The 72089-nt window shown below is 37.4% G+C and overlaps 1 protein-coding gene and 3 non-coding genes across 7 annotated transcripts; 2 read left to right on the forward strand and 2 right to left on the reverse strand.

The window, feature by feature from the left end:
- The first annotated feature begins 5849 nt into the window (after window positions 1-5849).
- LOC130983609 (small nucleolar RNA R71) lies at window positions 5850-5957 on the forward strand. Its single transcript, XR_009087591.1, has one exon. It is a non-coding gene; the product is annotated as a small nucleolar RNA R71 (small nucleolar RNA).
- Window positions 5958-10340: 4383 nt separating this feature from the next.
- LOC130932224 (small nucleolar RNA R71) lies at window positions 10341-10444 on the forward strand. The gene has a single exon (XR_009067384.1). It is a non-coding gene; the product is annotated as a small nucleolar RNA R71 (small nucleolar RNA).
- Window positions 10445-28355: 17911 nt separating this feature from the next.
- On the reverse strand, window positions 28356-34150 carry LOC130981950 (protein root UVB sensitive 3-like). Of its 4 annotated transcripts, XM_057905724.1 has the most exons (16): window positions 33925-33978; window positions 33787-33844; window positions 33620-33665; window positions 33503-33541; window positions 33354-33416; window positions 33194-33250; window positions 33008-33071; window positions 32730-32771; window positions 32339-32422; window positions 31918-32000; window positions 30917-31046; window positions 30256-30348; window positions 29924-30062; window positions 29314-29354; window positions 29040-29220; window positions 28356-28693 (listed from the first exon to the last, which is right to left on the reverse strand). In XM_057905724.1, the coding sequence occupies exons 4-16, from the start codon at window positions 33515-33517 to the stop codon at window positions 28681-28683; spliced, it is 1005 nt and encodes a 334-aa protein (XP_057761707.1). In that variant the 5' UTR covers window positions 33518-33541; window positions 33620-33665; window positions 33787-33844; window positions 33925-33978; the 3' UTR covers window positions 28356-28680. The 4 variants fall into 4 exon arrangements, with proteins under 4 accessions (XP_057761707.1, XP_057761705.1, XP_057761706.1 ...); XM_057905722.1 differs by lacking the exon at window positions 33620-33665 and having other exon boundaries at window positions 33925-34150; XM_057905723.1 differs by lacking the exons at window positions 32730-32771; window positions 33620-33665 and having other exon boundaries at window positions 33925-34150.
- A 22832-nt stretch (window positions 34151-56982) lies between these two features.
- LOC130984866 (small nucleolar RNA R71) lies at window positions 56983-57090 on the reverse strand. Its single transcript, XR_009088772.1, has one exon. It is a non-coding gene; the product is annotated as a small nucleolar RNA R71 (small nucleolar RNA).
- Window positions 57091-72089: the final 14999 nt, after the last annotated feature.

Genomic DNA, 72089 nt, shown 5'->3' on the forward strand with positions numbered 1-72089 from the left:
CGATTCTCGTTCAGGCCGGAATAGAATCCATTGATTCTTTTGCGTCTGTCACTAACGCCCCACCTGCTAGGAGTTTGAAGCACGTCACAGTCATTCAATCATTGAATCCTACTCAGAATACCACAGACAAGGTTAGACCTTCCGGATTCTCTTGAATGCCGCCATCAGTTCTTGCCTATACTACGAAGACTCTGATCTCACGGAATGGCTGGCTCGTTTGTCAGGCGAGCACTCGGTTGTCAGGCGATCAACCATGCATCGTGTATCAGGAATCCAAGAGATAAACACTAAAGCCTCGTATGCTTGTAGAACAAGAGTGGTTGTCAGTCACTTTGTTCATGAGTGAGAATGATGATGAGTGTCACGGATCATCACATTCATCAAGTTGAAGAACAAGTGATATCTTGGACAAAGAACAAGCGGAATTGAATAGAAGAACAATAGTAATTGCATTAATACTCGAGGTACAGTAGAGCTCCACACCTTAATCTATGGTGTGTAGAAACTCCACCGTTGAAAATACATAGGAACAAGGTCTAGGCATGGCCGAATGGCCATCCTCCCAAAGTGAGTTCAATCATAAAAACATGATCAAAAAGCTCTCCAATACAATAGTAAAAGGTCCTATATATAGAGAACTAGTAGCCTAGGGTGTACAGAGATGAGTAAATGACATAAAAATCCACTTCCAGGCCCACTTAGTGTGTGCTTGGGCTGAGCAATGAAGCATTTTTCGTGTAGAGACTCTTCTTGGAGTTAAACGCCAGCTTTTATGCCAGTTTGGGCGTTTAACTCCCATTTTGGTGCCAGTTCCGGCGTTTAACGCTGAAAATTCTGAGGGTGACTTTGAACGCCGGTTTGGGCCATCAAATCTTGGGTAAAGTATGGACTATTATATATTGCTGGAAAGCCCAGGATGTCTACTTTCCAACGCCGTTGAGAGCGCGCCAATTGGGTTTCTGTAGCTCTAGAAAATCCACTTCGAGTGCAGGGAGGTCAGAATCCAACAGCATCTGCAGTCCTTTTCAGTCTCTGAATCAGATTTTTGCTCAGATCCCTCAATTTCAGCCAGAAAATACCTGAAATCGCAGAAAAACACACAAACTCATAGTAAAGTCCAGAAAAGTGAATTTTAGCTAAAAACTAATAAAAATATACTAAAAACTCAACTCAAACTACTAAAAACATACTAAAAACAATGCCAAAAAGCGTACAAATTATCCGCTCATCACAACACCAAACTTAAATTGTTGCTTGTCCTCAAGCAACTGAAAATCAAATAAGATAAAAAGAAGAGAATATGCAATGAATTCCAAAAACATCTATGAAGATCAGTATTAATTAGATGAGCGGGGCTTTTAGCTTTTTGCCTCTGAATAGTTTTGGCATCTCACTCTATCCTTTGAAATTCAGAATGATTGGCTTCTTTAGGAACTCAGAATCCAGATAGTGTTATTGATTCTCCTAGTTGAGTATGATGATTCTTGAACACAGCTACTTTATTGAGTCTTGGCTGTGGCCCAAAGCACTCTGTCTTCCAGTATTACCACCGGATACATACATGCCACAGACACATAATTGGGTGAACCTTTTCAGATTGTGACTCAGCTTTGCTAAAGTCCCCAATTAGAGGTGTCCAGGGTTCTTAAGCACACTCTTTTTGCCTCGGATCACACTTTATTTCTTTCTTTTTCTTTTTCTCTTTTTTTTTCGTTTTCTTTTCTCCTTTTTTTTCGTTTTTCTCTTTTTTTTTTGTATTCACTGCTTTTTCTTGCTTCAAGAATCATTTTTATGATTTTTCAGATCCTCAGTAACGTGTCTCCTTTTTCATCATTCTTTCAAGAGCCAACATTCATGAACCACAAATTCAAAAGACATATGCACTGTTTAAGCATACATTCAGAGAACAAAAGTGTTGCCACCACATCAAAAATAATTAAACTGTTATAAAATTCAAAATTCATGCAATTCTTATCTTTTTTAATTAAGAACATTGTTTATTTAAGAAAGGTGATGGATTCATAGGACATTCATAACTTTAAGGCATAGACACTAAGACACTAATGATCACAAGACACAAACATGGAAGAACATAAGCATTAATTTTCGAAAAACAGGAAAATAAAGAACAAGGAAATTAAAGAACGGGTCCACCTTAGTGATGGCGGCTCTTTCTTCCTCTTGAAGATCCTATGGAGTGCTTGAGCTCCTCAATATCTCTTCCTTGTCTTTGTTGCTCCTCTCTCATGATTCTTTGATCTTCTCTAATTTCATGGAGAATGATGGAGTGTTCTTGATGCTCCACCCTTAGTTGTCCCATGTTGGAACTCAATTCTCCTAGGGAGGTGTTAATTTGCTCCCAATAGTCTTGTGGAGGAAAGTGCATCCCTTGAGGCATCTCAGGGATCTCATGATGAGAGGGGTCTCTTGTTTGCTCCATCCTTTTCTTAGTGATGGGCTTATCCTCATCAATGGGGATGTCTCCTTCTATGTCAACTCCAACTGAATAACAGAGGTGACAAATGAGATGAGGAAAGGCTAACCTTGCTAAGGTAGAGGACTTATCCGCCACCTTATAGAGTTCTTGGGCTATAACCTCATGAACTTCCACTTCTTCTCCAATCATGATGCTATGGATCATGATGGCCCGGTCTAGAGTAACTTTGGACTGGTTGCTAGTGGGAATGATTGAGCGTTGGATAAACTCCAACCATCCTCTAGCCACGGGCTTGAGGTCATGCCTTCTCAATTGAACCGGCTTCCCTCTTGAATCTCTCTTCCATTGGGCGCCCTCTTCACAAATGTCAGTGAGGACTTGGTCCAACCTTTGATCAAAGTTGACCCTTCTAGTGTAAGGATGTTCATCTCCTTGCATCATGGGCAAATTGAATGCCAACCTTACACTTTCCGGACTAAAATCCAAGTATTTCCCCCGAACCATAGTAAGATAATTCTTTGGAACCGGGTTCACACTTTGATCATGGTTCTTGGTGATCCATGCATTGGCATAGAACTCTTCAACCATTAAGATTCCGACTTGTTGAATGGGGTTGGTAAGAACTTCCCAACCTCTTCTTCGGATCTCATGTCGGATCTCCGGATATTCACTCTTTTTGAGTGAAAAAGGGACCTCGGGGATCACCTTCTTCAAGGCCACAACTTCATAGAAGTGGTCTTGATGCACCCTTGAGATGAATCTTTCCATCTCCCATGACTCGGAGGTGGAAGCTTTTGCCTTCCCTTTCCTCTTTCTAGAGGTTTCTCCGGCCTTGGATGCCATAGATGGTTATGGAAAAACAAAAAGCAATGCTTTTACCACACCAAACTTAAAAGGTTTGCTCGTCCTCGAGCAAAAGAAGAAAGAAGAGAGTAGAAGAAGAAGAAATGAAGAAGAGGGGAATGGCTTTGTGTTCGGCCAAAGAGGGGAGAAGTGGTGTTTAGGTTGTGTGAAAATGAAGGGTTGAAGAAGGGTTTATATAGGAGAGGGGGGGTTCATGGTCCGGTCATGTATGGGTGGGTTTGGGAGGGAAAGTGGTTTGAATTTGAATGGTGAGGTAGGTGGGGTTTTATGAAGGATGGATGTGAGTGGTGAAGAGAAAGATGGGATTTGATAGGTGAAGGGTTCTTTTGGGGAAGAGGTATTGAGGTGATTGGTGAATGGGTGAAGAAGAGAGAGAGAGTGGTGGGGTTGGTGGGGATCCTGTGGGGTCCACAGATCCTGAGGTGTCAAGGAAAAGTCATCCCTGCACCATATGGCATTCAAAATCACGTTTTGAGCCAATTCTGGCGTTAAACGCCGGGCTGGTGCCCCTTTCTGGCGTTTAACGCCAGGTTCTTGCCCTTTCCTGGCGTTTAACGCCAGTCTGGTGCCCCTTTCTGGCGTTAAACGCCCAGAATGGTGCCAGACTGGGCGTTAAACGCCCAACTGCTAACCTTACTGGCGTTTAAACGCCAGTAGGTTCTTCCTCCAGGGTGTGCTATTTTTCTTCCTGTTTTTCATTCTGTTTTTACTTTTTTAATTGATTTTGTGACTTCTCATGATCATCAACCTACAAAAAACATAAAATAACAAAAGAAAATAGATAAAATATAATATTGGGTTGCCTCCCAACAAGCGCTTCTTTAATGTCAGTAGCTTGACAGAGGGCTCTCATGGAGCCTCACAGATGCTCAGAGCAATGTTGGAACCTCCCAACACCAAACTTAGAGTTTGAATGTGGGGGTTCAACACCAAACTTAGAGTTTGGTTGTGGCCTCCCAACACCAAACTTAGAGTTTGACTGTGGGGGCTCTATTTGACTCTGATTTGAGAGAAGCTCTTCATGCTTCCTCTCCATGGTGACAGAGGGATATCCTTGAGCCTTAAACACAAAGGATTCTTCATTCACTTGAATGATCAGTTCACCTCCATCAACATCAATCACAGCCTTAGCTGTGGCTAGGAAGGGTCTGCCAAGGATGATGGATTCATCCATGCACTTCCCAGTCTCTAGGACTATGAAATTAGTAGGGATGTAATGGTCTTCAATCTTCACCAAAACATCCTCTACAAGTCCATGAGCTTGTTTTCTTGAGTTGTCTGCCATCTCTAATGAAATTCTTGCAGCTTGCACCTCAAAGATCCCTAGCTTCTCCATTACAGAGAGAGGCATGAGGTTTATACTTGACCCTAAGTCACACAGAGCATTCTTGAAGGTCATGGTGCCTATGGTACAAGGTATTGAAAACTTCCCAGGATCTTGTCTCTTTTGAGGTAATTTCTGCCTAGACAAGTCATCCAGTTCTTTGGTGAGCAAAGGGGGTTCATCCTCCCAAGTCTCATTTCCAAATAACTTGTCATTTAGCTTCATGATTGCTCCAAGGTATTTGGCAACTTGCTCTTCAGTGACATACTCATCCTCTTCAGAGGAAGAATACTCATCAGAGCTCATGAAAGGCAGAAGTAAGTCCAATGGAATCTCTATGGTCTCATTTTGAGCCTCAGATTCCCATGGTTCCTCATTGGGGAACTCAGTGGAGGTCAGTGCACGCCCATTGAGGTCTTCCTCAGTGGCGTTCACTTCCTCTCCTTCCTCTCCAAATTCGGCCATATTTATGGCCTTGCACTCTCCTTTTGGATTTTCTTCTGTGTTGCTTGGAAGAGTACTAGGAGGGAGTTCAGTAACTTTCTTGCTCAGCTAACCCACTTGTGCCTCCAAGTTCCTAATGGAGGACCTTGTTTCAGTCATGAAACTTTGAGTGGTTTTGATTAGATCAGAGACCATGGTTGCTAAGTCAGAGGGGTTCTGCTTAGAATTCTCTGTCTGTTGCTGAGAAGATGATGGAAAAGGCTTGCCACTGCTAAACCTGTTTCTTCCACCATTATTGTTGTTGAAACCTTGTTGAGGTCTCTCTTGATTCTTCCATGAGAAATTTGGGTGATTTCTCCATGAAGAATTATAGGTGTTTCCATAGGGTTCTCCTAGGTAATTCACCTCTTCCATTGAAGGGTTCTCAGGATCATAAGCTTCTTCTTCAGATGAAGCATCCTTAGTACTGCTTGGTGCATTTTGCATTCCAGACAGACTTTGAGAAATCAAATTGACTTGTTGAGTCAATATCTTGTTCTGAGCCAGAATGGCATTCAGAGTATCAATCTCAAGAACTCCTTTCTTCTGACTTGTCCCATTGTTCACAGGATTCCTTTCAGAAGTGTACATGAATTGGTTATTTGCAACCATTTCAATTAGCTCTTGAGCTTCTGTAGGCGTCTTCTTCAGATGAAGAGATCCTCCAGCAGAGCTATCCAAAGACATCTTGGATAGTTCAGAGAGACCATCATAGAAAATACCTATGATGCTCCATTCAGAAAGCATGTCAGAGGGACATTTTCTGATCAATTGTTTGTATCTTTCCCAAGCTTCATAGAGGGATTCTCCATCCTTCTGTCTGAAGGTTTGGACTTCCACTCTAAGCTTACTCAATTTTTGAGGTGGAAAGAACTTTGCCAAGAAGGCATTGACTAGCTTTTCCCATAAGTCCAGGCTTTCTTTGGGTTGTGAGTCCAACCATGTCCTAGCTCTGTCTCTTACAGCAAAAGGGAATAGCATAAGTCTGTAGACCTCAGGGTCAACCCCATTAGTCTTGACAGTGTCACAGATTTGCAAGAATTCATCTAAGAACTGATGAGGATCTTCCAATGGAAGTCCATGGAACTTGTAATTCTGTTGCATTAGAGAAACTAATTGAGGCTTAAGCTCAAAGTTGTTTGCTCCAATGGCAGGGATAGAGATGCTTCTCCCATAGAAGTCGGGAGTAGGTGCAGTAAAGTCACCCAGCACCTTCCTTGCATTGTTGTTGTTGTTGTTGTTTTTGGCTGCCATGGTTTCTTCCTCTTTGAAGAATTCGGTTAGGTCCTCTACAGAGAATTGTGCCTTAGCTTCTCTTAGCTTTCGCTTCAAGGTCCTTTCAGGTTCAGGGTCAGCTTCAACAAGAATGCCTTTGTCTTTGTTCCTGCTCATATGAAAGAGAAGAGAACAAGAGAATGTGGAATCCTCTATGTCACAGTATAGAGATTCCTTGAGGTGTCAGAGGAAAAGAAAAATAGAAGAAAGAGGTAGAAGAATTCAAACTTAATGAGATAGAGTTCGAATTGTGCATTGAAAAGGAGTGTTACTCCATAAATAGAAGGATGTGAGAAGAGAGGAAGAGCTTTTTCGAAAATTAAGTTAAAGAATTTGAAAACATTTTGAAAAAACACTAATTAATTTTCGAAAATAAGAGTGGGAAGAAATCAAGTAATTTTTGAAAACGATTTTGAAATTAGAAGTCAAAAAGATTTGATTGAAAAATATTTTGAAAAAGATGAGGTTAAGAAGATATGATTGGTTTAAAAAAAAATATGTGATTGAGAAGATATGATTTGAAAACAATTTTAAAAAGATTTGATTTTAAAAAATAATGACTTGCCTAACAAGAAAAGATATGATTCAAACATTAAACCTTTTTCAATAGAAAAGGCAACATACTTGAAATGTTCAATCAAATCATTAATTATTAGCAAGTATCTTTGAAGAAGGAAAGAAATTGATTTTGAAAACATTTGATTGAAAAGATTCGATTTGAAAAAGATTTGATTTTGAAAAACTTTGAAAACTTGAAAAAAATTGATTTGAAAACAAAATCCTCCCCCTTGTGCCATCCTGGCGTTAAACGCCCAGAATGGTGCACATTCTGGCGTTTAACGCCCAATGCACTACCTTTTTGGGCGTTAAACGCCCAACCAGGCACCCTGGCTGGCGTTTAAACGCCAGTCTGTCCTTCTTCACTGGGCGTTTTGAACGCCCAGCTTTTTCTGTGCAATTCCTCTGTAGTATGTTCTGAATCTTCAATTCTCTGTATTATTGACTTGAAAAGACACAAATTAAAAATATTTTTTAATTTTTAATAATGAGGAATAATCAAAATGCAACTAAAATCAAATAACAATGCATGCAAGACACCAAACTTAGCAGTTTGTATACTACTGACACTAACAAAATGAGAATGCATATGAGAAACAACAAAACACTCAAGTCAATAGAATTCAAAGATCAAAACAAGGAAATCATCAAGAACATCTTGAAGATTAATGAAGACACATGAATGAATGCAAGAAGAACAGAAACATGCAATTGACACCAAACTTAAAATGAGACTCTAGACTCAAACAAGAAACATAAAATATTTTTGGGTTTTTTTTATGATTTTGTATATTTTTTTTTGGATTTTTCGAAAATTAAGTGGAAAAGAAAATAAAGGTATCAAAATTCTTAATGAGAATTCCAGGAATCATGCAATGTTAGTCTAAAGCATTAGTCTAAAGGAATTAGACATAGCTAGCCAAGCTTCAGCAGGACATTGCATTCAAGAGCTAAGTTGATGAGGATCAATCAGCTTTGGTGATGATAAGAATATCACCTTGAAACACTAGAATTCATTCTTAAGAACTCTGAAGAAAAAATAACTAATCTAAGCAACAAGATGAACCGTCAGTTGTCCATACACGAAACAATCCCCGGCAACGGCGCCAAAAACTTGGTGCACGAAATTGTGATCACTACAACTTCGCACAACTAACCAGCAAGTGCACTGGGTCGTCCAAGTAATAAACCTTACGCGAGTAAGGGTCGATCCCACGGAGATTGTTGGTATGAAGCAAGCTATGGTCACCTTGTAAATCTTAGTCAGGCAGACTCAAATGGGTATAGATGATGAATAAAACATAAAGATAAAGATAGAGATACTTATGTATATCATTGGTGAGAGCTTCAGATAAGCGTATGAAGATGCCTTCCCTTCCGTCTCTCTGCTTTCCTACTGTCTTCATCCAATCCTTCTTACTCCTTTCCATGGCAAGCTTATGCAAGGGTTTCACCGTTGTCAGTGGCTACCTCCCATCCTCTCAGTGAAAACGTTCCTATGCTCTGTCACAGCATAGGCTAATCAGCTGTCAGTTCTCGTTCAGGCCGGAATAGAATCCATTGATTCTTTTGCGTCTGTCACTAACGCCCCGCCTGCTAGCAGTTTGAAGCACGTCACAGTCATTCAATCATTGAATCCTACTCAGAATACCACAGACAAGGTTAGACCTTCCGGATTCTCTTGAATGCCGCCATCAGTTCTTGCCTATACCACGAAGACTCTGATCTCACGGAATGGCTGGCTCGTTTGTCAGGCGAGCACTCGGTTGTCAGGCGATCAACCATGCATCGTGTATCAGGAATCCAAGAGATAAACACTAAAGCCTCGTATGCTTGTAGAACAAGAGTGGTTGTCAGTCACTTTGTTCATGAGTGAGAATGATGATGAGTGTCACGGATCATCACATTCATCAAGTTGAAGAACAAGTGATATCTTGGACAAAGAACAAGCGGAATTGAATAGAAGAACAATAGTAATTGCATTAATACTCGAGGTACAGCAGAGCTCCACACCTTAATCTATGGTGTGTAGAAACTCCACCGTTGAAAATACATAAGAACAAGGTCTAGGCATGGCCGAGTGGCCAGCCTCCCAAAGTGAGTTCAATCATAAAAACATGATCAAAAAGCTCTCCAATACAATAGTAAAAGGTCCTATATATAGAGAACTAGTAGCCTAGGGTGTACAGAGATGAGTGAATGACATAAAAATCCACTTCCAGGCCCACTTGGTGTGTGCTTGGGCTGAGCAATGAAGCATTTTTCGTGTAGAGACTCTTCTTGGAGTTAAACGCCAGCTTTTATGCCAGTTTGGGCGTTTAACTCCCATTTTGGTGCCAGTTCCGGCGTTTAACGCTGGAAATTCTGAGGGTGACTTTGAACGCCGGTTTGGGCCATCAAATCTTAGGCAAAGTATGAACTATTATATATTGCTGGAAAGCCCAGGATGTCTACTTTCCAACGCCGTTGAGAGCGCGCCAATTGGGCTTCTGTAGCTCCAGAAAATCCACTTCGAGTGCAGGGAGGTCAGAATCCAACAGCATCTGCAGTCCTTTTCAGTCTCTGAATCAGATTTTTGCTCAGATCCCTCAATTTCAGCCAGAAAATACCTGAAATCACAGAAAAATACACAAACTCATAGTAAAGTCCAGAAAAGTGAATTTTAGCTAAAAACTAATAAAAATATACTAAAAACTCAACTCAAACTACTAAAAACATACTAAAAACAATGCCAAAAAGCGTACAAATTATCCGCTCATCAAGGACCTTGTTTCACTCATGAAACTTAAAGTGGCCTTAGACAGATCAGAGACTATGTTTGCTAAGTTAGAGGAGCTCTGCTCAGAATTCTCTGTCTATTGCTGAGAAGATGATGGAAAAGGCTTGCTATTGCTGAGCCTATTTTTTCCACCATTATTAAAGCCTTGTTGAGGCTTTTGTTGATCCTTCCATGAGAAATTCGGGTGATTTCTCCATGATGAATTATAGGTGTTTCCATAAGGTTCAACCATGTAATTTACCTCTGCCATTGCAGGGTTCTCAGGATCATAAGCTACTTCTTCAGAAGATGCCTCTTTAGTACTGTTGGATGCATTTTGCCATCCATTCATACTTTGAGAAATCATGTTGACTTGCTGAGTCAAAATTTTGTTCTAAGCCAATATGGCATTCAGAGTATCAATTTCAAGAACTCCCTTCCTCTGAGGCGTCCCATTATCCACGGAATTCCTCTCAGAAGTGTACATGAATTGGTTATTTGCAACAATGTCAATGAGTTCCTGAGCTTCTGCTGGCGTTTTCTTTAGGTGAATAGATCCACCTGCAGAATGGTCCAAAGACATCTTGGAAAACTCAGATAGACCATAATAGAATATATCTATTATGGTCCATTCTGAAAACATGTCATAAGGACACTTTTTGGTCATCTGCTTGTATCTTTCCCAAGCTTCATAGAGGGATTCACCATCTTTTTACTTGAAGGTCTAAACATCCACTCTAAGCTTTCTCAGCTTTTGAGGAGAAAAGAATTTACCCAAGAAGGCCATGACCAGCTTATCCCAGGAGTCCAGGCTATCTTTAGGTTGTGAGTCCAACCATGTTCTAGCTCTGTCTCTTATAGCAAAAGGGAAAAGTATGAGCTTGTAGACTTCAGAATCTACTCCATTAGTCTTAACAGTCTCACAGATCTGCAAGAACTCAGTTAAAAACTGGTAGGGATCTTCTGATGAAAGTCCATGAAACTTGCAGTTCTGTTGCATTAGAGCAACTAGTTGAGGTTTCAGCTCAAAATTGTTTTCTCCAATGGCAGGAATTGAGATGCTTCTTCCATCAAATTTGGACGTAGGTTTAGTATAATCACCAAGCATCCTTCTTGCATTATTGTTGTTGGGTTCGGCTGCCATCTCCTTTTCTTGTTCGAAAATCTCAATAAGGTTGTCTCTGGATTGTTGTAATTTAGCTTCTCTTAATTTCTTCTTCAGAGTCCTTTCAAGTTCAGGATCAGCTTCAACAAGAATGCCTTTTTCCTTGTTCCTGCTCATATGAGAAAAAAGAGAACAGAAAAGGAAGAGGAATCCTCTATGTCACAGTATAGAGATTCCTTTATGTTAGTAGAAGAAAAAAGGGAATAATAGTGAAGAAGAATGGAGATTCCAAACACAAGGGTGAGGATAGGGGCAGAGATTTGAGATGAAGAGAAGTGTTAGTAAATAAATAAATAAATAGAAGAAGATGAAGGGGGGAGAGTTCGAAAATAAATTTGAAAAGGAGTTAGTAATTTTCAAAAATTAAAGGAAGAATTGAAATTGAAATTTAAATTTAAAACCATTAATTAATTAAAAAGAATTTTGAAAAATGGGTGAGATATTTTCGAAAATTAGAGAGGGAAAAGTAGTTAGGTGGTTTTGAAAAAGATAAGAAACAAACAAAAAGTTAATTAGTTAGTTGGAAAAGATATTAAAATCAATTTTGAAAAGATAAGAAGATAAGAAGTTAGATAAGATATTTTGAAATCAAATTTTTTAAAAAAGATATGATTTAAAAAGATATGATTTTTAAGAAAAAGATATTTTGAAAAAGATTTAATTTTTAAAATTAAAATTGATTACTTGACTAACAAGAAACTAAAAGATATGATTCTAGAATTTAAAGATTGAACCTTTCTTAACAAGAAAGTAACAAACTTCAAATTTTTGAATCAATCACATTACTTGTTAGTTAAGTTTCGAAAATTTGAAATAAAATTAAGAAAAATATTTTGAAAAATGTTTTCAAGTTTTCGAAAATCATAAAAAATGAAAAAGATTTTATTTTTGAAAAAGTTTTTGAAAAGATAAGATTTTTTTAAAATTGAAAATTTGACTTGACTTATAAGAAATAGCTAAGTTTTAAAAATTTTTGACTAAGTCAACTCAAATTTTTGAAATTTTGAGAGAAATAAGAAAAAGATATTTTTTATTTTTGAATTTTTAATGAGGAGAGAGAAAAACACAAATATGACCTAAAACATAAAAATTTTGGATCAAAACACAAGATGCATGCAAGAACACTATGAATGTCAAGATGAACACCAAGAACACCTTGAAGATCATGATGAACATCAAGAACATATTTTTGAAAAATTTTTTATGCAAAGAAAACATGCAAGACACCAAAATTAGAAATCTTTAATGCTTAGATACTATGAATGCAAAAATGCGCATGAAAAACAATAAAAGACACAAAGCAAGAAAACATCAAGATCAAACAAGAAGACTAACCAATAACAACTTGAAGATCATGAAGAACACCATGAATGCATGAATTTTCGAAAAAAATGCAAGAACAAGATGAATATGCAATTAACACCAAACTTAAAACATGACACAAGACTCAAACAAGAAACACAAAATATTTTTTATTTTTATGATTTTATAAAAAAATTTTTGGTTTTTATTTTTTTTTTCGAAAATTGTTTTGGAAAACGAAAAAGAAAAGAAAAATTTTTGAAAGATTTTTTAAATCTTTTTTGAAAAGAAAATAAAAAGAAAATTACATAATCTGAGCAACAAGATGAACCGTCAGTTATCCAAACTCGAACAATCCCCGGCAACGGCGCCAAAAATTTGATAGGCGAAATTGTGATCATCAACAATGGCTCCAAAGACTTGGTGCTCTCAAACGTGAATCACACTTTGTCACAACTCCGCACAACTAACCAGCAAGTGTACTGGGTCGTCCAAGTAATAAACCTTACGTGAGTAAGAGTCGATCCCACAGAGATTGTTGGTATGAAGCAAGCTATGGTCACCTTGTAAATCTCAGTCAGGCGGATAATAAATGGTGATGGAGTTTTCAAAAATTAATAATAAATAAACAGAAAATAAAGATAGAGTTACTCATATAATTCAATGGTGGGAATTTCAAATAAGTGTATGGAGATGCTGTGTCCTTTCTGAATCTCTGCTTTCCTACTGCTTTCATCCAATCCTTCTTACTCCTTTCCATGGCAAGCTGTATGTAGGGCATCACCGTTGTCAATGGCTACATCCCATCCTCTCAGTGAAAAGGGTCCAAATGCTCTGTCACGGCACGGCTAATCATCTGTCGGTTCTCGATCATGTCGGAATAGAATCCATTGATTCTTTTGCGTTTGTCATCATGCCCAACAATCGCGAGTTTGAAGCTCGTCACAGTCATTCAATCCCAGAATCCTACTCGGAATACCACAGACAAGGTTTAGACTTTCCAGATTCTCATGAATGCCGCCATCAATTCTAGCTTATACCACGAAGACTCTGATTTCACGGAATGGAAGGCTTGGTTGTCAGGCGAGGGTAACCATGCGTCGTGCATCAGGAATCCAAGAGATACACACTCTAGCTCTCGCTTGTAGAACGGAGGTGGTTGTCAGGCACGCGTTCATAAGGATGGATGATGATGAGTGTCACGGATCATCACATCCATCAGGTTGAAGTACGAATGGTATCTTAGAACAAGAATAAATTGAATTGAATAGAAAGTAGTAGTAATTGCATTAAAACTCGAGGTACAGCAGAGCTCCACACCCTTAATCTATAGTGTGTAGAAACTCCACCGTTGAAAATACATAAGTGGTAGTCCAGGCATGGCCGAATGGCCAGCCCCCCAAAACGTGATCACCGGATCAAAAATATCATCCAGGATGTCTAATACAATAGTAAAATGTTCTATTTATACTAGACTAGCTACTAGGGTTTACAGAAGTAAGTAATTGATGCAGAAATCTACTTCCGGGGCCCACTTGGTGTGTGCTTGGGCTGAGCTTGATCTTTACACGAGCTGAGGCTTCTCTTGGAGTTGAACGCCAAGTTGTAACGTGTTTTTGGCGTTCAACTCTGTTTCGTGACATGTTTCTGGCGTTTGACTCCAAAATGCAGCATGGAACTGGCGTTGAGCACCAGTTTACGTCATCTAATCTCGAACAAAGTATGAACTATTATATATTTCTGGAAAGCTCTGAATGTCTACTTTCCAACGCCATTAAGAGCGCGCCATTTGGAGTTCTGTAGCTCCGGAAAATTCATTTTGAGTGTTGGGAGGTCAGAATCCAACAGCATCAGCAGTCCTTTGTCAGCCTTCTTATCAGAGTTTTGCTCAGGTCCCTCAATTTCAGCCAGAAAATACCTGAAATCACAGAAAAACACACAAACTCATAGTAAAGTCCAGAAATATGAATTTAGCATAAAAACTAATGAAAACATCCCTAAAAGTAACTAGATCATACTAAAAACTACCTAAAAACAATGCCAAAAAGCGTATAAATTATCCGCTCATCAGGAAGTTTCCATCATAACACTAACTATCAATCTCACTTTTTAACTCACTAACTTGTTTAACCTACTAACGTCATTTCTTTTTTTTACTTGACTCGTTAACCTTTCTTTCGAGTTATGATGATGAATGTGCCTAATACATGAGCATTATGTTACATTGATTGAAATGTTGAATTCTTGGTTTATGGCTACGTTTTCTGTGCTTACATCCATTCCAAGTTTTCAAAAATGTAGTCCACACCATAATTACTTGCCATCCATCTTACATCTTGAACATGCTTTTACTTGCTTCATGCTATTTGCTTAACTTCTTATCTTTCATTCTATTCTAATTTTCAGGATGTCAGACAAAAGAAAAGGGAAAGCATCATCTTCCAAAAAGAGGAAGAAAATACCAGACCCCACTTTTGCCTCACTTCTAGCTTATGCTCAAAGCCCTCTAAATGACATAGATAAAGCAAACCAATTACCACCGGCTCAGGATACGGTCAAATTTCCCAATCTCTACTGTGAACTCAGATTTCCAACCTACAATTCAAAGAATCTGAATATTGAGAAGAAGCTAGTTATCCCATCAGATTTGACCGACATCATCCACCAACGCATTGACCGGATGGGTTTAGCTTTTGTGGATAGAGAGTTGAGCCGGGTGAACCAGTCTTCGGCGCAAGAATTTTACTGTAATTTCTTCCGCCACACCATTGACTCGGTACTTGTTAGAGGGATTGAGATACCTATCACAGAGCAGGCCATTAAGGATGCCCTTAACTGCCGGCCTAAGACCGGTGACACTAATGCCTTCCTACAGGCTGAGATAGAGCTTCACTGCATGATCTTCGATTTTGATGCACTGAGAGCAGTGGTAGCCACTCCGGAGGCCCTTTGGGTTATGGATGCTGAGAACACGGCACCCAAGGGGATGCACTTCAGTTATCTGAGCCGAGAGGCCAAGACTTGGCAGCAGATCTTCGCTCACTACCTCATGCCTACTACCTATTTTACAGAGATCCCGGTTGCTATGCTGATCTTGATCAGCTGTGTGCTAGAGGGGAAAGAGGTTTATTACCCCCAGCTGATCAGGTGATTTATGTGGAGAGCCCATATCAGAGGCACATTTCCTTTCCCGGTTATGATCACTCAGATGATTCAGAGGGCCGAAGTTCTGTGGCACCAGGATGATGTATCGCCACCTCCACCGCTCCCTGCGAAGGAGCCAGTTACTATTCCATGGGGATCATGGGTGCACGAGAAGCCTGCCTCCTGACACCAATCTCGGGCTAGAGCAGCAGTTGAGGGAGCTGGACCCTCTTCATCATCAGCCCCTACAGGAGCATCTACTTCAGCAGCAGCACTTCCTTTACCACCACCACCAGCACCTCAGCCGACTTACTTACTGGTTCAACGTCTCTTCTGATTCATGGAGCGCAGCAAGCGCCATATCATGCGTCGCCTGGATCGGATTAACTAGATGTTTGTGGCCCAGGGCCTTGAGCTGCCCCCTCTTCCAGAGTCCTCCGGTTCATATGAGGAGACCCATGAGGAGGAGCATGCCGATTTACACGACGAGGGTACTCATGAGGAGAAGTCGGTTCACATGGAGGTACCATCTCAGACTCAGGAGACTCAGCCTCAGCCGGTACCAGAGCCAAAGCCTACCGGTGTACCTATCCCTGATCCTCAGGATTAGCATCGGGGACGATGCTTGATCTTAAGTGTGGGGAGGTTGCCGGTGGCACCATTAGAGGACCGGTGAACATTTTGGCATATTTCCTAGTTATATTACCTAGTTATCTTATTTTGCGCACTTTTGTATATATTTGTCATTTTGGATATTTTGGATGCTTTTACCTTAGTTGTTGCATACTCTGTTATTTTGGATATTTTGGATGCTAGATTTCATACTTTTAGTGGCATTTTTCTTTATATAGTTATCTTTTCAGTTTGTGGTTGTGATTAGAAATTGTTTTGGAGTTGATAAAACCTAGTTAGCCCTTTTTGCATAAGAAATTATTTTTGATTGAAAAAGGAAAGGGTAAACTAGGGAATTTTGAATCTCTCAATCACAACAATGCTTAGTCAAATATCGAGATTTTCTAAGAAACTTAACTATAGGACACCACCCCAATTGATTGGAAAAATTTTATGGAACTTGCTTGAATTATCTATATTTTGTGAAACATGTTTTGAGCTAAGAACACAAGCAAGTGAGTTTTGAGCCTATTGATGTGGTTACATTTTATAACCACCTATTTTTCCCTTCTTGTGTGCAATTATTCTCTTTCTATGATTGTGATCCTTGATTTGCCTAATTCTATATGTCCAATTATTCCCTGTATTCATGCATCTATATGATTGAGGCCATCATTTTATTAGCTCACTTAACCAAATAAGCCTTACCTTTTATCAACCTTTGTTAGCCAATTTTGAGCCTACGTTTAACCCACTTATTTCTCATTTTAGCACATTACAAGCCCTAAAGCGGAAAATAATAAAAGTCTCTTGTTTGGATCTTTGATTAGCTTAGGCTAATGAGAGTGCTTATTTTCAAGTTAAGTGAGGATTGGGAACATTGGTTGGGATAAAAGGAATGTTTTGTATTTTTATATTTGGGAATTGGATGTATGCTCATGTATTGATTAAGTGTAAGACCTTATGCATTGATATTCTTGAAAGAAAAGAAGAAAATAAACAAAAAAAAAGAAAAACAAAAGAAAAGAAAAGAAAAGAAAAGAAAGAAAATGTAGAAAAAGAAAGGATAAGAAAAGCAATAAAAGGGGACAAAATGCCCAAAGTAAAGTTCGAATAAGATCAATGCATAAGTGTTGTGAGATGAAAAGAAAATGCATGAGTATATGGAAAAGTGAAAGATGGGTAGTTAGGTTAGAATTCAATTATATAGGTCACTATATAGGTTAGGTGGAAAAGTTTAAGCTCATCAAAGGTCCAAATTTTAGTCCACTTATCCATATATGAACCCACCTTGACCCTAGCCCCATTACAACCTATAAAAAGACCTCATGATGAATGTATGCATGCATGGATTAAGTGTTGATTGTTAGAAGAAGATCAAATCTTGGAAAAGCATGATTAGGAGAGATTTGAGTGAATTAACCCTTAAACACTTGAGTGAAAAGAGCGGATACACATCCGGTGAGGGTTCCCAAGCTCAATTACATGTTTTTCACCACTATCATCTATATTCATGCAAGATTGACTCTTTTTGATAACTCAATGCAATTGTGGTTTGGACTTGATTCCTATTGCCATAGCACTTGTGCTTACACATGTTTTCTTGGGAATTGACGTGTTTGGACCAAGCATTTTCATTCATTATAGGTAATTGCATTTAGATAGGTTCATATAGTTTAGTTGCATTCAATAAATGCCATACCCCTTAGTTCCTTCTTATTTTAGCATGAGGACATGCTAAGGTTTAAGTGTGGGGAGGTTGATAAACCCCGTTTTTAGGGTTTATCTTGTGTTGAATTTAGAGCATTTTGATAACCTTTTCTCACATTTAGCCAATGAATTAGCATAGTTTTGTTATCTCTCCCGTATTTTTGCTTGAATGTAAAAACATGCTTTTTAAGCCTTTAAGTTGGTAATTTTAATTCATCCTTGATTCCATAAGATGTCTTGATGTGTTTGCTAGTAATCTCAGGTTAAAATAGGCTAGGCATGGTTCAAAGGAGCAAGGAAGTAAGCATGCAAGTGGAGAGAAGCATAAAAAGCCAAAGAAGTAATCTCAGCCAAGGACGCGCACGCGCACAAGGCACTTGCGTGCACATTGCAATATTGACCAGGGACGCGTACGCGTACCGTGCGCGTCCGCGCCGAAGGCCGCACGTGATTTTTAAACAGAACTTGTGCCCAGCGATTTCTGGCAAGCTCTGGGGCCCAGTTACAACCAATTTTGGCACCCAAGTGCTTTAAAGGACCAACGATTGAAGGGGAAGGCATCATTCTATCATTCTAGCTTAGTTTTAGATAATTGATTCACATTAGGATTAGTTAGAAGTAGTTTCTAGAGAGAAAAGCTCTCACTTCTCTCTAGAATTAGGATTAGGTTTAGGTTAATCACTCTTCTTAGATCTAGGTTTAATTCATGCTTTGATTTACTTTTCCTCTATCAATTCTTACTCCTATACTCTCCTTCTCTCTAGTTTTGTATTTAAATTCTTGTAATTCTTCACTTTGTTGTGGATCTATTGGTGTTCTTTTGTTTTCTTTTAATAATGCAATTTAAGGTAATTCATGATAATTGTGATTTTCTTGATTGTTGTTGTTAATTCTTTACATTCAATTATTGTTAGAATTCTTTCTTATTGTGATTTACTATACTTTTCTTTTGTACCTTCCAAGTGTTTGATGAAATGCTTGGGAGGATGTTAGAATAGAATTTTATATTATTGGCTTGGGAAGATAACTTAGGAGCTCTTGAGTTACTAATATCCAAGTGATTGATAGTTGATAGCCATTGACTCTAGCTTTCATTAATTCAATTAGTGGGAACTAAGATTTATGGACTTGGATTGATATAACTCACTTGACTTTCCTTTGCTATTAGTTAGAGGATGACTTAGTGAGATTGATCCTTGCAACTTTCATAATTGTGGTTAGTGATAATGATATAGGTCCTTGACCATCAAACTTTGCCAAGACTGTTTTGTTAATAAAATTCCATTACCATTTATTATTCATGTTTCTCATCTAAAACCCCAAAATAAATAAATCCATAATCAATAACAAGAACACTACCCTGCAAGTCCTTTGAGAGATGACCCGAGGTTTAAATACTTCGGTTTATAGATTTTAGGGGTTTGTACTTGTGACAAACAAATTTTTGTATGAAATGATTATTGCTTGGTTTAGAAACTATACTTTACAACGAGATTTCATTAGTGAAATTCTAAACCGTCAAAAATCTAATCATCAGATGCGAGGTCAAAATTGTCTGCCAACTTGGACTCCGAGAAAGAAGGAATGAAGCACTCGGTGTCTATTTCAAATGAGAATTTGCATGTGATGTCGAAGGAGAATCTTCTCATGATGTCCTAATATCAAACAATCTATATTACTTTCCAGAGAGTGGAGAAAGACGTGCCCTTGGAGTAGTTGTGGAACTTTGTCTTGAGGATATAGTGGATGTTATCGAGGTTGGAGGTGATATTATTGAAGACGTGGAAGTGGATGCTTTTGGTTGGTGAAGTGCAGAGGAGGTGGATGTACCAGTCACAAAGATTTAGGAAATGTGTGGTCCATGACATGTTGAGGTAGGTGCGACACGTGTGACAATTACACCATGGTTTAATCTTAAAGCTAAAGAGGAGGAAGGAAAAGTTGGAAAAGAAGATTGTGAAGGTGAAGAAGAAGAGTATGAATGTTAGGGTTATGCAAGATACGATAAAAATTGAGGAAGAACAGTGTCGTTTTCGAATAAAGGAGTCAGGGATCATTTTGTCCTTTGTTAGAGTTATCAGGGATCATTTTGTCCCATGTTAGAGTTTTCAGGGACCATTTTATCTTCCATTAGAGTTGACTGAGCCAAGGACCTAAGTGACTGACGGAATTAATTGTTAGGGACCAATCGAGTAATTAATTTTAGTTGAGGACTAAAATGTCTAGTTTGAAATTCTTTGAGGACTAAAATGGGTATATACTCAAAAAATAATACAAATCTGACGGTCAGATTTGGGGGTTATAATTTTTTTTTCACAAAACTGACCCACCGATTTGCTTATCTTTTAAAAAAGTTTTCACCTCACACAAATCTGATTTCTCTATTACCTCAAATTGGACCTAAGTTTTGTTTAGAAACAAAATTTAGCCTCCGATTTGTGAATTCCGATTAAAACAAAATTTATCTCCATATTCATAAAAATACACTATTTTTCATAATTAAGTATAACACATTTCAAATTTCTATAACTAAAAAAATTAGCGGTAGCAAACTAGCAATCATCGTACCTGCCAATTTGAGCTGAGTTGGCAAGGAGAGAGATTTGCTAGAATAATGCTTTCGAAGAGGAATATTTGGAACAAAGATGCCATAACACTCTCCATTATACTTTTTATTCAGCAAATAGTACGGGTTTTCAGTTAGGACTAATCAGCAAATAGTACAGTTTTTAGTTAGGACTTGGGGTTGGGGATGTTGCTGCTCATAATCAACGTTGGTTAGTTGATCAAATCATCAAAGTATCAAACGAACCTGTTTGATAAACTAAACAATCTAAGGTGAATAGTTCTTTGGTGCTTGATTGTTTTATACTAATGTTGATGCACAAACAAATTGATGATTGGATGAAAGAAAAATGAGTTAATAGTCAAAATCGTCCCTGAAAGTTACCTCGATCTCTATATTAGTCCCCGAAAGATAAAGTTAATCAAAATCCTCCCCAAAAGATGACGGGTATGACCACGTTCGTCCTTCCGTCATCTCCGTCGTTGAGCTGGCTAAGGTTGGGTGACGTGGTCCATTAACTGCCCACGTGGACGACGTCTACATGTACGCTGGGGTTGCTGACAAGGTAAGTATGTTAAAATAATTCAAATCAATCCCTTGGATGATGAACCCTAATCCTAAATTTGATGATAAATAAGTCGCGGTCAAGAATCATATGGCCATAGAGTTGGGTAGAACTTGGAATTGTTGGGTCGCCAGAAAGATGGAGACGGGAAATGGAGGTCGTAGTGGTGGTATGTCTTTTCGGTCGCATGACAGTAATGGTTCCAGTGCTTCAATGCGAATGAGGATGAAGACTCATGAGGAATCATGTTTCTGTGGGTTGAAGGTTGTGATAAAAAAATCTGGGACAGCAGAGAACCCAGATAGATTATTCCATGCATGTCCAAGGTACCGGGTGAGTGGTGTTGAAAAAGTTGAAGGTTTTTCATCTTGTTCTGTGTTATTGGGTGTTTTTCATTATTTTCTTCTCTGATTTATGAATTTGCAGAAGGGTAGTCACTGTAATTACTTTAAGTGGGTTGATGATGACGACTATCAAGCAGTGGTTGAAGGTGGTGCAAAGGAAGATTCTAAATTATAGGTTGAAAGTGACTATGATGAATGGAGGGTGAAGGTGGCATGGAGATTGGGTAACTTGGAAGCTGAAGTTAGATATTTGAAACTGCTAATAATCTTGATGTTTGTGATAGTTGTAATTAATGTGATCCTTTGTTGTTTGATATGTACTTCCAAGTAAACACAATTCTGTTGAAATGTAATGGTGTATTGAGTTGGATGGTTTGAATGAGAATAGATATTTGATTAGTGTTGTTTAAGATTAACTCCAAACTCTCAATTACTGGATGTATGGAATATTGCAAATTAATCAATATCACTGTTGCTAAACAAAGTAAGTAATAAAAGTAAGCAGTCATAATATTGTGCTGCCATTCAATGCTAATTGTCACATTGTCTTAAAGATAAGTACCACAACAAATTCATAAGGTATCCAATCCTAAAAATGAAGGCTACACCAAAAGAGAAGGGTAGATACAACTTTCAGATTACACATAACCATAATGTTTAGAATGGTTTTTCATTTGCCCTATACAAAAAAACTAAAGCAGCCCTATACATTGTTTTCTAATCAAAGTGGTTTATCATTCTTCCTTGGGTGCTTGAAGCTTAGAGTAGGCACAAAAGTCATAAAGTTGGTCAGCTTCTTAGCAGTTGCAGAACTTGTCCCTTTGATGGTCTCAACCGAGATAGCCACTGGTGCAGCTGCAGTAGGTTTATGGGGGATCTAGCTCTTGCTTTCGCTTTAATCACCTGTAATTTAGGTGGCCTAGCTACAACTTCATCCTACATAAGCCAATACCAAAAGCACTTGTTAGCTTATAAAATAAAGGTGATATTTTTCTAATAATTGAGCAGTGATTATACAACATGTTGTGTAGCTTGGGTTGGTAGAATGCTTTCAGATTGCCTGATGTCAATCTCTGTAGGGGGCTGGATGAGTGATGGAAGTGAAGGCAATGGTGCTCTTGCTTCTGAAGCATTATCATGTTCTACAGGGACAGTATTCACTTTAGGGTCAGCACCATCTGCAACAGGAGCAACAACTGCCAGTTGCAGTTGCATCTGCCTAGCATTTTTCTCAGCATCCAAGGCTTTCTTCTTTGCACAGCCTCTTTTGTTGTGGCCAATCTCACCATAGTACATGCATCTGATTGGGTTGTACTTTCTTTTCATCTTTGTCTTTGACCCAATTGGCTGTTCATCATTCTCTCTTCTTCTTTTTTTCATCGGTCTTCCAGGTTTGGGTTTAAATGGGGGGTGTGACTGGAGCAGGATATGGTGTTTTATCCCATAGATCTTGTCCTTTAACCAGATTGACATTGAAACAATAAGTCCTCCTATATGCTTCCATCTTCAACCAGTCATGACAGTACTCTTCAGCCCTTTTGTCATTCTTATCCTGTATGGCTGATATTGCATGCATACACGACATACCTTTTCAAACAAATTAAATTATTAATTAAAATGTGTAACATGACTGAAGATAACTTATCTAAGTGTTAAAATTGTTACCTGTGAGTTGCCAAAACCTACAAGTGCATGTGCGCTTTCCCAGGTCAACAACCATATTGGTTGGCCAGCTATGCACTTCGTACAATTCTTCTTTTTCATCACCACACCACTGAGGAGCCCAATGGCTAGACAAGGTTGTCATTGCTTCAAGTCTACTTTGCTGAACAAGGGGAAGAATTCATTAATAGTTCTGTAACTTCTTCCTATTTTCAATCATGCTCTTGATGATGATCCTTCTAACTTCCTCAGCTAAGGTCAGGATGGGCTTGCTCCTTTCGTGCTTGATTTTGGCATTGAACGACTCACATGCGTTAATGCATATGTTATCCACCTTTGGAACCTCACTGAAATGCTTAGTCAATGCATCTTTCAGCCACTTGTCAAGATACTCCCAAGCTTTCTCATTTATCAACTTAACTCTGTTCATGTTTCTATTAAACTCATTTGTTGTCCTCGACCTTGTGCATTCCCACACCAAATCTTTTAACTCATAGCTTGACCACTGCTTTGAGAAATTGCACCACAAATGCCACACATAGAATCGATGGTGGATTCTTGGAAACACCTCCTGAACAGCAAGGATTAAACCCTAAAGAGAAGACAACACACAAAAAGATACTTAATCGAGTTAGTCCCTTAATAAATTTTATTAAATCAAAACAGTCCCTCAAACCTTTTCATTAAATCAAAACAGTCCCTAAAATGTATTATCGTATATCAATATCATCCTTACCTTCTGCATATCCGAGATGAAGCACCATTTGTTCTCCCTGTAGTCTCTCAGATCCTTGTGAAGTAGCTCCACATGCTGTGAGGATTTGACTCCCATGCAATGTCTTTAGAAATGCTCCATCCAGTCCTATCAAAGGTCTACAACCTGCATTAAACCCCCTCTTACAAGCATCAAGACAGACATAGAATCGTTCAAACAGGGGAGGACGCTCGGGCATGGGGATGACACCAACTTGTATTGTGGATCCGGGGTTGCTAGTTAGTAGTTCATTAGCATAGTCCCACACCAATCTGTACTGTGCTATTTCATTACCCTCTACAACCTTTCTAGCAGCTTTCAAGGCTCTAGTAATACATGTGCTATTCAAATACACATTACACTTTCTTACAAACCAGTCATAAACCTCTCGATGCTTCATAGTGGGATGCTTCCTAAGCTTAGGTACTAATCTACTAAGTGTCCAGGTTTGGATGGCAGCTCTATTCTTCCTCCTTCTTGGACAGGTGTGACTATCAACTAGAGTTTTAATTTGCCAAAACCCATCTTGTTTGTTACATGCATAATATACAACCCATGGACAATCTTCAGTCTTACAAACAGCTCTAACTCTAACTTTATCATTCTTTATGAATAAAATATTTCTACCCCACTGAATTGTGTAATCCCTAGTAGCTTGCATATATTCGGCCTTTGACTTAAATATCATACTAACCTCAAATTTCAACAGCCCAAACTTAGTTTTCTCATTAAATTGAGGGTATACCATTGGTGATTCCTCATCAGAGTCCAACTATTTAGCAGAATCTTTTGAATGCTATGAGTCAGCATCTGAGTCACCTTCAAGGTCATCAACATCCTCATCTAAATCTGCCAAGAGAAAATTCAACACATTAGCTAACCTAATCAGTTGCCAAATAAATTAATTAACCAATAACCCTAAGGAAGTAAACATACTAGAGTAAGAGCTTTGTTCATCTTCAGAACCCTCATAGCTAGAGTCATCAGTTTTTATTTTCTTTGTCCCCTAATCTGGTCTTAGGAGGTTTATGCTTCTCTCTGGCCTCAGATTTGATGTCCTTTCTTGCACCACTTTTCCTATTGTCAGTCTCACTATCACTGTCACTGCTATACAGATTGTCTCCTACAACTTTAGAAGGCTTATACAATTCATCTTCAGTACTCTCATATGATTCATGAGAATCATTGTCTTCTTCCTAGATGGGAGCTTGTTTCACATGTCTTCCAGATCTGGTCAGTCTGTAACCACTGCCACCATCTTTGTTCTTATTACCATTACCTTGTGAGTTCTTGGTTGTTTGAGATGGTGTATTGGATTGAGGTGGAACTGTATTACCCTAATGGGTGACTCTCTTGGGCTGAGGGTGGGGTTTGATGGGCTGCGAAGGAGTCTTCATGGACTGAGTTGTAGCCTAGCTGAGCTTGTAGGCTGGTTTAGTAGGCTGAAAATTGGGCTTCATGGCTGGTTTCTTGGAATGAGAGTTGGGCTTCATAGTTGGTTTGTTGGGCTGAGAACTGGGCTGTGAAATTGGCTTAGTGGACTGAGGGGTTTGTTTGTTGGACTCAATGTGTCTAGTAGTAAGCATCTTGGCAGGTTCAGAATGGCGCTTCTTAGCTTGGGAAGAGTTCTTTTGGTTGCTACTTTCTGCTTCCACATTGACAACATCTTCAACCATGTTGTCTACTATACATGGCTGTGAAATACAGTGCTCAAGGTAAATATTGATCACATGTTGGTTTCTCCTACAATCTTTACACATCGCTGACTAAGCTTCTCAACCCGGATGAAAGGGGTACTTCAGGAGCTTTCCACCAACAGTTTCCAGCTTCAATGTATCCCAACTCCTTATAGTAGCCCCTTACAAAGAACACATCAAGTGTGTCTCCATCAACACCCATCAAGACTTCCGTATTGTGGGTTCATATATCATGTCTCCATCAACATAGTTTTTAAACATTCCACCATGGTGAAATACAAAAGTCATGGAAGGACCCTCCATCTATAACATTAGAGACGAAAATCCCATTAACAAACATAGGAAAATGTACCAAAACATACCCTAAACCCAAAACGAACATGCAACAAACAAATAGAACCATCACTAAAATGAAACACCCCTACCTAACAAATCATCACAAAGCCAGTAACAACAAAGCATTCTAACCCACTCATATCATATAAGAACAGTCATACAAATCCTTAGTCACCCTAAACCTTACCCAGAATTAGAGGAACCTATGAGTCACGCCATTAGGAAGACATCACGCCACACAATAACTCAAAAAACAAGAAAAAAGGTTTCATCCTTACCCATATAACCCTCGTGATGAATTCCTCTACTATCAATGTTACTCCAGGAGACGATCACCTCTGTATCCAGTACCGATACCTCTTTTGTTTTACTCGTCTTCCAACACTGACGAAGGTTGACGGCGTGGTTCAAATGTTGGGTCAAAGGCTTAGGCCATGGCTTAAGGTAGACGAAACATTTTGGAGCGAAATAGAGTGAGATGCTTGTTAATAGATGGGGTGATGCTTTGCAACGTTTTGAATCTCTCCTAGATACTAAACGACGTTGCATCAAGACCTGGAGGCCATTGAATCAAAATGGCGTCATTTTGTTACTGTGCCACGCGGGCAGTTAACAGAACACATCACCCAACGTTACCAAGCTCAGCGACGAAGATGACAGAAGGACGAACGTGGTCATGCCCGTCATCTTTCGGGGACGATTTTGATTAACTTTATCTTTCGGGGACTAATATGGAGATCGAAGTATCTTATAGGGACGATTTTGACTATTAACTCAAAGAAAAATAGATCCAAGTATTCTTATTTAGTTATATTTATTTTTTTATAGACATTGATCTAAATTATTATACAAAATTACCCTTAAATCTTCATTTTTTTTCTTCTTTCTTTAACAGATTAGGGTCGTAAATAAACTTTAGTTATATAAGATTTATGCTTCCATTTGGTTACGTGGGAATCATCGATTTTATATAATTGAACTTTTATTTATATAACAAGGACCATTAACCCTAATTTATTAAAATATAAAAAATGAAAAACATAAAAAATATAAAAATATTTTTAACATAACAATTTGATTCAATATTTTTTAAAAAATAAATAAATAGTAAAATTAGGTCAATTTTAAAACTAAATATAATTAATTATCCTTTAATTAACCTATCATTGTTTTTATGTACCAAAGTTGGTGAATCATTTTCCAATCAATAAGCGAAAGCAAGCTTTGACCTTGGGGCCAATCTAGGGACACAAGTGGACACATGTCAAGCTTCTTGTGAATAGTAAATATTTAAAAGATGTTTGAACGGAGAGATATGAACATTGGATATTGGATGCAGAATCTTTAGGATTATTTTTTTTTTTGTGTCCACTTTTAAACAAAAGACAATAATAGACATAGAAGGTAGATACGGATTTTTTTGTAAAAATTTTTTTCTTTTTGTCTATAGATATTTTTTATTATTCCACTATTACCTCTTCTTATTTTTTTACAAAAAAAAATCCTAATTTGAGCTCATTGAGAAGTACTCTCTTCTCCCTTTTCTTTCCTATCTCTACTTTCTTTTTTTCTCTTTTCCCCAAGTATTCTCTTCTTGATTTCTCTTTCTCGTTCTCTTATTTTTCACTTCTTTTTCAAGTAATGTCTTTTTTTTTTTGCTCTCTGTCTCTATTTTTTTTCTTGGTCATATAATTAGGTATTATTCTGCTTCTCCTTTTGTTGCTTTATTTTTATTTTTATTTTTTTATTAAACAGAATTTTATTCCTCTTTGTCTCTATTTTTTTCGTTTTTATTGTTTTATATGATTTGTCAATCTAAAAATTACATAAGAATAAGATCTACCATTTTTTCTTTTGACAGAATTTTAAATTTTTACAATGATACTGTGAATAAATGAATGAAAAAATTGTTTTAGATTTTAATATGTTGAAAAAATTGTAAATTCTATTTGTGTTGTGTTTAATTAGTGCAGAAATTTTTATACAAATTAGTGTAGAAAAGTTTGATGCAGAATTTGGTTTATGTTAGTGCAAAATTTTGTTTATGTTAGTGCATACTTTTGGACTAAATTAGTTTTTACTTGATACAAAAAAATTGATATAAAAAATTAGTGACAAACTACATGTGACACAAAGACAATAACAAAAAATGTACTTGCTTATTACTCAATGCTAATTGCTAAGCATCTATGAATGACTAAAATCTACAGTTGTGAATAATCGAGGCACAAAATAAAGTATCATACCGCAGTTGAGTCATACTTGAGACACATGTTTAGTTGAGTCATGATTAATTTCTATAAATGTTTAATTCCTAATATACACAATACATATAATCAAATTAATAATAAATATTAATTCTATTTTTTAACACATGACTTGAGTTATATTTTACAACTTCAGGAACTGAGTGAGAGACAGAAGGAGAGGAGGGTATAAAAGCTTGGGATGACATGACTATTTTAGTCATTTTGCATAATATTTTTGTCTTGTTTATATCTATCCAAACATAATTCAGAATATTATATTAGTGTCTTGTACATTATATTCAAACACAATACACAGAATAATTTTTAAAATTTTTATTCTATTGTCTCCATCTTAGTATCATATTCTATCCTGTCAAAGAAAAATGCAGCCTACGGAAACATGCATTTTCCATAAAGCAAAAGCTCTGTACATAAATATTCATCCATTAAAAGGATGCTTTATTTGTTCTATCTTCTTGCTCATACACTGTGCTGACATATACATCTGGAATGTATCATCCGCGTTAGATGCGTCAAACACCATATGTAATGATGGAAGAGTGTATTAGCTCGGAGCCAAAATGAATACACAGATCATTAGGTTGGGTGGAAGTGCAATGCAACCAACTAGTCAAGCTTTCTTTATCTTCATAGCATCACAGCGAAATCATAAATAACTTATAAAAGATCATGCTAACGTTGTCAACCATAATTCAACTCCACTTCAAGCAACTCTCCATTTCGAAGGTGCTGCTAGTCGCCTTCTCTAGAACAATATTCATGTACTGAAACCTAATCGGCTTTCTTTTCAGATGCTTTATAGATCCAGTTTGCCCTCCATATTATAGGTGATAGAAGCCGTTCTGTTTTCCAGCCTAATGACTTGAGCTGCCCGAAATCAATTTAGTTTAATTCCCATGTCATTAGTGCTAAATGTTAATGGTGAAGTCTGTGGTACCTATGGTTACGGTGACTATAGTGGCTACAATGACTATACAAATGTTAAAATTGAAGTCACCTTTTTTTTTTTAATTTTGATAATACTTTTTTTTTTAATTAAAAGCGTTGTTAAATAGTAAAACAGCATTACTTTAATTTTAGCAACACCTTTTAAGACACCGAAGCCACCAAAGCCACCATAGCATGCACCAATGTTAATATATCCAGTAGCACTTTCAAAACTAAGAGAACAAAACTAAGAAGCTAAATAGAATTTGACCAGAAGCTTGAATACCTTGTGAATAAACACGTCTTATCGATCCACATTTGGCTGTCTGAATGCAAAGATTTGCTCTCAGAGACATTCATTGCAAGAATGAGAGCATGAACAAATGATTTCAGAACGTCAGCAGCATTTGAATCTTTATGCACAATAACATTAACAGTTCCGTTCCTTTCAACTAGTAAGTACTTGGCTATAAGTGAAAATAACAAAAAATGAACTAAGGTTTAAGACATCAAATGGAAAGGTGAAAGTTAGTAGATAAACATTATGAAGAGAGCTCAACCTTTTGCATAGTAAGATGCTGCAGAAAGCAAATGCTCCTTACTGTCATCATTTAACAAAAAGAAAATTCCAAGTAAGGTTTATTAATGAAGTTTTACTGCTATTTCTAACAATAATCGAGAATAAACATGCAACTTAAGTTTAGACGTAGTACTGATAAATGATAACACATGCTGAGCAAGAATTGACAATTGCTTTCAACTTAGTTAAATGTAAAGCCACTCATGTATCGCCACCCAACAGCATAAACTTACAGGAGAGAAGGATCATATAGTAGAGCTTTTATAACGAAAAGGTTTAAATTCAATTCTTGCTGCACCATACTTGAAAATAAAAACTACATTTCTTCACAAAGTTCGATGAACTTGTATATTGTCAAGGTTTCAAGTCCAAAAGAAACTGCTTAACATGTTCAAAAAGTTAGAGCTTAACATGGCATGAGTTTACAATGCCATGGTTTTTGGCCATTAGAGGTAACAGAAAAGTGAACCATTATCTTGAAATAAATAATAAAGCAGTGATCATATGTTAAGGCAGAACCCAGAAGGTTGTTAAAGTATTAGTCATGGATTAAGAAACAAATTTTCTCAAAGGATAAGGAAGCCACTCACATTTCCATGTTATCTAATGATGAAACCCTTGTACCTAAATGTACTTTTGTATACAGCAAATCAGCATTCTTTGAGCTCCATACAGTGAGCTTAAGAGGTAAAACATGTTCCTTTGCAGAGACTTGTTCAGGTGACAGAACTGCAAAAGGATTAGAAACATGGATTAATATACATAAGAAAAATGAAATACAGATTAATAATTAATAAGTATGAGTAGTAAATTTAATGCTAAGATTCAATAAATAAATAAACAAATTTTCTCTATAAATAGCTTGACATCAAAGATAAGTTGTAGTTACCATGAAGTAAGATAAAATGAAAGAAGATAATACCTTGGCCTGTCTTCATGAAATGCTGCAAATGAATAGTGGTTCTTTCAGGATTTAATGAGGTCAACGCTAGGCACCGCACAGCTTTGTAGTTAGCTATGAAAAGAGACAAGATTTGGGGCATCAGGTTTCCATCAATGATTTAGGACATGTATTTAGTGAGGAAATACCTCTTCACAAAGAAGCTAGGCATGGAAACGGTATTTATCTACCTTCAGACTATTTGGAACCATTAAGTTGAATATTTTCAACTGTTTTAGAAGTGATATCCTAAGATCTCAATGTCATGGATTAATTTAAGATTTTAACGCGATCAAAATCCTATTCCTTTTACATTCTATCTCAAACCGCCACTAATATTTGTAAGAATAAAATTATTTCTGGTGTAAAAAAGAAAATAGTGTCCAATTTTTTTTTCTTTTCTGAAAAGATTGGAGTGCTAATTTTCCCCAAACACGTTGATATTAGAAACTTGAACTCTGACCAACTACAGCACAGTCATCAAGTTACTATCAATCTCTAACAGCAGTTATTACTTGATAAGGTCCATAAGCCCAATGTGTTCCTTTCTTTTTTTTTCCTCTCGTTGATTGTGCAACACAAGAACTATGCAAGAGACAAGTGTATCAAATATACATTAAAGATAAAAATGTGTAGGACATACCACACATATGGAACAGGGTTAGGGACAAAAAACAAACCCAAATGGCTAGTGGGTGTCCTATGGTGATGCGAGCAACAAGCATGCCCAATGCCATGCCAATCATTGTGGCCACTGTTTCTTGACTCCCTTCCTATAGAAATGGATGTTAATACATCAAAATATGATTAAAAAAGAGGGTAAACTACCAAAAATGCACCCAAATTATTTTCGTGTTGACAAAAATGCTCCCGAATTGTGTTATCGACAAAAATGTCCTCAAACGTGACAAAAATGTCCAACATTAAATATATATTCTCAAAAAATACTTTAGAGATTGAATTTTGATTGCAGTTTTTTGCAAGCATGATTAGAAAAATGAGAAATGTTTATCCTTAAAATTGTGATTTTTCGCTAAGTATATATATTTTTTGGTGACTTTTTTGTCAATAACCAATAATACTTTTAAAAAATGAAAAAAATTTAAAAGTCAAAATTTTTATCCATTTTTCTGTGTGTATTTTCTAAATAGTTATCTAAATATTACTATAAAATTTTGGATCAAATGCATATGTAGTTTGTCCAATAAAAAAGTCATTTCCAACTTACATAAAAAATAATATTCATTTTGGGCATTTTTGTCACATTTTTAAATAATTTGAGGACATTTTTGTCCATAACAAAAATTCGGGAGCATTTTTGTTAGCACCAAAATAATTTGGGTGCATTTTTGGTGATTTACCCTAAAAAAGAAAGAAAAAACTATGCACATACATACTTTTAAAAGAAAAGGTAAAGGTAACAGACATAAAAACTGCTACTATTGTGACTACACCTAGAGATTCTCTTATATACTGCTGCCATTGCTTGTTAATAAGAGTAAACAAGAGAGAGATAATAGCAGTAAATAGTTTTTTTTTTCTAAGAAAGTGGAAGACTTAGGTCTCATCCTCCCTTAGGTCTCATCCTCCCTTGTTTTTGCATTTTGAAAATTTAATTTATGTAACATTAAATGTTACTTGTACCTTAGCAGATATATCTCCGACATTATCCTGAAGAGCAAAATGCTGAGTCAAAGCGGCTCTAGTGGCTCCACTTGCAACACCAGCTAATTCAAATTTCAAGTATATTTAGAGACTAAATTAAGAAATTTGGATATCAATACAGTAGCAATTAGATTTTTTATTTGGGGCTAAAAAGGAAGAAAATAGGGGGGGGGGGGGGGGGGGGAGACTAATCTTGGATAGTTCTTCAGATGCAAACTTTCTGCCAAACAACTATATTTGTGGATAAATATCACATAACCTAATGTGACGCTGCATCAGATGTCTTACAAATTTACATATTGGAAATTTGGAATAAGGAGGTAAGAGACCTACAGCTAACAACTAACACGTAATCACATTACTAATCTATATTTCAACTTTAACAAGTGATGGAACTTACTGAATGATCTTGATATGCTTCCTAGGCAAACAATAATCACAAAAGCTGACAGAAACAGTGGCGAAATAAGGTCCATTAGCATTCCTGCAATCAAAGAGGAGCATAAAATTTAATTTGACATATGAAGTGTGCAATAAGAAATATGTTATTTAACACTGATTGGCACCAGCAAAGGTTTACACTTTTTTGGTGCTATAATTTTTACTTCCAATAAATGAATAAAAGGCTTAGCCAGTAGTTGCCAAGTAAAGGATTCTGTGTAGAATATGTCCTCCTCTGATATTCTTAAATTGTGTTATTGAAAGGTATATGCTTTCTATTCTCCCTTTTTTCACTTGTGTTCAATTTTGTAAAATTGAATTCTAACAATAAGCAGAACATACGGGAGCACCTCTCTTGCTCGAGTCTCCACCGAGAAAAGAATAATTCCGTTCTGCAAATTCTTATGTCATGTCAATCTAAAATGGCACCGAAGTATTTCTGAATAATCGAAAAATTCTACTCTTTTCTCCATCACTCTACCAATTTGCAATCTCAGTCCAGGAATCACTATCGCATCAGTGCTCAAATTTACATAATTAGTATTGGCTTATTTCTGCACATCTCAGAAATGTGTAGAGAAAATGGTTGCATGAAAATTTAAATAAAAAAAATGGTGAAAGAATCTACCAAGACCGTTCATAAGATCTGCAACCAAACGCCACATTTTGGCATTATTATCAAGATTTGATCCCTGCATCATGTGAGTTAAACAGAAATATTGTTAGCCAAAGTGCAAGATACTTCACATGGAGTTATTTTCAGAAATTTCATTTTCAAATTCATACGCTTGAATAAATTACATGAGATGCATACCTGGTAGAATGTGAATAAGATACCTCCAAGCATGCCGGTTATATCCCTCAAAAACCACTGTAAATAGTTTCAACAATCAAAATCTTCTTATCTCCCATACGCCATTTTACAATTAGGGTTCACTCATTCACCAATCAGACACAACACAAATAGTTGATACCTGAAAAGTGGCACCAATCACAGTAGCTGATTTCTCGCCAACCCCAATAGCACTAAGGAGAGCCTGAAAGGGATAATATTGAACACTGGTAAACCCTAGATATTCACAAAACAATGATTACTACATAAACACAATGAAAAATGATCTACCTGGGTAGACAGCATGGTCCTTGTATAAGTTGAAAGACCCTGCCACAATCAATCAATTGTTAAATCCAAAACAAGAACATTCCTCAATAACACTGTTTTCTGCATTGCATAGTTTACCTGCAATGTATCCCATATTTGAAAGGGAACATAATTTGCAGTCACACTGCTAGGAAAACCCCGTATGCCATGAAGAACAAACAATTAATTACAAAATTTCAGGTTTCCGCTTTTTTTATTTTATTTTATTTTATTTTATTGAGATATTAGGAATAGAAAAGGCCTGCCTCAGGAACTAATGCCTGCAATAATCGTCTCCAAAGATGGGTGAAACGGGCACCGGATCTGCGTGAATGAGAGAAAAGCACGAAGAATAAGAATAAAAGAGGAAAGAGGTGAATTATGATGGTCGAGAAAGAGAGTACCTTTTAAAGGAGACAGAGGAAGAGGAAGCTTGGATGGTGAAAGTCTTAGAGAGCTTGAAGGTGGAAGAGCCATTCCATTCTTCCAAGGTTATGGCCGTATCGTTGGAGTTGGACAGTGCTGTCATAGCCGCAGATCCCCCACTTTCAGACCTCCTTCTTCTTCATGCCTTGATAACTTCACTTCACACTTTGGACTTGGAAAGTTGTTTTGCAATCTTACAAGGGACGCGATTTAATACTCCTCAATTGTTTGGAGTATTAAAACTCCTCTTAGAAAGTTAGGAATAAGTTACAGTAAATAATGTTTTTTTTTAATGGTTTAAATAATGTTTGGACTAATATTATTTTTTGGTTTTTATTTGAGCTTGTTTTAGGCTTTTTTTTTATTTTTAAATTGCTATTGGATCATTATATTATAATAGAAATAAAAATTAAAAACTTTTTAACAAAAATATTAAAAACTTTAAAAAGACAACATACTTTTTTATAGTGAATTTTAAAAAAAGTATAATATGTTTTAATTAATTGCAAAAAAAAAATTTAAAAGTGTATTATCATACCTATGTTCTTTGCGGAAATAGAAGGCGAAATCAATCCATTTTTTTAGTTCTACGTTTTACATTCATTCTTTCTATTTTTTATTATTTTAATAATATATTATTATATATAGAATTAATATGTAAATGTATGTTAAAAAGTCCCGATATCTTTTTTTGAGGGGGGCAAAAATATCAAGGTCTGAGATGACCCAGAAAGCACTATAAATTTAAGAAAGCCTACTTGGGTATTGAGCATTTACAAATAAGAAATGAGTAGAAAATATTTTTTTAGGATTAGAGTTGTTTTTTTTTTCAAGATAAAGAGACTCGAATTCGCTACCTCTTATATGAGTATGGAGAGATTATGCCATTTGAACTATAATTCATTGGTAAGATTAGAGTTGTTTTATTTTTAAAAAATAAAAAAATATATGTTTGAATGTAAAAAAGATAAAATTATCTTGTTGAAGATTTAGTTTAAACTTTTAAAATATTCATTTAAAATTTAATTAAAAAAACAAAAATATATTTTTAATATTAATTTTGTTTAAATATATTTAAATTTAAAAATTTGAATTTAATATGAAAAAATAAAAATATCATGTTTAAAATAAATTTTAGAGTAAAGTATCGTCTTTGTCCCCAACATTTGAGATAAGTTCTAAAGTTGTCTCTTAAAGTTGGCTCAATGTTGTCCTGCCGTTAGGGATCTGTTAATAGAATTGACGGTGGGACAAAATTGAGATGATTTAAAAAACTGAAGTCAAACATATATTTTCGTATTAATTTTAAAAGACTAAAAGTTTTTTAAAAGTAAAGTTATTTAATTTGAATTAAAAATTTAATTTAATTTTAAAAAGAATAAAAATAAAAAATTATATTTAAATTTAAAAAGATAAAATTATCTTTTTTAAAAATTAATTTAAAAATTATAAAATATTTATTTAAATATTAATAAAAAGACAAAAATATCTCTTTGGTATTGACGTTGTTTACATGCATCAAAAACTATAAATTTAAACAATAAAAATTATTTTAGGATTAAATTTGTTTAAATGAATTAGAAAATAAAATTTTAAATTTTAATTTATCAAATATTCTTATAGATAATTTTATAAAGACAAAAATGTCCTTATAAAAATTAACACCGACTTACAAGCTCAAACAACCAATCTAACAACAAATTATATAATTTTTATCTAACCCTAATCTCACTTTAATTATCATTCATTTTTTTATTTATATTTTTTTCTTTTATTTAAAAATCAAATTCTAATTTGGAATGATATCATTTAATAAAGAGTAAAGTATCATTTTTGTCCTCAACGTTTGGGGTAAGTCCTAAAATTGTTCCTAACATTTAAATCGTCTTATTTAAGTCCATAACATTTCAAAATTGGCTCAATGTTGTCCTACTATTAGGGATTTGTCCCAACGTTTTCGTCCTATTTACGTCCCCAACATTTTAAAATAGTTTCAATTTTGTCTCGTCGTCAATTCTGTTAACAGATCGCTAATGGCAGGACAACATGGAGCCAATTTTAAAATGTTAGAGACTTAAATAAGACGCTTTAAACATTAGGGATAACTTTGAGACTTATCCCAAATGTTGGGAACAAAAACAGTACTTTACTCTTTAATAAATTTATAATGTTAAAATTTAAATTTGATTTTAAAAGACTAAAATGTACTTTTCATATAATTTTAAATGATAAAAATACTCTTTAAATAGTTAAAGTTGTTTTATTAAATTAGAAAATAAAAATTTGAATTTGAATTTTTTATCTTTGGTAAATAAAAGCAACAACACGAAAATGTGAATTTGAATTTAATTAATAGAATCAAATATATTATTTAGTATTAAGTTTAAATATTAAGATGTTCTTTTAGGATTAGATTACTAAATGAGTTAGAAAGTAAAATTTTAAATTTTAATTTAAAATACTAAAATAGGAAAAAAAAGAATACCAGAACAATTAAAATAGGGACAAAAATTGAAGATAGTTTAAAAACATATCCGAATAGAATAATAAAAAATGACGAAGGAGATATAACGTTGAACGAGACACCGGTCACGATAGTGAACGATAGTGATAAATTTGGTTAGAAATGAGATTTGAGAAAGAGAGCTATGGGATAAAATAAATATAAAGGATTTTAATATTTAAAGCAGAAGCGGTAAAATAAATATAAAGAAAATAATAAAAATTTTAACTGTAAAAAACTAATTTAAAAATAAAAATATATAGAGTATTGATTCATTAAATAATTAAAAACTTTATACACGATTGATTTACTAAACTATTAGGGAGTATTGTAAACATAATCGTATTAAAAATAATACGAGTATATTAATTTTTTAATTTATAATTAACGATTTTAAATAGTTATTTTTTTAAATCGAATAAATATAATTAATCATATAAATATAATAATATGAATACGTTTATTTTTATTAAATTAAATTAAGTTATTAATTAAATTATATTTATTTAAATTTTAATTTAAAGATTTTATGATTTAAAATTTTAAATTATGTTAATAAAATTAGATTAATAAAAATAAAAATATACCAGTATGACTGTAATGAGTTTATGAAATTTTAAAATAAAATAAATTTTAAAAGATAAAAATAAAAAAATTGTTATGGAAACAATAATTTTTTTATTTTATTTCAATAAAAAAATTAACACTAATAAAATAATAATTAAAAAAAATGTTTTTTAATAAGTAAAGATGGGAGATTAAATTATTAATTTATAAAAATAATTTATAAGCAACGTTTTTTTAATTAGTGTTTTATTAAGCAACGTATTCTATTAATATTTTATAATTATTTTATGGTTTTTATTTAAAAGTATAATTTTATGTTAGTGTTAATTTTTTAAATATTAATTTTAAAAGAAATATTGTTGGTATTAGTTATTTGATGATGTTTTCAATATATAATAAAAGCTCTATTAATAGAATACCTATTAGAAAATTGTGCCAACACACATTACAATATTGATAATATAAAGGAGTTTCAAAACTCCAAACATGAAGGGAGTATTGTAACATCCACCATCTTACAAGTGACTTTGACTTTGTTTTGCTTTAGGCTTGATTTGGTAGAGTTTTGAAAGAGCCGCACCTCGTGTTTTCAGAAATCAAAAGCTCATGTTTGAGAGGATGTTTTATTTAAATAAATAAAATAAAAGTATTAATTACCGAAATAAATAATTTTAAAAATATTTATCGATTTGTGTTTTTTAATCATATCTCGTTTATATCTTGTTTACAGTGTAAACGAGATATGACACATCAGCTGCGTCATGGCTATCTCGTTTACACTGTAAACAAGATAAGACCAAACGGCGGTTATAAGTATAAATCGTTTACAGCCTGTTCTTAGACCTCACTTTGACCTAGTCAAATTCTTTCTCCCATCTTTTAACCGTTTCATACCATATTTGAGTCCGATACGGTGATGGCACGCCAGGCGGAGAACGACGGGGACATCAACAGATTAAACGAGACGTCATATTATGTTGGGGCGGCCGACTTTGAAATTAGTTGCGTTATATTCGGTTAATCTAAGTATGTGGACATTGTTAAGGTAGTCTCGTAGTGACAAGCACTGAGTAAAATGCTTTAGGGGTTGAACTGTATGATGAATTTAGAACAATATTTGCTTGTGTAAGATTTGTATGACTTAATTAAGATTTGCTTACCGACATAAGTAATTTAGAGACAGATGTAGAATAGATACATGCTAGTATGTTCCTAAGTAGTAGTAGTACTTTGTTCTTAAGTAGAGTAGAAAAATGTATTATTATCTCTTTATAGGTTAAAAATTTATTTTTCATTCCGCAGAGACCTCACCTTCTACTACCCCGGCGAGTTAGTCATACCCTTCCTCCACCGGACGCCATCGTCCCGTATCTGGTTGAGGCCAGATTCGGCGACTCGATGCCGCTCAGGGACTTCACATTTGACAATTTCCTGATTTCGGTGATAAACCATTATTTTATGATTTATATTGTGTTTAATTGTGTGGTATTATCAAGTCTTCACCCACTTATTCATATGATTTGCATGTATTTATAATTCCTTCCTAAAAATATTCTATGATTGAAAACTTGCTTCCTAAAGATCTTTTAATTGTATATTTTTTATCCTCCTTTATACCATTCGATGCCGTGATCTGTGTGTTAAGTGTTTCAGGCTTCATAGGGCAGGAATGGCTTAGAGAATGGAGAGGAAGCTTGCAAAGATGGAAGGAACACAAGAAATTGAGGAAATGACCAGCAAGAAGTGACGCGGGCGCATGGCTCACGCGACCGCGCGAAATAGAGGAAATCGCAGTGACACACTCGCGTGCCTGACGCGACCGCGTGGGTTGGAAGTTGCACAAGTGACGCGAATGCGTGAATGACGTGCACGCGGGAACGGAAAAATGCTGGATGACGCGAACGCGTGGACGACGCGGTCTCGTGACGTGCGCGATCTACAGAATTTACAGAAGTTGCTGGTGTGAATTCTGGGCCGCGTTCTAACCAAGTTTTCGGCCCAGAAACGCATATTAGAGCCAGGGAACATGCAGAGACAAAGGACAACATTCATTCTGCATAATTTTTAGTTTTAGATCTGATTTCACTCTCCCTCTAGGTTTTTCTATATACTCATAATTTAGGATTTGAAGATTTTGGCTTTGGTTATTGAGAAGAGTCTACCTCCGGACTTGGTCATTCTAGTTTGTTTACCTACTTTTTACTTACTCTTTCATATTCTTAATTTGTCCAGAGTTAACATTGGATTATTTTTAGAGTTCATTAATACAAGACTATTTTTATTTTTAACTGATCTCTTTGATTATTGTTTATCATGTCTCTTTTTATTTCCCCTTTTTATTTTGTAAAGTCTACATTTATGATAATGGAGTAGTTTCCCAACTTGACTGAGAGTTTATTAAAAGGAGAACCTTGAGTTGGAATACTCAAGAGTTCAATTATAATTGGTTCGTTGTTGGTTGGCTTGTTAGTCACTAACTCTAATCCTTTCCAAGGGAGATGATTAGGACTTGTGAATAGAAGTTGACTTTTAACTTGACTTTTCCTCATTCGTTGAGGGTTAACTAAGTGGAAACAACTACTAATTATTAATTATTCTTGAGAAAATTCCAACAAGGATAGCACTTCCGATTAATCTTCTCCCGGTTAAGATTTTATTTAAATTACATAAATTCTCTAATTTAATTTCCTGTTTATCAAACTCAAAACCATTTTGGAAAACCTCTGACTATTAAAATAGCACATCTTCCTGCAACTCGTTGGGAGATGGTGCACGAAATTGCAATAACACTTTTGCAATCCCGCACAACTAACCAGCAAGTGCACTGGGTCGTCCAAGTAATACCTTGCGTGAGCAAGGGTCGATCCCACGGAGATTGTCGGCTTGAAGCAAGCTATGGTTATCTTGTAAATCTTAGTCAGGATATCAGAAATTATCAGGATTGATTGTAAAAAGCAAAAGAACATGTAATGGTTACTTGTATTGCAGTAATGGAGAATGGGTTGAGGTTTGGAGATGCTCCATCTTCCGAATCTCTGCTTTCTTACTGTCTTCTTCATCAAACACGCAAAGCTCCTTCCATGGCAAGCTGTATGTAGGGTTTCACTGTTGTCAGCAGCTACCTCCCATCCTCGCAGTGAAAGCTAATGCACGCACTCTGTCACAGTACTGCCAATCACCGGTTTGGTTCCCTCCCCTACCGGAATAGAATCACTCTTTTGCGTCTGTCACTAACGCCCAGTAGGTTACAGGTTTGAAGCACGTCACAGTCATCCAATCATTGAATCCTACTCAGAATACCACAGACAAGGTTTAGACCTTCCGGACTCTCTTGAATGCCGCCATCAGTTCTAGCTTATACCACGAAGATTCCGATTAAAGAACCCAAGAGATAACTACTCAATCTAAGATAGAACAGAGGTGGTTGTCAGGCACATGTTCATAGTTGAGAATGATGATGATTGTCACGGATCATCACATTCATCCGGATTAAGAACAAGTGTTATCTTGGAATCGAAGCAAGCATGATTGAATAAGGAACAGTAGTAATTGCATTAATCCATCAAGACACAGCAGAGCTCCTCACCCCCAACCGTGGGGTTTAGAGGCTCATACCGTGGAAAGAAACGTGTACAAAATGTTATGAGGTCATAAGGTACTGATACAATGTCAAAAGATCCTATAAGTAGTAAACTAGTGTCCTAAGGTTTACAGAAATGAGTAAATGACAGAAAAATCCACTTCCGGGCCCACTTGGTGTGTGCTTGGGCTGAGCAATGAAGGAATTTCGTGTAGAGACCTTTTCTGGAGTTAAACGCCAGCTTTCATGCCAGTTTGGGCGTTTAACTCCAAATTTTATGCCAGTTCCGGCGTTTAACGCTGGAATTTCTGTAGGTGACTTTGAGCGCCGGTTTGGGCCATCAAATCTTGGGCAAAGTATGGACTATTATATATTGCTGGAAAGCCCAGGATGTCTACTTTCCAATGCCGTTGAGAGCGCGCCAATTGGGCTTCTGTAGCTCCAGAAAATCCACTTCGAGTGCAGGGAGGTCAGAATCCAACAGCATCTGCAGTCCTTTTCAGTCTCTGGATCAGATTTTTGCTCAGGACCCTCAATTTCAGTCAGAAAATACCTGAAATCACAGAAAAACACACAAACTCATAGTAAAGTCCAGAAAAGTGAATTTTAATTAAAAACTAATAAAAATATACTAAAAACTAACTAAAAGATACTAAAAACATACTAAAAACAATGCCAAAAAGCATACAAATTATCCGCTCATCAGGAGACGACCTGGGACTCATACTCCCAGTATTTTATTTCTAAAATTTATGACAAATCTTTTCTAAATTGACAAGTGAATTTTTGCTGGTTAATGATGCACGAAAACTTGTCTCTCAACAAATTTCCCGTCGGCAAGTATACCGAATTGTCGTCAAGTAAAAACTCACAATAGAGTGAGGTCGAATCCCACAAGGATTGATTGGTCAAGTAACTTTAGTTGGAAGAATGTGCTAGTTGAGCTAAATAGAAATTGAGTTGAGAATTACAGAAAATTAAATGGTGGGAAAGTAAAGTGCAGAATCTTAAATGGAGATTTGGGGAGATGAGCATAAAGATAAATGGCAGAAAGTAAAGAGAATGGGTAAGATTAGAAATGGGGGATTCATTGGGCTTAGGAGATGTTGCATTCTCCGGATCAATTTCATTTTCATCTCTTCCTCAATCAATGCATTCATTGATCTCCTTGGCAATCTTAGATGATTGGATCCCAATTCCTTGGCAACACAATCTCTCTAAGCTTGAACAATTGCCCAATTCCTTGATTTAATTGCTCATGGGAAGAGATGAAGTATGGTCACTGATTATACCACATGTATTTCCAAATCAAAGTGTTGGGAGGATTACATGTCATTATATCCGTCCAAACCCCAATTTGGTCCAACATGAGAAAGCATTTCTAGCATGATCTCCTCATCCCTTTTCCAAGGCTCAGAGGAGATCCAATTATGGAGATTTTCTTTTTCAAGACAACTAACCAATTGAATTGAGATTGAAAGATTTCTAGTAAATCAAGAGAAAAGAAAGAGGAAGAAGAATGAAAACTATAATTGATCCATCAAATTACAACAGAGCTCCCTAACTCAATGAAAGGGGGTTTAGATGTTCATAGCTCTGGAAATGGAAAATGGTAGAGAAGAGTACATTCTTCACAAAACTAGAAAATGCAGAAAGTAAATATACAAAGTGTAATTCTCCAAAAGTGCAAAGCTCTCTCTAGTTCAAAACTACTCCTATATATACTACTCTTCTTGATCTTCTAGTTAGTTCTTCAAGTCTTGGATATGGGCCTTTGATCTTGAGTTGAAGCAGTTACAATCTTCAGTGGGCTCAGCTTTGTTTGCAGAAAAGTGTGAGTTAGGCATGGACGTTAGTTAGGACGTTAGTGGTGTTAACGTTATGTAAAAATGTGGGTTCGAGAACGTTAGTGACGATCACCTTTTTCATTAACGTTCCAACCCAAAATGATCCACGTTAACTTCAACGTTAGTGGCACTAACGTGACCACTAAGGTTGCCTCTTGGTCCTTCGCAAACGTTATTAGCACTCACCTTTTCCAATAACGTTGCTTTTTTCCCCCCTTTCCCCATGTTAGAGTTCACGTTAGTATAACTAACGTGACCCTTAACGTGGGCATGTCTAAGCTTCGAGAGCGTTAGTGACACTTACCTTTGTCACTAACGCTCCAAACGCCCCTCCTTCCCACGTTAGAGTTCACGTTAATTGGATTAACGTGGTAACTAACGTGGTGGTGATTGCCATCTCCAACGTTAGTGACAGAGGTGAGTGTCACTAACGTTGGCTTATCATGCTTGGCTCCACGTTACTCTTCATGTTAGTGGTCTTAACGTGACCACTAACGTGGGCACTCTTGGCTTAGTCCAACGTTAGTGACAAAGGTGAGTGACACTAACGTTGGTGATTGATTCCTCATCCCACGTTAGAGTTCACGTTAATTAGATTAACGTGACTCTTAACGTGGCTTAATTGTGCCTTTGTGGAACGTTAGTGGCATTCACTTTTACCACTAACGTTGGAGCTCCTCTTCCTCCTCTACGTTAGCTACCATGTTAATGTAGTTAACGTGGCAACTAACGTGGGCTATGATGGCTTCGAAGGCGTTATTGGCGATCACTTTTTCCATTAATGCTACAAGCTTGTCCCCATTCCACGTTAGTGGTCACGTTAATTAGATTAACGTGGCTGCTAACGTGGCTCCTTCTTGCTTCCTTTGTCCTGAAATCAAGCAATTAAAATGCATCAAAGCTCTGTTCCAAGTCATGAGATTGTGCATCATCAATTATATCATTAAATTCCTGCCTAATCCTCATGAAATCATGTAAAGTTGCTTGAATCAAGGTGTAAGTATATTTTAGTCCAAAAATTGCTTATTTACTAAGAAATTGCATGAAACTACCCTAAAACAGTAAAGAAAAGGTCAGTGAAACTGGCCAAGATGCCCTGGCATCACAACACCAAACTTAAAACTTGCTTGTCCCTAAGCAAGTACTAAAACATAGGAAAAATGAATGAAAGAACAAGATAAACAAATAATTATTATAGAAGTCAAATCCCTGGTTTATGGGGTTTCATGCATAGCAACTTAGGTTCATTCCTTCACTGGTTTTCAGTCCTTTATCATGCCCTTGAACACTCACTTGATTGCTGATGAATAGATTTTTGACGGTTTAGAATTCACAAATGAAATCTCGTTGTAAAGTATAGTTTCTAAACCAACAAATAATCCTTTCATACACAAGATTGTTTGTCACAAGTAACAAACCCCTAAATTTATAAACCGAAGTATTGAACCTTGTGTCGTTCTCCCTAGGAATTGTAATGAAGTGTCTTGTTATTGGTTGTGAGTTATATTTGGGGTTTTTTAAGATTTTAGACAAGAATTATAAATGGCAAAGAAAATAAACTAACAACTAACAAAGCTCTTGGCAAGATATGAGAACTAGAAGTCCTATCCTAGTTATCCTCCTTAATTGTGACAACAAATTGTCCATTGCTCCCACCTAGTCAACCTCTAACCATGGAGGAAAGTCAAGTGGATGAATCAATTTGATTTCTCAAGTCCTAATCAACTCCTAAAGGAAAGAGTAGCTTTAGAGGCATTCAAATCAATTAGCAACTTCTAATTATCAATCAACAAAGGAATTAGATAACTCAATAGTCACTAACTACTCAACTAAAGCCAAGAGAAACAAAATCTATACTAAAATCCAACCAAGCATTTCATCAAACACTTGAAAGGTACAAAAGAAAAGCAAAGTAAATTGACAACAAGAATAGAATTTAACAATAATTATTGCAATGAATTAACAACAACAATCAAAAGAAATACAATTATTATGAATTACATCTAATTGAATTGAAAGAAAAGTAGAAGAAGCAAGAGCGGATCTACAACAAAGTATAAGAACAACATAAAGGAATTACAATAAAAGAATAGAAGAATGATGATTGCAATAACAAGAAATTGAGAAGAAGAAGAAGTAGAAGAAAGCATGAATCTAAATCTAGGTCTAAGAACTAAGCCTAATCCTAATCCTAATCCTAGAGAGAAGTGAGAGCTTCTCTCTCTAAAACTAACTCTAAACTAATCCTAATGTGTGTGAATGATCAAAAGCCCTTTTCTCTTCAATCCTTGGCTTTAAATAGCAGTTTAGGTGCCAAAGTTGGTTGGGATTGGCCCCATAACTCCTCAGAATTCGTTGGTTGCGAATTCATTAAAAAAATCATATATCAGCACCAAAACATACGCGCACAGCACGCGTACGCGTCCCTGGGCCATTTCACAAGGTCCGCGTAAGCGCCTGGTGCGCACGCACTGGTGCACGAAATTGCAGTCACACTTTTGTAATTCTGCACAACTAACCAGCAAGTGCACTGGGTCGTCCAAGTAATACCTTACGTGAGTAAGGGTCGATCCCACGGAGATTGTCGGCTTGAAGCAAGCTATGGTTATCTTGTAACTCTTAGTCAGGATATCAATAATTATCAGGTTTAATTGTGAAAAGTAAAAGAGTATGAAATAAGTACTTGTTTTGCAGTAATGGAGAACAGGTTGAGGTTTTGGAGATGCTCTATCTTCTGAATCTCTACTTTCCTACTGTCTTCTTCTTCATGCACGCAAGGCTCCTTCCATAGCAAGCTGTATGTAGGGTTTCACTGTTGTCAATGGCTACCTCCCATCCTCTCAGTGAAAATGTTCAACGCGCTCTGTCACAGCACGGCTAATCATCTGTCGGTTCTCAATCAGGTTGGAATAGAATCCAGTGATTCTTTTGCGTTTGTCACTAACGCCCAGCCTTCAGGAGTTTGAAGCTCGTCACAGTCATTCAATCCTTGAATCCTACTCGGAATACCACAGACAAGGTTTAGACCTTCCGGACTCTCTTGAATGCCGCCATCAATTCTAGCTTATACCACGAAGATTCCGATTAAAGAATCCAAGAGATATCTACTCAATCTAAGGTAGAACGGAGGTGGTTGTCAGGCACACGTTCATAGGTGAGAATGATGATGAGTGTCACGGATCATCACATTCATCAGGTTTAGGAACAAGTGATATCTTAGAATAGAAGCAAGCGTGATTGAATGAAAAACAGTAGTAATTGCATTAATCCATCAAGACACAGCAGAGCTCCTTACCCCCAACCATGGGGTTTAGAGACTCATGCCATAGAAGGTACAGTAAGAAACGTGTAATGTGTCATGAGGTAAAGATACAATGTCAAAAGATCCTATTAATAGTGAACTAGTAACCTAAGGTATACAGAAATGAGTAAATGACGTAAAAATCCACTTCCGGGGTCCACTTGGTGTATGCTTGGGCTGAGCATTGAAGCTTTCATGTGTAGAGACTTTTTCTGGAGTTAAACGCCAGCTTTTATGCCAGTTTGGGCGTTTAACTCCAATTTTTGTGCCAGTTCTGGCGTTAAACACTGGGAATTCTGAAGCTGATTTGCAACGCCAGTTTGAGCCATCAAATCTCAGGCAAAGTATGGACTATTATACATTGCTGGAAAGCCCAGGATATCTACTTTCCAACACAATTGAGAGCGCACCAATTAAGCTTCTGTAGCTCCAGAAAATCTACTTCGAGTGTAGGAAGGTCAGAATCCAACAACATCTGCAGTCCTTTTGAGCCTCTAAATCAGATTTTTGCTCAGGTCCCTCAATTTCAGCCAGAAAATACCTGAAATCACAGAAAAACACACAAACTCATAGTAAAGCCCAGAAAAGTGAATTTTAACTAAAAACTAATAAAAAATGTAATAAAAACTAACTAAAATATACTCAAAACATACTAAAAATAGTGCCAAAAAGCGTATAAATTATCCGCTCATCACAACACCAAACTTAAATTGTTGCTTGTCCCCAAGCAACTGAAAATCAAAATAGAATAAAAAGAAGAGAATATACTATAGACTCTAAAATATCAAAGAAACTTAGCTCCAATTAGATGAGCGGGACTAGTAGCTTTTTGCTTCTGAACAGTTTTGGCACTTAAGATCACTTATGGACCACCCAAGAGCTGTCTTGTGTGTCCTTAGCACTTGAATCAGTGCTCCCTCTTCCTGTGGATTTAAAGCAGAGCTTATGATCACTGGAAAAGTGTCACGCTCTCCCAGAAATGCATACTTCAGGGATGGTGGTAGTTGTTTGAGCTCAGGTTTGGGAGGTTTATCCTCTTCCTGAGGGATTTTCAAAAATTCTTTTGTTTCCTCTGGTTCTTCCTGATCAGGCTGAACATCCTTGAAGATGTCCTCTAGCTCTGATTCTAGACTTTCAGCCATATTGATCTCTTCCACCAAAGAGTCAATAATGTCAACGCTCATGCAGTCATTTGGTGTGTCTGGATGCTGCATAGCTTTTACAGCATTCAACTTGAACTCATCCTCATTGACTTTCAGGGTTACTTCCCCTTTTTGTACATCAATAAGAGTTCATCCAGTTGCTAAGAAAGGTCTTCCTAGGATGAGAGTTGCACTCTTGTGTTCCTCCATTTCCAGCACTACAAAGTCAGTGGGAAAGGCGAATGGCCCGACCTTGACAATCATGTCCTCAATTATGCCTGATGGATATTTAATGGAGCCATCAGCAAGTTGGAGACATATCCGGGTTGGTTTGACTTCTTCTGTCAACCCAAGCTTTCTGATAGTGGATGCAGGTATTAGATTGATACTTGCTCCAAGGTCACACAGGGCTGTCTTGGTGCAAGCACCTTTTAATGTGCATGGTATCATAAAGCTTCCTGGATCTTGGAGCTTTTCTGGTAAGCTCTTCAGAATGACTGCACTGCATTCTTCAGTGAGAAACACTTTTTCAGTTTCTCTCCAATCCTACTTATGACTTAAGATCTCTTTCATGAACTTGGCATAAGAAGGTATTTGCTCAAGTGCCTCTGCAAACGGAATCTTTATTTCAAGAGTCCTTAGATAGTCTGCAAAGTGGGCAAATTGCTTATCCTGTTCCGCTTGGCGGAGTTTCTGAGGATAAGGCATCTTGGCTTTATATTCTTCTACCTTAGTTGCTGCAGGTTTATTCCTTATAGAGGTGGTTGGAGAAGCCTTTTTAGAGGGGTTACTATCAGCACTCTCAGGTGTCTGATTCCTCATTGGCATTTGAACGCCAGGATTGGGTAAGGAATGGGCATTTAACGCCAACTTTTCCCTTTTTCTGGCGTTTGAACGCCAGAACTGGGCAAGGAATGGGCGTTTAACGCTAACTTTTCCCCCTTTTCTGGCGTTTGAATGCCAGAAGTATTCCTCTCTGGGCTCTTACTGTCCTCAGAGGGATTTTGGGCAGTGGTTTGGTTATCCTCTGTCAATTGTTCCTTTCCTGGCTTTTTGCTACTTTGAGCAGTGTTATTCAATGTCTTTCCACTCCTCAGTTGAACTGCTTGGCATTCTTCTGTTATCTGTTTAGATAACTGCTGTTTTGTCTGATTCAACTGTAATTCTATATTCTTGTTAGTGATTTTGGTTTCTTGGAGCATCTCTTTAAATTCTGCTAACTACTTTGTCAACAGAAGTAATTGCTGATTAAGCTCAACAATTTGTTCTTGAGGATTAGGATCAGTAGTTACTGCCATAGCTTCTTCTTTTGTAGAGGACTCATTGCTAGAGTATAGATGTTGATTTCTAGCAACAGTATCTATAAGCTCTTGAGCCTCTTCAATCGTCTTCCTCATATGTATAGATCCACCGGCTGAGTGGTCTAGAGACATCTGAGCTTTTTCTGTAAGCCCATAGTAGAAGATGTCTAACTGTACCCACTCTGAAAACATTTCAGAGGGGCATTTTCTTAGCATACCTCTATACCTCTCCCAGGCATTATAAAGGGATTCATGATCCTCTTGTTTAAAGCCTTGGATGTCCAGCCTTAGCTGTGTCATTCTTTTTGGAGGGTAAAATTGATTCAGGAATTTGTCTGATAACTGTCTCCATGTCTTTATGCTTGCTGTAGGTTGGTTATTCAACCATCTCTTAGCTTGATCTTTTATAGCAAATGGAAACAGTAATAGTCTGTAGACATCCTGATCCACCTCTTTATCACGTACTGTGTCAGCAATTTGTAAGAATTGTGTCAGAAACTCAGTAGGTTCTTCCTGTGGAAGACCGGAATACTGGCAATTTTGCTACACCATGATAATGAGTTGAGGATTTAGCTCAAAGCTGCTTGCTTTGATGGGAGGTATACAGATGCTACTCCCATATGCAACTGTAATGGGGTTAGCATATGACCCCAGAGTCCTTCTGGACTGCTCAATTCCACTTAGGTCCATGATGGAGAAAGATAATATGATATGGATTCACAAGTAAAGTAAATTTTTTTTAACTAAAAGTGACCGAAAAAAAATAAAATAAAATAAATGGAAAATAAATAAAATTTCGAAAACTAAAAGAAAATAAGATCAAAGCAAATTGAAAACTAAATCAATTAGTTAATTAAAAAGATTTTGGAATTAGCAATTGAAAAGATATGATTGAAAATTATTTTGAAAAAGATTTGATTGTTGAAATGAGGAAAGAGAAAAACAACAAAATGACACCAAACTTAAAATTTTTAGAAAATCAAACACAAATTTTCGAAAATTTAAAGGAAAACACAAAGAAGACACCAAACTTAGAATTTTTAAGGATTAAGAAAGGACTAAGATCATGCAAATTCGAAAAATTAAAAGAAAACAAAAGCATGCAATTGACACCAAACTTAAAATATGAAACTAAACTCAAATAAAAGACTCTAAACCAACAAAAATAAAACAGTCCTAATCTAAGCAACAAGATAAACCGTCAGTTGTCCAAACTCGAACAATCCCCGGCAACGGCGCCAAAAACTTGGTGCACGAAATTGCAGTCACACTTTTGCAATTCCGCACAACTAACCAGCAAGTGCACTGGGTCGTCCAAGTAATACCTTATGTGAGTAAGGGTCGATCCCACGGAGATTGTCGGCTTGAAGCAAGCTATGGTTATCTTGTAACTCTTAGTCAGGATATCAATAATTATCAGGTTTAATTGTGAAAAGTAAAAGAGCATGAAATAAGTACTTGTTTTGCAGTAATGGAGAACAGGTTGAGGTTTTGGAGATGCTCTATCTTCTGAATCTCTACTTTCCTACTGTCTTCTTCTTCATGCACGCAAGGCTCCTTCCATGGCAAGCTATATGTAGGGTTTCACCGTTGTCAATGGCTACCTCCCATCCTCTCAGTGAAAATGTTCAACGCGCTCTGTCACAGCACGGCTAATCATCTGTCGGTTCTCAAACAGGTTGGAATAGAATCCAGTGATTCTTTTGCGTCTGTCACTAATGCCCAGCCTTCAGGAGTTTGAAGCTCGTCACAGTCATTCAATCCTTGAATCCTACTCGGAATACCATAGACAAGGTTTAGACCTTCCAGACTCTCTTGAATGCCGCCATCAATTCTAGCTTATACCACGAAGATTCCGATTAAAGAATCCAAGAGATATCTACTCAATCTAAGGTAGAACGGAGGTGGTTGTCAGGCACACGTTCATAGGTGAGAATGATGATGAGTGTCACGGATCATCACATTCATCAGGTTTAGGAACAAGTGATATCTTAGAATAGAAGCAAGCGTGATTGAATGAAAAACAATAGTAATTGCATTAATCCATCAAGACACAGCAGAACCCCTTACCCCCAACCATGGGGTTTAGAGACTCATGCCGTAGAAGGTACAGTAAGAAACATGTAATGTGTCATGAGGTAAAGATACAATGTCAAAAGATCCTATTAATAGTGAACTAGTAACCTAGGGTATACAGAAATGAGTAAATGACGTAAAAATCCACTTCCGGGGTCCACTTGGTGTGTGCTTGGGCTGAGCATTGAAGCTTTCATGTGTAGAGACTTTTTCTGGAGTTAAACGCCAGCTTTTATGCCAGTTTGGGCGTTTAACTCCAATTTTTGTGCCAGTTCCGGCGTTAAACGCTGGGAATTCTGAAGCTGATTTGCAACGCCGGTTTGAGCCATCAAATCTCGGGCAAAATTATGGACTATTATACATTGCTGAAAAGCCAGGATGTCTACTTTCCAACGCAATTGAGAGCGCGCCAATTGGGCTTCTGTAGCTCCCGAAAATCCACTTCGAGTGCAGGGAGGTCAAAATCCAACAGCATCTGCAGTCCTTTTCAGCCTCTAAATCAGATTTTTGCTCAGGTCCCTCAATTTCAGCCAAAACTACCTGAAATCACAGAAAAACACACAAACTCATAGTAAAGCCCAGAAAAGTGAATTTTAACTAAAAACTAATAAAAAATGTAATAAAAACTAACTAAAATATACTCAAAACATACTAAAAACAATGCCAAAAAGCGTATAAATTATCCGCTCATCACGCGCGTCCGTGGGCGAGTTCAACTCTTTGGATTTTCCATGATTTCTCCACTTTGCATGCTTTCCTCTTCACTCTTTTGATCCGTTCCTAGCCTTTTTAATCTGAGATCACTAACAAACACATCAAGGCATCTAGTGTAATCAAAGGGGGATTAAAATCATCAAGTTAAAGGCCAAAAAAGCATGTTTTCACATCTAAGCACAAATAAGGAGACAATCACAAAACCATGCTATTTCATTGAATAAATGTGGGTAAAAGGTTAAATCTCCTAAAATCAATACAAGATAAACCCTACAAATGGGGTTTATCAACCTCCCCACACTTAAACCAAGCATGTCCTCATGCTTAAACCAAGAATGAAGTAAGGGTATGGCATTTATTCAATGAAACTAAACTATATGCAACCTATCTAAATGTAACTATCTGCATGAATGCAATTGCTTGGTCAAAATAAATCAATTCACAAGAAGCATATATGCACAAGGGCTAAGGACTAGCAAGTCTAAACCACAATTGAATTGGATTATTAAATATTTTTACAAACTTGCATGAAAAGTGATATTTATAGATGGAAACATGTAATTGAGCATCAAACCCTTACCGGATGTATTTGCACTTTATTCGCTCAAGTGTTTAGGGTTGATTCTCTCAATTCTCTCCTAATCATGCTTTCTAAGATTTGTTCTTCTTCTGACAATCAACATATATTTCATGCATGCATACATCTATCATGAGGTCTTTTCCTTAGGTTGTAGTGGGGTTAGGGTCAAGGTAGGGTGCATATTTGGTCAAGTGGACTTGCAATTTGAATCTTTGATAAGCTTAAACTTCCTACCTAACCTATGACATCCTATACAATTAAGTTCTAACCTAACTACCCATTTTTCACTTTTTCACATACTCATGTATCCCTTTTCATTTCACAACACTTATGCATTGATCTTTATTGAACATTCCTTTGCTTTGGGGCATTTTGTCCCCTTTTTATTTCTTTCTTTTTTTTCTTCGTTTTCTTTCTTTTTCTATTTTTTTCTTTCTTTTCCATGCTCTTCTTTTTGTTTCTTTTTCTTTTTCTTTTGTTTTTTTTCTCAAAATTTTTTTTCTTACAAACTATATACAAGAACATCAATGCATAAGGTTTTACGTTTGATCAATACATGAGTATGTACCCAATTCTCAATATTTTCAATAACAATACAAAACTTCCCTTTTATTCACCCAATGTCCCAAGATTTGCACACTAGCCTAAGCTAATCAAAGATCCAAATAAGGACATTTATTGTTTTCCACTTTAGGCTTGTAATGTGCTAAATTAAGAACAAGTGGGTTAAGTGTAGGCTCAAATTTGGCTAACAAAGGAAGATAAAAGGTAAGGCCATATGGGTCAGTGAGCTAATGAAATGATGGCCTCAATCATATAAATGCATGAATACAAGGAATAATGGACATAAAGAATCAAACAAATCAAAGATCACAATCATAGAAAGAGAACAATGCACATAAGAAGGTAAAATAAGTGGTTATAAGATGTAACCACACCATTAGGCTCAAATCTCCCAAGCTTGTGTTCTTAGCTCAAAAACATGATCTACAAGATATATATGTAATTCAAGCAAGTTCTATGAAAAGTTTTCATTCAAATCAATTGAGGTGCCTATAGATAGAATTCTTGAAGAATCTCATTATTTTGACTAAGCTTATTGTGTATACATATGCAAAATTAAGAAAATTCAAGTAAAAATCCTAAAAACCTAAAATAAAATGCAAAAGTGTTGGGATTAGAAATTTGTCACCCAAAATCACCGACCGGATGGACGACCTCTCCACACTTAAAAGTTTGCACCGTCCTCGGTGCACTCAAAGATGAGCAAGGGGGTACGGCGACTCTCTGGATTGTTGCGTGTTCTTTCTTCCGCTTCTGTTTTTGCTTGTGGTGCATCCATCATGAAAAATAACAATATAACACCATAAGATGAGAAAACAAAAGCAAGGGAGCATACATTGTTGGAATGAAGTACTAATCACTGGGAATGAGTGAGTGAATTTGTGTGACATTAGTGAAGATAGGGATGTGAGTTCTAAATTAGGCTCCTTTTAGAACATACATTAGCATAAAAAGCAATGTCACAAAAGAAGCATGCACTTCACTTATTCTAGTGTACTTGAGATGCTTTAAGTAGACTTGTAAGGTAAAACAAGCATTAAAGAGGCATGAAAGCATTCAAGCTAAAAGCATATGGATGCATATGATCATGCGACACAATGCATTAGGATAAATGCACAACATTCATCAAGAAATTGCCTAATAGAGGAAAAAGATTCCAATTACATAATGGCTAGTGATGAGCGGATAATTTATACGCTTTTTGGCATTGTTTTTAGTATGATCTAGTTAGTTTTTAGTATATTTTTTATTAGTTTTTAGTTAAAATTCACTTTTCTGGACTTTACTATGAGTTTGTGTGTTTTTCTGTGATTTCAGGTATTTTCTGGCTGAAATTGAGGGACCTGAGCAAAAATCTGATTCAGAGACTAAAAAGGACTGCAGATGCTGTTGGATTCTGACCTCCCTGCACTCGAAGTGGATTTTCTGGAGCTACAAAAACCCAATTGGCGCGCTCTCAACGGCGTTGGAAAGTAAACATCCTGGGCTTTCCAGCAATATATGATAGTCCATACTTTGCCCAAGATTTGATGGCCCAAACCGGCGTTCAAAGTCACCTTCAGATTTCCCAGCGTTAAACGCCGGAACTGGCACCAAAGTGGGAGTTAAACGCCCAAACTGGCACAAAAGCTGGCGTTTAACTCCAAGAAGAGTCTCTACACAAAATTGCTTCATTGCTCAGCCCAAGCACACACCAAGTGGGCCCGGAAGTGGATTTTTATGTCTTTTACTCATCTTTGTAATTCTTAAGCTACTAGTTCCCTATAAATAGGACCTTTTACTATTGTATTTTCATCTTGGTTCTTCTGGTTCCCTCCTTGGGACCGAAGCCAATGATCACTCTTGTTCTTATGTATTTTCAACGGTGGAGTTTCTACACACCATAGATTAAGGTGTGGAGCTCTGCTGTACCTCGAGTATTAATGCAATTACTATTGTTCTTCTATTCAATTCCGCTTGTTCTTGTTCCAAGATATCACTTGTTCTTCAACTTGATGAATGTGATGATCCGTGACACTCATCATCATTCTCACCTATGAACGTGTGACTGACAACCACCTCCGTTCTACCTTAGATTGGGTGAATATCTCTTGGATTCCTGATACACGATCATGGTTGATCGCCTGACAACCGAGCGCTCGCCTGACAAACGAGCCAGCCATTCCGTGAGATCAGAGTCTTTGTGGTATAGGCAGGAACTGATGGCGGCATTCAAGAGAATCCGGAAGGTCTAACCTTGTCTGTGGTATTCTGAGTAGGATTCAATGATTGAATGACTGTGACGTGCTTCAAACTCCTGAGGGCGGGGCGTTAGTGACAGACGCAAAAGAATCACTGGATTCTATTCAGGCCTGATTGAGAACCGACAGATGGATAGCCGTGCCGTGACAGGGTGCGTTGAACATTTCCACTGAGAGGATGGGAGGTAGCCACTGACAACGGTGAAACCCTTGCATAAGCTTGCCATGGAAAGGAGTAAGAAGGATTGGATGAAGACAGTAGGAAAGCAGAGAGACGGAAGGGACAAAGCATCTTCATACGCTTATCTGAAGCTCTCACCAATGATATACATAAGTATCTTTATCTTTATCTTTATGTTTCATTCATCATCTATACCCATTTGAGTCTGCCTGACTAAGATTTACAAGGTGACCATAGCTTGCTTCATACCAACAATCTCTGTGGGATCGACCCTTACTCGCGTAAGGTTTATTACTTGGACGACCCAGTACACTTGCTGGTTAGTTGTGCGAAGTTGTAGTGATCACAATTTCGTGCATCAAGTTTTTGGCACCGTTGCCGGGGATTGTTTCGTGTATGGACAACTGACGGTTCATCTTGTTGCTTAGATTAGGTATTTATCTTCAGAGTTCTTAAAAATGAATTCTAGTGTTTCAAGGTGATGTTCTTATCATCACCAAAGCTGATTGATTCTCATCAATTTAGCTCTTGACTGTAATGTCTTGCTGAAGCTTGGCTAGCCATGTCTAATTTCTTTAGACTAAAGCTTTAGACTAACATTGCATGATTCCTGGAATTCTCATTAAGAATTTTGATACCTTTATTTTCTTTTCCACTTAATTTTCGAAAAAACCAAAAAAAATTACAAAATCATAAAAACCAAAAATATTCTATGTTTCTTGTTGAGTCTAGTGTCTCATTTTAAGTTTGGTGTCAATTGCATGTTTCTGTTCTTCTTGCATTTTTTCGAATTCATGCATGTGTCTTCATTAATCTTCAAGTTGTTCTTGATGATTTCCTTGTTTTGATCTTTGAATTCTCCTGACTTGAGTGTTCTGTTATATACATTCTCATTTTGTTAGTGTCAATGGTATACAAACTGCTAAGTTTGGTGTCTTGCATGAATTGTTATTTGATTTTAGTTGCATTTTGATTATTAAAAATCCAAAAAAATTTTAATTTGTGCCTTTTCAAGTCAATAATACAGAGAATTGAAGATTCAGAACATACTGCAGAGGAATTATACAGAAAAAACTGGACGTTCAAAACGCCCAGTGAAGAAGGCAGACTGGCATTTAAACGCCAGCCAGGGTGCCTGGTTGGGCGTTTAACGCCCAAAAAGGTAGTGCATTGGGCGTTAAACGCCAGAATGTGCACCATTCTGGGCGTTTAACGCCAGGATGGCACAAGAGGGAAGATTTTGTTTTCAAATCAATTTTTTTTCAAGTTTTCAAGGTTTTTCAAAATTAAATCTTTTTCAAATCATATCTTTTCAATCAAATCTTTTTCAAAATCAATTTCTTTCCTTTTTCAAAGATACTTGCTAACAATTAATGATTTGATTCAACATTTCAAGTATGTTGCCTTTTCTGTTGAGGAAGGTTTAATGTTTGAATCATATCTTTTCTTGTTAGGCAAGTCATTAATTTTTAAAATCAAATCTTTTTAAATTGTTTTTCAAATCATATCTTTTCAATCATATCTTTTAAACCATAACTTTTCAATCATATCTTTTTAATCGCATCTTTTTCAAAATAGTTTTCAATCATATCTTTTTAAATTCTGATTTCAAAATCTTTTTCAAAAATTACTTGATTTCTTTCCCACTCTCGGTTTTCGAAAATCAATTAAAGTTTTTCAAAATGTTTTTAAAATCTTTCACTTAATTTTCGAAAATTTCTTCTTCTCTTCTCATATCCTTCTATTTATGGAGTACCACTCCTTCTCAATGCACAATTCGAACTCTATCTCACTAAGTTCGAATTTTTCTCCCTCTTCCTTCTATTTTTTTTTTCTCTGACACCTTAAGGAATCTCTATACTGTGACATAGAGGATTCCATATTTTCTTGTTCTCTTCTCTTTCATATGAGCAGGAACAAAGACAAAGGAATTCTTGTTGAAGCTGTCCCTGAACCTGAAAGGACCTTGAAGCGAAAGCTAAGAGAAGCTAAGGCACAACTCTCTATAGAGGACCTGACAGAAATCTTCAAAGAAGAAGAACCCATGGCAGCCGAAAACAACAACAATGCAAGGAAGGTGCTGGGTGACTTTACTGCACCTACTCCCGACTTCTATGGGAGAAGCATCTCTATCCCTGCCATTGGAGCAAACAACTTTGAGCTTAAGCCTCAATTAGTTTCTCTAATGCAACAGAATTGCAAGTTCCATGGACTTCCATTGGAAGATCCTCATCAGTTATTAGCTGAATTCTTGCAAATCTGTGACACTGTCAAGGCTAATGGGGTTGACCCTGAGGTCTACAGACTTATGCTATTCCCTTTTGCTGTAAGAGACAGAGCTAGGACATGGTTGGACTCACAACCTAAAGAAAGCCTGGACTCATGGGAAAAGCTAGTCAATGCCTTCTTGGCAAAGTTCTTTCCACCTCAAAAATTGAGTAAGCTTAGAGTGGAAGTCCAAACCTTCAGACAGAAGGATGGAGAATCCCTCTATGAAGCTTGGGAAAGATACAAACAATTGATCAGAAAATGTCCTTCTGACATGCTTTCTGAATGGAGCATCATAGGTATTTTCTATGATGGTCTCTCTGAACTATCCAAGATGTCTTTGGATAGCTCTGCTGGAGGATCTCTTCATCTGAAGATGACGCCTACAGAAGCTCAAGAACTAATTGAAATGGTTGCAAATAACCAATTCATGTACACTTCTGAAAGGAATCCTGTGAACAATGGGACAAATCAGAAGAAAGGAGTTCATGAGATTGATACTCTGAATGCCATTCTGGCTCAGAACAAGATATTGACTCAACAAGTCAATTTGATTTCTCAAAGTCTGTTTGGAATGCAAAATGCACCAAGTAGTACTAAGGATGCTTCATCTGAAGAAGAAGCTTATGATCCTGAGAACCCTTCAATGGAAGATGTGAATTACATGGGAGAACCCTATGGAAACACCTATAATTCTTCATGGAGAAATCATCCAAATCTCTCATGGAAGGATCAACAGAGACCTCAACAAGGTTTCAACAACAATAATGGTGGAAGAAACAGGTTTAGCAATGGCAAGCCTTTTCCATCATCTTCTCAGCAACAGACAGAGAATTCTAAGCAGAACCACTCTGACTTAGCAACCATGGTCTCTGATCTAATCAAAACCACTCAAATTTTCATGACTGAAACAAGGTCCTCCATTAGGAATTTGGAGGCACAAGTGGGACAGCTGAGCAAGAAAGTTACTGAACTCCCTCCTAGTACTCTCCCAAGCAATACAGAAGAAAATCCAAAAGGAGAGTACAAGGCCATCAACATGGCCGAATTTGGAGAGGAAGGAGAGGCAGTGAACGCCACTGAGGAAGACCTTAATGGACGTCCACTGGCCTCCACTGAGTTCCCCAATGAGGAACCATGGGAATCTGAGGCTCAAAATGAGACCATAGAGATTCCATTGGACTTGCTTATGCCTTTCATGAGCTCTGATGAGTATTCCTCCTCTGAAGAGGATGAGTATGTCACTGAAGAGCAAGTTGCTAAATACCTTGGAGCAATCATGAAGCTAAATGACAAGTTATTTGGAAATGAGACTTGGGAGGATGAACCCCCTTTGCTCACCAAAGAATTGGATGACTTGTCTAGGCAGAAATTACCTCAAAAGAGGCAGGACCCTGGGAAGTTCTCCATACCTTGTACCATAGGCACCATGACTTTCAAGAAGGCTCTGTGTGACTTAGGGTCAAGTGTAAACCTCATGCCTCTCTCTGTAATGGCGAAGCTAGGGATCTTTGGGGTACAAGCTGCAAGAATCTCACTAGAGATGGCAGACAATTCAAGAAAACAAGCTTATGGACTTGTAGAGGATGTTTTGGTGAAGATTGAAGACCATTACATCCCTGCTGATTTCATAGTCCTAGAGACTGGGAAGTGCATGGATGAATCTATCATCCTTGGCAGACCCTTCCTAGCCACAGCAAAGGCTGTGATTGATGTTGATGGAGGTGAACTGATCATTCAAGTGAATGAAGAATCCTTTGTGTTTAAGGCTCAAGGATATCCCTCTGTCACCATGGAGAGGAAGCATGAAGAGCTTTTCTCAAATCAGAGGCAAACAAAGCCCCCACAGTCAAACTCTAAGTTTGGTGTTGGGAGGCCACAACCAAACTCTAAGTTTGGTGTTGAACCCCCACATTCAAACTCTAAGTTCGGTGTTGGGAGGTTCCAACATTGCTCTGAGCATTTGTGAGGCTCCATGAGAGCCCTCTGTCAAGCTACTGACATTAAAGAAGCGCTTGTTGGGAGGCAACCCAATGTTATATTTTATCTATTTTCCTTTGTTATTTTATGTTTTCTGTAGGTTGATGATCATGAGAAGTTACAAAATCAATTGAAAAAGCAAAAACAAAATGAAAAACAGGAAGAAAAACAGCACACCCTGGAGGAAGGCCTTGCTGGCGTTTAAACGCCAGTAAGAGTAGCAGTTGGGCGTTTAACGCCCCGTCTGGCACCATTCTGGGCGTTTAACGCCAGAAAGGGGCACCAGACTGGCGTTAAACGCCAGGAAAGGGCAAGAACCTGGCGTTAAACGCCAGAAATGGGCACCAGCCCGGCGTTTAACGCCAGAATTGGCTCAAAACGCATTTTTGCATGCCATTTGGTGCAGGGATGACTTTTCCTTGACACCTCAGGATCTGTGGACCCCATAGGATCCCCACCAACCCCACCACCCTCTTTCTTCTTCACCCATTCACCAATCACCTCAATACCCCTTCCCCAAAAACCCTTCACCTATCAAATCCCATCTTTCTCTTCACCACTCACATCCATCCTTCATACAACCCCACCTACCTCACCATTCAAGATTCAAACCACTTTACCTCCCAAACCCACCCATAATGGCCGAACCCTACCCCTCCCCTCACCCCTATATAAACCCATCTTCACTCCTTCATTTTCACACACCCTAAACACTACTTCTACCCTTTGGCCGAAATACAAAGCCATCTCCCTCTCCTCTATTTCTTCTTCTTCTACTCTCTTCTTTCTTCTTTTGCTCGAGGACGAGCAAACCTTTTAAGTTTGGTGTGGTAAAAGCATTGCTTTTTGTTTTTCCATAACCATTTATGGCATCCAAGGCCGGAGAAACCTCTAGAAAGAGGAAAGGGAAGGCAAAAGCTTCCACCTCCGAGTCATGGGAGATGGAGAGATTCATCTCGAGGGTGCATCAAGACCACTTCTATGAAGTTGTGGCCATGAAGAAGGTGATCGCTGAGGTCCCTTTCAAACTCAAAAAGGGTCAATTTTGATCAAAGGTTGGACCAAGTCCTCACAGACATTTGTGAAGAGGGCGCTCAATGGAAGAGAGATTCAAGAGGAAAGCCGGTTCAACTGAGAAGGCATGACCTCAAGCCCATCACTAAGAAAAGGATGGAGCAAACAAGAGAATTGAGTTCCAACATGGGACAACTAAGGATGGAGCACCAAGAAGATTCCATCCTCCTCCATGAAATTAGAGAAGATCAAAGAATCATGAGAGAGGAGCAACAAAGACAAGGAAGAGACATTGAGGAGCTCAAGCACTCCATAAGACCTTCAAGAGGAAGAACAAGCCGCCATCACTAAGGTGGACCCGTTCTTTAATCTCCTTGTTCTTTATTTTCCTGTTTTTCGAAATTTTCATGCTTATGTTTGTCTATGTTTGTGTCTTATGATCATTAGTGTCTTAGTGTCTATGCCTTAAAGTTATGAATGTCCTATGAATCCATCACCTTTCTTAAATGAAAACTGTTTTTAATCACAAAAGAACAAGAAGTACAGGATTTCGAATTCATCTTTAAAACTAGCTTAATTAGTTTGATGTGGTGGCAATACTTTTAGTTTTCTGAATGTATGCTTGAACAGTGCATATGTCTTTTGAATTTGTGGTTCATGAATGTTGGCTCTTGAAAGAATGATGAAAAAGGAGACATGTTACTAAGGATCTGAAAAATCATAAAAATGATTCTTGAAGCAAGAAAAAGCAGTGAATACAAAAAAAAAAAGAAGGAGAAAAACGAAAAAGAAAAAAAAAGGTGGAGAAAGAAAAAGAAAAGAAAAAGAAAAGAAATAAAGTTGTGATCCAAGGCAAAAAGAGTGTGCTTAAGAACCCTGGACACCTCTAATTGGGGATTTTAGCAAAGTTGAGTCACAATCTGAAAAGGTTCACCCAATTATGTGTCTGTGGCATGTATGTATCCGGTGGTAATACTGGAAGACAGAGTGCTTTGGGCGACGGCCAAGACTCAATAAGTAGCTGTGTTCAAGAATCATCATACTTAACTAGGAGAATCAATAACACTATCTGGATTCTGAGTTCCTAAAGAAGCCAATCATTCTGAATTTCAAAGGATAAAGTGAGATACCAAAACTGTTTGGAGGCAAAAAGCTACTAGTCCCGCTCATCTAATTTGGAGCTAAGTTTCATTGATAATTTGGAGTCTATAGTATATTCTCTTCTTTTTATCTTATTTGATTTTCAGTTGCTTGGGGACAAGCAACAATTTAAGTTTGGTGTTGTGATGAGCGGATAATTTATACGCTTTTTGGCATTGTTTTTAGTATGTTTTTAGTATGATCTAGTTAGTTTTTAGTATATTTTTTATTAGTTTTTAGTTAAAATTCACTTTTCCGGACTTTACTATGAGTTTGTGTGTTTTTCTATGATTTCAGGTATTTTCTGGCTGAAATTGAGGGACCTGAGCAAAAATCTGATTCAGAGACTGAAAAGGACTGCAGATGCTGTTGGATTCTGACCTCCCTGCACTCAAAGTGGATTTTCTGGAGCTACAGAAGCCCAATTGGGGCGCTCTCAATGGCGTCGGAAAGTAGACATCCTGGGCTTTCCAGCAATATATGATAGTCCATACTTTGCCCAAGATTTGATGGCCCAAACCGGCGTTCAAAGTCACCTTCAGATTTCCCAGTGTTAAACGCCGGAACTGGCACCAAAGTGGGAGTTAAACGCCCAAACTGGCACAAAAGCTGGCGTTTAACTCCAAGAAGAGTCTCTACACGAAACTGCTTCATTGCTCAGTCCAAGCACACACCAAGTGGGCCCGGAAGTGGATTTTTATGTCTTTTACTCATCTTTGTAATTCTTAAGCTACTAGTTCCCTATAAATAGGACCTTTTACTATTGTATTTTCATCTTGGTTCTTCTGGTTCCCTCCTTGGGACCGAAGCCAATGATCACTCTTATTCTTATGTATTTTCAACGGTGGAGTTTCTACACACCATAGATTAAGGTGTGGAGCTCTGCTGTACCTCGAGTATTAATGCAATTACTATTGTTCTTCTATTCAATTCCGCTTGTTCTTGTTCCAAGATATCACTTGTTCTTCAACTTGATGAATGTGATGATCCGTGACACTCATCATCATTCTCACCTATGAACGTGTGACTGACAACCACCTCCGTTCTACCTTAGATTGGGTGAATATCTCTTGGATTCCTGATACACGATGCATGGTTGATCGCCTGACAACCGAGCGCTCGCCTGACAAACGAGCCAGCCATTCCGTGAGATCAGAGTCTTCGTGGTATAAGCAAGAACTGATGGCGGCATTCAAGAGAATCCGGAAGGTCTAACCTTGTCTGTGGTATTCTGAGTAGGATTCAATGATTGAATGACTGTGACGTGCTTCAAACTCCTGAGGGCGGGGCGTTAGTGACAGACGCAAAAGAATCACTGGATTCTATTCAGGCCTGATTGAGAACCGACAGATGGATAGCCGTGCCGTGACAGGGTGCGTTGAACATTTCCACTGAGAGGATGGGAGGTAGCCACTGACAACGGTGAAACCCTTGCATAAGCTTGCCATGGAAAGGAGTAAGAAGGATTGGATGAAGACAGTAGGAAAGCAGAGAGACGGAAGGGACAAAGCATCTTCATACGCTTATCTGAAGCTCTCACCAATGATATACATAAGTATCTCTATCTTTATCTTTATGTTTCATTCATCATCTATACCCATTTGAGTCTGCCTGACTAAGATTTACAAGGTGACCATAGCTTGCTTCATACCAACAATCTTTGTGGGATCGACCCTTACTCGCGTAAGGTTTATTACTTGGACGACCCAGTACACTTGCTGGTTAGTTGTGCGAAGTTGTAGTGATCACAATTTCGTGCATCAGCTAGCTACAACATGCAATTCAAAAGAGTTACAAGCTCGAAGGAAATTCTCATCACTTGGTATTTTTCAAAAGGTAAACATGAAAAACTCAAAACCAAGTAGCAAAATATAACCTCAATCATAGAATCCAACAAAGATTATCTAAAAATATTCATGCTAAAATAGCATTTGGGCAATAAGAGGCAACAATGTATAGTAAACAAAGTCAATAATCCAACACTTATAATGAAAAGAGAGAAAATAAAATGAAAACTAAACTAAAACTAACTAATTAACTAACCAACTAACTAATTAACTAACTAAAATAAATGGTTATCAATGGTGTTTGGAAGTGTTGGATGAGGCGTAGAAGGAGGGAAGAAGAAAGGAAAAAGAAAGAAATGGAAAAAGGAGAAGAAAAGTAGTGGATTGAAGGAAGGGCATCCGCGCGTATGCGCACATGGCGCGCGCGCGCAAATGGTAGTGCAATGGACGCGACGCGTATGCATACATGGTGCGTCCGCATCGATGGCTTATTTCGAGAGTGACGCGTATGCATCATGTGCGCGTACGTGCGAGTTGGTTTGTGCGAAAGGCACAACGTTGGCGTAGCGTGGGCATAACTCTTTGGAAAATGTACCAGGAGGGCGGGTGGCACTATCGGCGCACGCACGCACGGTGCGCTTGCGCGTCAATCCGCAAGTTGCCAAAAGGGCGTGTACGCGCCAGGTGTGCGTACGCGCGAATTGGTTTGTGCCTTAGTCCCAATTTTCGCACAGTGCAGGCCTAACTCTCGGGTTAATGTATGGAAGGTGAAATTTCTCAATCCACGTGTACGCACGCATGGCGCGCCCGGCATGGGTGGTCGAAAATGCTTGATGCACGCGTACGCGTGCAGTGCGCATACGCGTGGATGGTGCTCTGGTTTTTCCAAAATTTTGCTATGTTTTTTCACCAATCCAAGCATTCCAAACCTCCAAACAGCTACCAAAACACCCTAAAACCTTATTTAACATAATAAAATACTAATTAGACTCAAAAAACTAATCAAAACATGAAATTAAACTACTTTTACCAATATGTACAAAAAGATAAAATGAAAAGAAGTTACCATGGTAGGGTGTCTCCCAACTAGCACTTTTGTTTATTGTCCTTAAGTTGGACTTATGGGGAACTCCTCATCAAGGTGGCTTATGTTTGTACTCATCTTGGAACTTCCACCAATGCTTGGACTTCCAATAAGCTCCATCATTCAAGATCAATATCTCCAAGCTTTGATGGAGTTCTTCACAAACCATGGGCTCCCAATGTTGATCCTCTTCTTGTAATCCGGGATTCCACACTTTATTTTCACACCCGTCTTGAGGTTGATCATCATTGTTAGTCCATCCGGGTGGTATGGCCTTAGAATTCTCATGTTGGCGACCAAACATTCTCCTAGACCCAAGCAATCTAGCTCTATACCAAACCTTGCAATTAAGCTTTGAGCATACAACCATAATGAACCTTGAATGATGCTTCCAACCACTAACCATCTCTCTTTTACTATTAAAGCCACTAATCTTTCTAAGTTGACCATCTCAAGCAAACCATATTCAAGGGGAATAATAAAGCTTAAGTATAAGGAATTTACCCACTTGAATGGCTGAATGGATGGTGGTGGCTTGGAGAGAGGTATCTCCAATGTGCTAGCAAGCTTTACTCCCTTGTGTTCTTCCTTGGTTACCTCCACCTCTTCACAAATTTCTTCAACTTCAATCCTTTGTTCATCAATTTCTTATAACTCTTCTCCATCACTCAAGTCATAAATGGGAGGAAGAGAGAAATCTACCTCCACATTGCTCTCTATCTCATTGGGAGAAGGTTTTTCAAGTTCAAAGGATTCACCACCAAGAAGGTTTGATGCTTGATCCTCATCACCAAGGGAACTCAATTCTTGCTTCATTCCTTCCAAGTCTTCATTCAAAAATTGTTTTGGAGGTTGTGCACTTTCCTCCTCAACATCAAATTCAATCGCCTTGGAAAGGTTCTCTTCGACTCTAAGTTCTCAAGGAGGTTCCGCATCTCCTAGGTCTTCAACCACTTCTTCCTTGTCTTCAATGATCATAGGTGATGAGCGGATAATTTATACGCTTTTTGGCATCATTTTTAGGTAGTTTTTAGTAGGATCTAGCTACTTTTAGGGATGTTTTCATTGGTTTTTATGTTAAATTCAAATTTCCGAACTTTACTATGAGTTTGTGTGTTTTTCTGTGATTTCAGATATTTTCTGGCTGAAATTGAGGGACCTGAGCAAAACTCTGATAAAAGGCTGACAAAGGACTGCTGATGCTGTTGGAATCTAACCTCCCTGCACTCGAAATGGATTTTCTGGAGCTACATAACTCCAAATAGCGCACTCTCAACGGCGTTGGAAAGTAGACATCCAGGGCTTTCCAAGAATATGTAATAGTTCATACTTTATTCGAGATTTGACGATGTAAACTGGCGCTCAATGCAAGTTTCATGCTGCATTCTGGAGTCAAACGCCAGAAACACGTCACGAACCAGAGTTGAACGCCAAAAACACGTTACAACTTGGCGTTCAACTCCAAAAGAAGCCTCAGCTCGTGTAAAGATCAAGCTCAGCCCAAACATACACCAAGTGGGCCCCAGAAGTGGATTTATGCATCAATTACTTACTTATGTAAACCCTAGTAGCTAGTTTAGTATAAATAGAACTTTTTACTAGTGTGTTAGACATCTTTGGTCATGGTTTTATTCCATTATTCATCTTAGGAGACTATTGATCACGTTTTCGGGGCTGGCCATTCGGCCATTGATGAATGGATTTTTGACGGTATAGAATTTCTCAAATAAAATCTCGTCGAAGTATAGTTTCTAAACCAAGCAATAATCCTTTCATACAAAAAGTTGTTTGTCACTAAAACAAACCCCTAAATTTATAAACCAAAGTATTCAAACCTCGGGTCGTTCTCCCTAGGAATTACAATAAAGTGTCTTGTTATTGGTTTGAGTTGTTTTGGGGTTTTGATAAGAGGCATGAAAGTAAATGGCAATAAAAATAAACTAACAACTATAAAAGGCTCTTGGCAAGGTATGAAAATTAGAAGTCCTATCCTAGTTATCCTTCTCAATTGTGATGAGAATTGTTCATTGCTACCACTTAGTTAACCCTTACTAGATAAAGGAAAGTCAAGTGGATGAATTGACTTGAGCCACAAGTTCTAGCCAACTCCCAAGGAAAGACTAGCTTTATTGCACTCCAAACCAATTAGCAATCTCTCCAATTATCAATCAACAAAGGAATTAGATAACTCAAGTGTCACTAATTACTCTACCTAGGCCAAGAGGAAAAAAATCTACACTAAAACTAAAAGAGACATTTTATCAAACACATAGAATGCAATAAAAGTAAACAACATAAATTGCAAGAATTAAAGAGAGATCTAACTACAAAGGCAAGAGATTAACAATGGAAAAGCAAAGAAGAACAATGATTATGAATTACCTCTTATTGAATTGAAAGAATGTAGAGGGAACAATACTAGATCTACAACAAAATGTAAGAACAACATAAAGGAAATTACAACAAAAGAGTAGAAGAAGATGAATCTAACAACAAAGAATTGAAATGTAGAAGTAGAAGAAAGCAAAGATTAAAATCTAGATCTAAGAACTAAACCTAATCCTAATCCTAGAGAGAAGGGAGAGCTTCTCTCTCTAAAAAAACTACTTCTAAACTAATCCTAATGTGTGTAATGAATGGAATCCTCCTTTTGCTCTTCAACCCTTGGCTTTAAATAGCATCTTTGGCGCCAAAGTTGGTTAGGATTGGGCCCCACAACCCTTCAGAATTCGTTGGCCACGTTTTCATTAAAAATCATAAACCAACACCGACGCGTACGTGCATAGCACGCGTACGCGTCCATGGAGTGATTCGCAGGTGCGCGCAAGCGCCAGGTGCGCGCGCGCGTCCATGGGCGAGTTCAACTTCTTTGACTTTTCATGATTTCTCCACTTTGCATGCTTTCCTCCTCACTCCTTTGATCCATTCCTACCCTTTTCAATCTGAAATCACTAATAAACATATCAAGGCATCTAGTGGAATCAAAGGGAGATTAAAACCATCAAATTAAGGGTCTAAAAGCATGTTTTCACATCTAAGCACAAATAAGGAGACAATCACAAAACCATGCTATTTCAATGGATAAATAAGGGTAAAAGGTTATAAAATCCCCTAAAATCAATACAAGATAAACCGTCAAAATGGGGTTTGTCAACCTCCCCACACTTAAACCAAGCATGTCCTCATGCTTAAACCAAGAATGAAGTAAAGGGTATGGCATTTATTCAATGGAACTAACTAAATGCAATCTACTTACATGCAACTATCTAAATGAATGCAATTGCTTGGTCAAAATAAATCAATTCCCAAGAAGCATATATGCACAAGGGCTAAGGACTAGCAAGTCTAATCCACAATTGAATTGAGTTATTAAATATTTTTACAAACTTGCATGAAAATTATGATCATAGGTGAAAACATGTAATTGAGCATCAAACCCTCACCGAATGTGTTTGCACTCTATTCGCTCAAGTGTTTAGGGTTGATTCTCTCAATTCTTCCCTAATCATGCTTTCTAAGATTTGTTCTTCTTCTAACAATCAACATATATTTCATGCATGCATACATTTATCATGAGGTCTTTTCTTTAGGTTGTAATGGGGCTAGGGTCAAGGTAGGATGCATATTTGGTTAAGTGGACTTGATATTTGAATCTTTGATTAACCTAGACTTCCCACCTAACCTATGACAACCTATGCAATTTAAGTTCTAGCCTAACTACCCATTCTACTCACTTTTTCACATACTCATGCATTTTCTTTTCTTGATTCGTAACACTTATGCATTGATTCCCTTTTATTGAGCTTCAGTTTGGGGCGTTTTGTCCCCTTTTTTTATTTCTTTCTCTTTTTTCTTTCTTTTTCTATTTTTTTCTTTTCTTTTCCATATTATTTTTCTTTTCTTTTTCTTTTGTTTTTTTTTTCTCATTTTTTTTCTATATACAAGAACCTCAATGCATAAGGTTTTACATTTGATCAATATATGAGTATGTACCAAATTTCCAATAATTTCAATAAAAATACAAAACTACCATTTTATTCCCCCAATGTCCCAAGATTCCCACACTTGAATGATACTCACACACACTAGCCTAAGCCAATCAAAGATCCAAATTAAGGACACTTATTGTTTTTCGCTTTAAGGCTTGTAATGTGCTAAATTAAGAACAAAGTGGGTTAAGCGTAGGCTCAAATTGGCTAACAAAGGAAGATAAAAGGTAAGGCTATTTGGGTAAGTGAGTTAAATGAAATGATGGCCTCAATCATATAAATGCATGAATACACAAAATAATGGACATAAAGAATCAAACAAATCAAAGATTACAATCATAAAAAGAGAATAATGCACACAAGAAGGAAAATAAGTGGTTATAAGATGTAACCACGCCATTAGGCTCAAATCTCACAAGCTTGTGTTCTTAGCTCAAAACATGATCCACAATATATATAATTCAAGCAAGTTCTATGAAAAGTTTTTTTTTTACTCAAATCAATTAAGGTGCCCTATAGATAGAAATCTTGAAAAATTCATTATTTTGACTAAGCTTATTGTGTATACATATGCAAAAATAAGAAAATGCAAGTAAAAATCCTAAAATCCTAGAATGAAATGCAAAAGTGTTGGGATTAGAAATTTGTCACCCAAAATCGCCGATTGGTCGGACGACCTCCCCATACTTAAAAGTTTGCACCGTCCTCGGTGCATACAAAGAAAAGCAGGGTGGACGGGTTGTTGCAATTGATGAGCTTCTGCAAAAGGTTGTGCGGATGACTTGTTTGTTGTCCCCTTTGAAAGCTTTTCCTTTCTCCCTCCTTGGTGGCCAACCTAAAAGGATAGAAAAGGAAAGGAATATTAGGCCTATAACAAATATATCAAAGCAAATAGAACATAGGCGGGGGCTAATAAATGCCAAATAAAGGTATGGTTCTCTACTACATGGTAGCTACAACATGTAAAAGAGAAAACAATATAAGCCAATGGCATATTAACTAATACTTGATGCAAGAGTAAGGTTAAAGCCTGAAGAGCATGATGAGCATCAAGCGCGAACAAGAGAGAGTGGGCCATGAAAGACAATATAAGGTCATATCAATGCACAAAGATTGAGCATTGATTTGAAGAGAAACATCACCCAACAATATGAAACAAGTCAAGAAGTACCAAAGTAATGCAATGAATCCTCAACAATTGAGTAGGAAGATGCAACACCATTATTAAAATGACTAAAAAAACGAAAACATGCTACAAAAACTAAATGAAAATGGGAAGAATAGAAGTATGCGAATGTGATAAGCAAAAGAAAATGGAAGGGGGAAAAAAAAAATTTTTTTTTTTACCGACGCGTGCGCGTCATGCGTGCTTACGCGTCGATGTGCATATTGGTTGAAGGACGCGTACGCGCCAGGTGCGCGCACGCGTGCATCGAGTTAGGCCGGAGGCATAATGTCGGCCCAAGTCTGGCACAACTCTCGGGTAAAAGTACCTGGAGTGTGGATCGTGCAATCGACGCGCGCGCGCACAGCATGCGTGCGCGTGCATTGCTAATTTAAGATCATGTGTGCGTACACGCCAAGTGCGCGCACGCGTGCATAGACTTGTGCCTTAGGCCCAATGTTCGCACAGTGCAGGCCTAACTCTCGGATTTTTGGCTGGAGTCGAATTTTTTGCATCCACGCGTACGCGTACAGTGCGCGTCCGCGTGGGTGGTCGAAAAATGCTCAGGTGCGCGTACGCGTTAGGTGCGCGCACGCGTGGATGGTGTTCTGTTTTTCAAAAAAATATTTTGCTATGTTTTTGCACCAATCCAAGCATTCCAAACCTCAAAGCTACTACCAAAACACCCTAAAACCTTATTCAACATACTATACTACTAACTAAACTCGATAAAACAATAAAAACAAGAAATTAAACTAATTCTACCAATATTTACAAAAGATAAAATTGAAAATGAGAATCTACCTATAATGGCAACTCAATTCACTTATTAACAAACTAAAAGAGTATGGAAAGAGTTTACCATGGTGGGGTGTCTCCCACCTAGCACTTTTATTTATTGTCCTTAAGTTGGACTTCTGGGGAGCTTCTTATCAAGGTGGCTTGTGCTTGTATTCATCTTGGAACTCCCACCAATGCTTGGTTCTCCATTGTGCCCCAAGATTTTTCATGGATTGAGCCAAGTGTTGATGGAGTTCCTCACAAGCTTGGGGCTCCCAAAGTTGATCCTCTTCTTGTGATCCGAGGTCCCACACTTTGTTTTCACACCCGTCTTGAGATTGATCATCATTATTAGTCCAGCCGGGTGGTGAGTAAGGTGAATTCTCTATGAAGTGCCCAACAATCCTTCTAGACCCATCTATTTGAGCACTACTCCATCCTTTATATCTCATGTTTGATGCATCAACCATAATGAGCCTTGATTTGCAACGCCCACCACAAAACCTTTTTCGCTTACGCTTCATCCCACAAACTTCCCTAAGTTGGCCGTCCATTTCAAGCAAACCATATTCAAGTGGAATAATAAAGCTAATAGAAATGAATTTCACCCACTCAAATGAAGGTGTAGATGGCAACCTAGGCAAAGATGCTTCCAAAGATCTTGACAAAGCATAGCCAACCCTCGTTCTTCCATTTCTAGAGACTTCCACCTCTTCACAAGATCTCTTAATCTCAATCTTTTGTTCAACAATTTTATCTAAACCTTTTCCTTTACTCAAATCATAATAGGGAGGGTGAGAAAAATTTACCTCCTCAACACTTTCAAATCCAACCGGAGAAGGTTGTTCATGCTCAAAGGATTCTTCACCACTAAGACTTGATGCTTGATCTTCATCACCAAGGGAACTCAATTCTTTCTCTATCCCATCCAAGTCTTCATATGGAATATGCCTTGGAAGGTGTGCACTTTCCTCCCTAGCATCAATTTCAATCATCTTGGAGGGGTTTTCTTCAACTCTATGTTCCCATGGAGGCTCCGCATCTCCTAAGTCTTCTACCACTTCTTCCTTGTCTTCAACAATTAAAGCTTCCTCCAATTGTTCCAATACAAAGCAACTTCCCTCATTTCCCACCGGAGTTTCCAATCTCTCCTTCATGCTATGTTCTTCATTTGATTCTCCACATGTAGCCGTGGGAGTTCCTTGAGTGTTCAAGCATTGGGAGGCTAATTGATTTGTTACCGCATCCAAGGCGGCCATGAAATTTTGCACATCCCTTTTCATCTCTTCTTGCCCTTGAACAAGAACACCAAGGGTTTCATCCATTAGAGATTGGGGTGGTTGGAAGGATTCATCATTTTGGGGGAAGGGTTCATAGTAGGAAGGTGGTTCTTCTTGGTAGAGTTGTGGTGGTTCAATGTTTTCCACTCTTTCCACTTGTTGCACAACACACTCCATGGTTGCTTGAAATTGATCCAATGCTTCCTTGAGAAGATCCCTTGACTCTTGTTCCTCTTGGATAATATGATTAGGATCATGTGGCTCTTGGATCAATGGATATAAGTGATCTTCCATGGGAGGTTGTGGTGGAAAGTAGTATTCATCTTGTGGTTGAAAATTTTCGTATGTTGGAGGTGGTTCATCTTGGTAATAATGTGGAGGAGGTGGCTCTTGAAAATATTGATGTTGGAATGGTGGTGGCTCTATATGTGGTTCATATGGTTCATATGGTTGTTGGTAGGATGGATATGGATTAGGGTCATATGAAGGTGGTTGGTGAAAAGAGGCTTGTGAGTATGGTTGAGAGTTATGTTGAGGATATGGTTCATAGGCATATGGTGGTGGTTCTTGAAAGTCACAAGGTGATTCACCATAGCCATTAGATTGGTATGCATCATAGAATGGCTCTTCTTCATAGTGCATTGGTGGAGGTTGTTGCCATGAGGATTGATCATAAGCATATGGCTCCTCCCACCTTTGGTTATCCCATTCTTGATACACATCTTCATTATAGTCCTCATTTCCTACAACATGTTGATGACCAAACTCATAGCCAAGGTGAGAATTCATGATAGCAAGAGAAAAATGAAAACAAAATCAAATAAGAAGCAAGAAAATTAAATCCTAAAACTAGTAAGAGCTAACAAAAGCAAACATATTCACACTATTCACATATATACAATAACCAATAACATAACACCATTGCAATTCCCCGGCAACGGCGCTATTTTGATGAATGGATTTTTGACGGTATAGAATTTCTCAAATAAAATCTCGTCGAAGTATAGTTTCTAAACCAAGCAATAATCCTTTCATACAAAAAGTTTTTTGTCACTAAAAC

The sequence above is a fragment of the Arachis stenosperma genome, chromosome 5 (genome assembly GCF_014773155.1).
Source record: "Arachis stenosperma cultivar V10309 chromosome 5, arast.V10309.gnm1.PFL2, whole genome shotgun sequence".
Taxonomy (NCBI): Eukaryota; Viridiplantae; Streptophyta; class Magnoliopsida; order Fabales; family Fabaceae; genus Arachis; species Arachis stenosperma.

Coding starts and splice junctions, on each gene's coding strand:
- LOC130981950 (XM_057905722.1), bottom strand. CDS start 34,049: ATGACAGCACTGTCCAACTCCAACGATACGGCCATAACCTTGGAAGAA. Junction 32,423..32,729: donor TGGAGACTCGAGCAAGAGAG/GTGCTCCCGTAT, acceptor CTTTGATTGCAG/GAATGCTAATGGACCTTATT. Junction 29,221..29,313: donor AGCATCTTACTATGCAAAAG/GTTGAGCTCTCT, acceptor TTTCACTTATAG/CCAAGTACTTACTAGTTGAA.